The 69,382-nt window shown below is 40.8% G+C and overlaps 4 protein-coding genes across 4 annotated transcripts; 1 reads left to right on the forward strand and 3 right to left on the reverse strand.

The window, feature by feature from the left end:
* Window positions 1-15,310: 15,310 nt before the first annotated feature.
* vrtn (vertebrae development associated) lies at window positions 15,311-19,288 on the reverse strand. Its single transcript, XM_047573961.1, has 3 exons — window positions 19,123-19,288; window positions 18,270-18,601; window positions 15,311-18,155 (listed from the first exon to the last, which is right to left on the reverse strand). Exons 2-3 carry the CDS (start codon window positions 18,579-18,581, stop codon window positions 16,407-16,409), a joined length of 2,061 nt encoding a protein of 686 aa, XP_047429917.1. The 5' UTR covers window positions 18,582-18,601; window positions 19,123-19,288; the 3' UTR covers window positions 15,311-16,406.
* A 3,952-nt stretch (window positions 19,289-23,240) lies between these two features.
* Window positions 23,241-25,551, reverse strand: LOC124999243. The gene is made up of 7 exons (XM_047574060.1): window positions 25,236-25,551; window positions 24,904-25,152; window positions 24,471-24,776; window positions 24,344-24,397; window positions 24,026-24,118; window positions 23,680-23,729; window positions 23,241-23,586 (listed from the first exon to the last, which is right to left on the reverse strand). The coding sequence occupies exons 1-7, from the start codon at window positions 25,273-25,275 to the stop codon at window positions 23,473-23,475; spliced, it is 906 nt and encodes a 301-aa protein (XP_047430016.1). The 5' UTR covers window positions 25,276-25,551; the 3' UTR covers window positions 23,241-23,472.
* A 2,337-nt stretch (window positions 25,552-27,888) lies between these two features.
* On the reverse strand, window positions 27,889-34,719 carry slc25a29 (solute carrier family 25 member 29). The gene is made up of 4 exons (XM_047573654.1): window positions 34,317-34,719; window positions 31,737-31,780; window positions 31,461-31,544; window positions 27,889-30,718 (listed from the first exon to the last, which is right to left on the reverse strand). Exons 1-4 carry the CDS (start codon window positions 34,342-34,344, stop codon window positions 29,948-29,950), a joined length of 927 nt encoding a protein of 308 aa, XP_047429610.1. The 5' UTR covers window positions 34,345-34,719; the 3' UTR covers window positions 27,889-29,947.
* A 248-nt stretch (window positions 34,720-34,967) lies between these two features.
* Window positions 34,968-41,257, forward strand: slc25a47a (solute carrier family 25 member 47a). The gene is made up of 6 exons (XM_047573655.1): window positions 34,968-35,257; window positions 36,203-36,246; window positions 36,328-36,399; window positions 37,272-37,451; window positions 37,597-37,861; window positions 38,892-41,257. The coding sequence occupies exons 1-6, from the start codon at window positions 35,221-35,223 to the stop codon at window positions 39,200-39,202; spliced, it is 909 nt and encodes a 302-aa protein (XP_047429611.1). The 5' UTR covers window positions 34,968-35,220; the 3' UTR covers window positions 39,203-41,257.
* Window positions 41,258-69,382: the final 28,125 nt, after the last annotated feature.

Genomic DNA, 69,382 nt, shown 5'->3' on the forward strand with positions numbered 1-69,382 from the left:
AGTGGTTCCGTTTCCTTTTCACTGAAATACATTCACACAATAATGAAAACAAGGAGAGGAAGGTCTTCAATTTTCAAGATTTCTGTGTGGGTAGATTAGATAAGCAGACGGCCCTCTCTTGGTTCAGGTTTAGGGACAGGTATTGACGCCCCAGGCTCTCTCGCTTTGGCTTTGTCTGGGATTTTTTGATAGAGTGCATTTGTGTTACCATGGGGGCATAGAAATTAACTGTTCTCCTATTTGCACTCCTCTGTTCTCTCTGAAGGAGCTGCTTTTTGAATGCTAAACAGTCCTGCTATATCTTCAAAAGGCGACAGTGGATTGATACCCCTGAGCAACAGAGGACTTTTCCATCAAATCTGGGCTCCATTTACCTCCGTGCCCCACCCACCATCCACCATCTGAGCGTGAAAAAAAGGCAGAATTAAGACTCCGGGGTTTTTACTTTTGTCCGGCTCCTTAAAGGTCAAAGACAGGGCAATAAGGACTTATGATGGAAGAAATAACTTTAACCCAGGAAACTGCAAAATACAGTAAATGCTCTGCTGCCGGAGGTCAAAAAGTTTTGGAAAGAAGAGTTGCTTATTGTCGGCCCATTACTGTTGACTGGAACAGGGAACAAATTCAAGTGCCTCTTGAATTTAGATCACCATAGGAGGTTGAGGAACTGCGTTTTATAAATCTCAATTAACATGTCCGATCCAAGCAGACCGTTCTGAGACAGGTGCATGCGCTATAAATGATTTAAACGAATGCACCACTCTGAACATGATTATTTGTATATTTCATTTGTGAGTTTGTGTGCATGTTAATCCATTGTTTTCATATGCTTCTACAGTTTAGTAATTACGAATAAAAAAAATCTCAATCAGCCCTGCACACTCAATGATTTACAGTGCACTCATTATTTGCACCATGCAGCCCTAATTACATTAACAATATTACACAGCATCACACTTTAACGTAACTCCAGTTTAAAGTGAACTAGAGGTTATCATCAGCAAAGGTGAAATGGAAGGATAAGGACGTTGGGAATAACAACATCTTCTCAGACATCTGACAGAATTACAAAGTATAAATGTATTAACTTACCTTCCACTGTTGTAACGGATTAGGTCTGACCTTTCTGAAATTTTTCACCTACAGAATTACCACACAAAGTGCTGACTTTCCACTAGGTAAACACGACACCCCATTTGGAGCTTGTATCTACACACTATGCAGAATGGTAATGAGACACAGGTGACACGCGTGGAGCACAAAAACGCCAAGAAAAAGGCGCTAAACAAGAACAGGAAGTTAGGGGTCTGTAAAATGGTGGGCATGTCAAAATAAAACAGGAACATGTTTAGGATTTGTGTTACGCTGCATCATGCGAGGAGAAACTAAATGCCCCAATGACACCCCAGCAATGAAACCCACAATGGACTCCAGTGAACTTCAAATGCAAGTGCCATTTTTTTTTTTTATAAACCAAAGCAACTCTTGCTAGCTCCTGCACTATATTGTACTTCAGAATACCCCAAATGTACAGTAAACTATACTATATATGATGATTGTAATGTATAATATTTAAATACTGCATATTCATTGCATTTCGCATCATATTCACTGTAGAGTCACCACTAGTATGTCGTCGTATTGTGTTATACTATAATTTCACTCACAAAGACAACGGCTTAATGGGTGCAAAGAAGTTTATCGGGTTGACATGATATGAGGGAAATAGATGGAGGTCAAGAGTGTAAGGTCAAGGGATGGATGATAGGGATGAGTCAGGTTGAATGTAAATAGTCTTTGTAAAGGAAGCAACAAAGGATGTGCAACACATGGTGGGATGCACAGCTCAGGAAGCTTTGGCTCTTTGTCCCCGTTGTTCCTGTCATGAAGGCATGAAGTGGATGTGAAGAAAAGAGGAGGTAGTCTTACCTCGCTTAAATAAAAAGACACATCTTTGAAGAGGAAAATAGGCCAGCTAGTCGTGTTCCTGAACTGAAGTTATTGTACTTTATATGGCAGTATCTTAATTGTCATGTGCGTTGTATGGCATCAGATCAAAATCACTTCCGTATGACTGACATTGTTTTATAGTGTAACGTGTTTGTAAGCCACATCATACCCTTAAATCCGTTGTATTCAGATTCATTTGTCTCCATAGAATAGTATAAAGCATATCTGTAAATGGAACAAAATGGGAACATTTTGAAACTCAGCCTTCCCTGCGTTCTCGCAGTGAGTGCAGCTCTGTGGGGCGGATGAGGAGGCTCCTGCTTATCTTTCACACATTCTCCCTCTCCTTTTAGTTGTTTGGTTTACTCATAAGGAGCCATTGTGGCGGCCTGCACTGCAGCTGAGGTTGTAACAATAGACTCCTTTTCATTCAAGAGCTCCTCTTCTCTTTTGATGAGCTGTGGCGCTTTGTATGTATCTCATCTTCCTGTCCTAGGTGACATTTGGAGGATGCAGTTCACAAAGACTTTGCGTTCCTTTAGTTCAGACACTGGAAAGAAGTACTTCTTTGAAGCGCAGACTTTAGAAAGTTGTTTTTTCTGTTGTTTTTTTTTTTTAAGAAACATAATTTTTGTTGAATGTGACAATTACAGTTTTCCCTTTATTATTTCTCCTTTTGTTTTTCCTCTGTGTTGTCTCAAAGATGACGGCACCTTCGTCGATGTGCAGCACAAATAAACCTTACTTTCTTATTGTAAACAAAAGCACCAGTTAGGTGCAAGACAGAAAACAATAAAAAGAAACTTTTTCAGGTTTGTGTTTTTGTATTAGAACATCCTGTGCTTCATGGCTCCTTTGCAGGATTTCAACAATTTATTTAGTTTGTTATGTGCGCATTTAGTTATTCAATTTATCACAAACAATGATGACGCAGACATTTTGGGCCGTACCGTATGTTTGTTTTTACATTAAGAGAGAGTATAGCAGCCAGTTAGCTTAGAGTATACAGAGACACACAGAGAACAGGCAGCTAACCTCGCTCTGTACAGGGGTGAACAAAACGCACCTGCCATTTAAAAAATGAATGTAACTCATGAATTAGTGAGCGATAAAGGAGTAGGCATCAAATTTCTGTTACATTATGACATCTCAGCTTTCAGACTTTCAGTCTTTATGTTATGTTCAGAGAAGCATCTACAGTTAGCATGCAGCCATGAGAGTAGAATAGATATTCAACATCTGATGAGGTGGTATGCACAACCACATGAGCAGATTTTTTTATTTTTTTTTTTTTTTTTAAGGTCATGCATTGTGATGTTTGCAGACTTTTTTTAAAAAAAAATGCTAGGAGTGGTAGGTGAGTTAATGTGTTGTAATTTTGTTGTTTAGAGGTTTCTTTGTAGTACAGTATGCATGACTCAAATACTGACAGCCTCATATTTTCATCATGTCTTTGCATTTACAATACTGAATTTTCTAACAACGTACGGCTCATGTTACAACTTGAACGGCAGCCATTTTGTGTCTGCGCCATAATCACAAAGTCACAAGTTTCACTTGAAAGGCAGCATTTATCTCAGCAGGGAAGTGAATTATTCTCAATCCACTGGGAAATAACTTGTCCAACTAGGAAAAAAGAAAAGGCCAGAAGTCAAATGTTCTACTCTGCGACTTAGGAAAAGTTTCTCAACACCAGCATAAATCGCCCACGATGGCAGCTCACACAGAAAACACAAACAGAGCCTCTCTATACTTTTAATGAGTTGAGGTTTAACGTATTTCATTAAATCCGCTGGCCTGGCTAGAAAATTAACAAATATTGTCACTCAAGCTTTCGCAACTTGTTAAAGTTACCACCATTGTTAGCTTTAATTCATGTGTATTTGTCTATGTTCAATATTGTTTGTGCATAACTGTCTATGCACTTGAGGAAACTGACATTTTTTCAAACACACATAACAAGCATAACATCCCAATCTCATTTTCTTCCTAAAGTAAGGATAGAGCTTTCAGTTTAATATGGTGTTTAAAATGCAGGGTTCAATCCCTGGCTATTGAAGTATATAATTATTTATTTAATAATCTCTTTCTATTAATTAATATTACATGTACATACTTTTTTTTTTATCTGCGTTCTTCTTTAGAGTCATTTTAATGGTTATGGAAAGATAACTTGTTGAGGCCCTCATCTTGTTTTCCCTTGCCTTCCGCCTCTAGAAGAGAGACGTGAGAGCTGCTAAGAAGAGTTGATTAGAAAGGCTATAAAGCTACAGAGGAAGAGGAAGACAGAGAAAGACAGAAAGAGATTATGTGAGACAAAGAGAGAAAGAGAGAGAGAGATATGCTTGCATTGGGATCACCTCCTCGTGGCCAGACATCCTCCCGAGTATTGCTTTTGAGCTGACTTTTAGCTGACTTCACTGAGTGTGAGTAGCAGAGACAGTGGTGGCTGATAATGAGTAATGCAGTCAATATTCTCTTGACAGATAAGATGCGTTCAGACCGGGCGCATAGCGATGCAGCGCCACTACAGCCACTCGCTTCAAATTAAGGATCTGGCCCAAGGGATCCGTTGGTCATCCGATGCAGTTTGTTTCCAAAGCTAATATATCTGGACAGATTGGAGTTCCAGCCCACAGGAAGGGATGCCATTTAATTCAGAGTTAATGAAAACAAAGCTACTCTCTTCTCTTCGGTGTTCTCCCCTCTTCACTGTAGTGACAGTATTTATAAAGGAAAAAGTAATTAATTTTCTACCCTCTGACAGACCCCTAAAATTCAACAGTGTCTTAATGCAATTCAATAGAATTTGGTTTAGTGTTTTTTCTTCCAAAGTGCAAAAGAAAGTCACAGGGAAAAAAAAGAAAAACACATAAGTCATGTTGAAACTAACAATAAGGAGCTGATTCGTGTGTACACAAAAGCCAACATCAGCAGAAACTTTAAGGAGTCCTTCGCTCTGACTTCCTTCATTCAGTTTATTTCAGATCCATTTCAAGATCAATTCTACAAGACTGTTTGCTCATCGCAGCCTTTCAACCTTCTGATATCACCCTGCATCCTGCAATAAATCCACTTCACTCTCAGTGTTTGGACACTGGCTCACAATCTGTGCAGAAGTCGGACGTCTAGGAAAGTTAAAGTTTTCATGTTTACTGTCAATAACAGGGCCACCTCTCATCCAAAATACCAAACCATACCCATACCCACCCACTGGACAGCTGAGTACTGAGATTTATCACACTAACCGGCGAAGAACGTGTTTTACGCTAAAGTTGCAACATACTTTTGCTGCAGCCCTGTGCAGGCCGTTACATTTTAGTTTTGCATTCACACGTTTGAGTGTGTCACTTTTTTATATATCTGTTGGGAAGGTGCAGACAACAAAATCTCCTCCTTAAGTTTTGGAAAAGGTCACGGCCTGATGTAAAACACACGTGGTACTGGCTTATAAATTAACCTCCTGAGACCTGAGCTTTTATTTGGTCTGCATTTTTAATTTCTCCATTGTATTTGGAATTAGTAGAACCTACGTATAAAAACTGGGCATCATCTTTGAACAGAAAGTAGTAGTAGTAAAAAAAACCAATGTACTTATATGTTGACTTAGGGATTATTTCATTATTTCTGTTATAATAAAGTCACCCAATGTGTGACAAAATGTCGATCTGTTCATTTTAAATAACTGAACATGGTGCAAAGACAGAATTGTGAAACATGAAGTCCCAACGTCCTCAAACAAGTACTTGCTAATTAGCAATGTTGTAGCTCGTTGCTATTGGTGAAATTCGTTCATTTTGCACATCACATCAAACTAGCAACATTAATAATCATAAATAAATGATGTTTCACCTTTGCTACCACTAGATGGCAGAGTAAAATGTCCACAAATGAGGACAACAGGTTTAAATGAAGCAGAATAAGCTGCAATATAACCTAAAATTTGTCCCCGTATGAGGACGCAGGGTCTCAGGACCTTAAGCTGAAACACAATATTACGTCATGATTTGTGTCTTACAAGAAACGGCCGACAAACAGACGTTGAGCTAAGCCCTGGTCTGCTTAGTTGCTTATGCTACGCCTTTCAAATATTCTCTTCTCTCATCGCACATACTTTACACTGGATCCAAGGCCAAGCTTCTCATTTAATTTTGCTATCTGTCAATTTTGCAGACTGTAATGACAGCCGCTGCAGATTGTACTTCCTGCGGCTAAAATTTGATCCACAGGTTGGCAGAAAATATTCTCAAATGAATACCATAACTGACCACTCACATTTCTGTTTCTACAACCTAACACTAATTTAAACATTGCTTCAACAGCACATAGAAGAAAATGAGCTATGCTTGAATGTGCAGAACAAACTGAGAGGAGTGTAGTTTCAGCGCACAACACGGCATAAAGTCGGCATAAATTGTGAGCAGGTTTTCTGTGGAAGTAAGACTCACTTGCTACTTCAGTTAGCCAGCTTTTTACTAAGACAGTGCAAGCCTTTCACTTGGCATGCTTGTACGTTTGGTTTACAAAGATCACAGAAGACACATCAGCATTTCCACCTCATCGCTGAACCTAAAATGGTTGGGTGAGGCCAACACAGATCATTTTAATTGAGTTTTTCTCCGGTGTGCACTACACCGAGTCAGTGGAACTTTGCACCAATGCTGACAGAGCAGAGTAGACCTGACAAAAACCCCGACAATTCTATCAGCTACGCGCACCATCTTGACTTTTTATTATACTTTGTCTTTGCACATCTTTAAACTGTCTTGATCTCTCTATGTGGACAGTAAATGGCCTACCCAACAGGAATCCCGACTCTCATCTTTTAAGATTTTTTCATTGTCAGCCCACACTGAGCTCAGACAGCTTCTATCCCTTTCTCGAAGCACATTTTTACTACATCTGAAACATCAGAGGTTGTCCTTAGGCTGATATTATATCTGCATCTACCTGCAACACATAGAAAGAACATTCTTCCTCCTGGTTTTAAGAAACAACATGGTCCAATTCTCTGGATACAACCAAAGACTTCTGCTTTTAAAGCAGACAGATGAGCAAATCCACTCAGACAGAGGGATTTGGGACTCCTCTGCCTTTGTGTGAAATATTACAGACTTGATTGGAAGTGACACAGCTATAATTCAGCTTGGTGAGAGGAACCAGACTCTGCTCCTGCTCAGTCTTACATACACACACACACACACACACACACACACACACGATCACTTGTGAGGCACAGATAATTTTCTCCTATTTCACTCTGTATATCTTCATACTTATTAGAGCTGCAAAATCACATCATCTGTAATTTTACAGCCTGTTTGCAGGATGACAGGGCACGGAAATAAGAACTAATATACAGCTTATATTCTATATAAACAACAATACAAGAGGCTGCATAGATCAGGTTCAGTGCTGAATTTTAACGGTTGAGAGCAATAATTATTTGGAGCTCCGAACCAACCAGACGGAAGGAGAGAATGTGTGCAATTTTTACCTCTCCATGTTCGTGATCTGTCTACAGTATGTGTTAGCACACAAATGCCTCAAATTATAAAATGTGATTATCTTAAAATTAGAATTTAAAATTCTCAGAATTGATTTAAATGCACATATGTAATAAGCAAAACTTTGGATTAGATTTGGATGGTAATTTAAAAAAAATGGACAAATTTCCATGCCCATGAATGAGGCAAGAATTGTACAGCAAGCGTTCTGTAGTAAATATACTTTGAATGTCTTCAGGCATCAGTTGATTTTCATAATTAGCAATACAGAAAATGGCTTTCACTTGAGGTTAATGTTCTTCTAACCTCCTTGGATCAATTAGTTTGTGAAATGGACCACTCCTTACTTGGTTATGGATTATGTTGCAAGGAGTATAAAATTATCATTTTTTTGTGAGTATAAATAATAAATAACCTTGGATGCAGTAAAACTCCTCGTATGCAGGCAGTTTCATCTCTTAAGGACTAAAGCTCTCACCAGAGGAGCTTTGTAGAATGCTTAGTTTGTTTGGTGAAATGTATTTCCCCGAGCGCACATCCGAGATCTTAGTTCTGTACATTTCTTTAATTATTACTACCCTAGAGCGGTCTGACTGAAGCTTGAAAGGTTGCACGACTAAAGCGGCAGCCATAATTCAACCTAATATTTCCACCTAAGGAGTTAAACTGACGCAAGGGACAATGTGATTCAGTCTGCTCGAGCTAGATTTGCAAATATTATTCAACTTTAGTGTTCTTGCACAGTTTCAGTACTGTCAAGCTTTTAATTTTATTGCATTTTGATGTATAAGAACGGCACGCTTTCCAATTAAGGTACTTAAACTCATCCGCCATTAATGTTTTTAGGCGTGATCTTTGCTCTAAACCAGCGCAACTCCCAGGTTCTTGGGGCCCCAGGCAAAGATTTACATGTATTATCCCCTCAGCTGAAGCTAGCAAAATCTGTCATATAGAAGATAGAAGGAGTCCACTTGGGAGATTGTGGAATACTGTTGATGTACTATTGACTCTTCATATGTTTAATAAGGTTTATGGTTGTAATTGCAAAATATGCCCAGAGGTAGCCATCGAGCCTTTCTAATTTTTTTATTTTCACAGGGTCCCAAGCAATTGCTTGGATTGCGTGGCCTGATGGTGCACCCTTCCTTTAAACACTCTCCAAGTACAACTGGATCTTCTTTAATGCAAAGATGAAAGCCCACAAAGCAGAAGTGGCAAAGACGGGTGATTTGAAGACATATAAACATGCTAATCACATCATTATCATGTCAAGGTCACCTAGATAAAGACAACAGTTATTACTGTAGTAAAGAGTAGAGGTGGTTTGGAGGTTTCAGAATTCCTTACTTTGAGCAGAGTGTTGACACTGATGGTTCTTCACATCACTTGTTGGTTTCGGTTGTCACAGTAACCCGCCAGTGAGGTCAGATTTACACTGGAGACAATTTATTTAACACAGAGTAGAGAGAATATTACACAATCATCAAGATCCTTCATTGTACATTAATTACTTGTTAGAGAAGCTTTTTTCCCATTTCATCAGATACCTAAGCAAGGCAGACGGAGTTTATCTAGGACATGCAAGGTTTTTTACTTTTTAATTGTATGTAATTTTTTAGCCAAACTGTGATCATGGTCACACGACTTGAAAAATCCATCGTTTTTCCTCTAATAGAAGCTCTTGCCATGCTGAGGTGAACACTCGCACCACCTCTTTTGTTATTCCGCAATTCACTCATAAACAAGCAAGCAACCTACATAAGGAAATTTATTGGTAGACAGGACGAGACATGGGGCGTGGTCTTGTTCCTGGATTTTTCTTAGAATAACTTTATCATGGCGCCGGTGTAAATTCTAGCCTGGGGCCACAGCTGCCTACAATTATTTCAGCCAATTTAATCCAGCAACATTAATCAAATTCTCAGGTGTGTTTGAAGAATCAAAACAAAAACGCATTAGTTTTACTAGGATCAGCAGGTCCTCAATCAGCCAGTCAATGCAAGGTACAGAGGACTTGCCCCAGGACAATTAGACTTTCACTCAACATCCCCACTCCCTTCCAAATACCATCTGATTTGTACTTACGTCATACAAGGAAAAGAATAAAAACAAAGATGTGTCAAGCCATGGAGATAAACTCACGAATACAGAAGCTTCCATTTGAAGTGTTTGCCACGAGACCGCCAGTTATTATGCCAACTCTAATTTTCTGTCCCTTCTTCAGAATTATTCCTGTGCGCGTTGCTCTTTCTTTTCTTCTGCTGAAACAAAATCTGGCAATTAGCTCTTATCTTCTCATTCTGCAGACAATAGCCTGCGTTGAAATGAGTTCATGGTTCATGGTCGCGGTACTTTTAATCACAACCCTGGACATTAGCCATTAGGGGAAGCAACAGCTGTGCATGCACCCGCCCAGCTCACAATGGAGCCCACACAGTCATTATGGGAGGTTCATTTGGCGAGGCTGAGGTTACTAATAAGGCCCTCTTATTAACATGTGGAGTCAAAAGAGGGCATTAGCTGAGGATACGGAGGATAGTTTTCACATCATTTAGACAAGCAGTGTTATCCGGCCTTCAGCCCACACTCAGGATGGCACACCAACACTGAGCCCTGCAGGAAACGGAGGCCTTGTGCAGGGCTTACAATAGAACAGATACAGTGAGAGTACGATTAACCCTTAAATCCACGGATCATTCTTTTTTTCAACCACAACTATACCATCTGGAGCATGGATTGGGTAGATTAAGACGTATATTACAAACCATACCGCTTGAAACATTTTCAAAATATGTTGTAAATCAGAGGGTTAGCAGTTCAATCCCTGGAACATGCCACACCCTGGAGTGTCCTTGAGCAAGACACTGAACCCCCAGTTGATCCCAGTCCACGCCACTAGTGTGTAGGCTGATATATTTTGTGTTTATAGTGCTTTACTGCACACAGTCCTTTGTAGTTTCTCATGGAGAATCACCTACGAAACCAAATTGTAATCTGATCTTGTGCTTCACATGTGCTTCACATGAAACTGTCGTGTGAGCATGAGATAATTCTTTTTATCTTTCTGGCTCAGAAATCGGAGGTATGATTGTCTTGGAGCTCTTCATCTAACAGACCACTGTGGCTGCTCCTTCATATTCCTTTATTGCCTGAGATGTTAAAAATGTAAAAATTATGAAAGTTAGCCATGTTTTGCCAGCTAATGGCCTTTAATGTGACGCTGTAACAGTAGGACCCATCAGCTAGTTTTCTGCATTGATACCCTGATGTTTACAGATATTAAATCAAATCATGTGATTCATCATTAGTGAAAAGGGTAATTCCTAATCCTCAGTACGCTCAGAAACTGCACACTGCACTAAACAGTAAAGATTCAAAATAGTCTTATATCTTGAGATTAGTCCAAAAACAATTTTTTTCTTGATCTTACCAGCATCTCTGAAATTCATTAATAAACAGGTCTCAGTTGGTTATCTTGTATAAATTACAGTTTGGGTTTTAAGGAGGGTTATGTGTCAGACTTGGTTTGTAACCTCAGTCTCAGGTGGTTGACTTCATGGTTACAACTTCCAAAAGACAGCTTCCTAAAAAGTGTTAATAAAACCGGGGTATGATTGTGAACTGTGTTTTCGATGGGACACAGATTTTGGTAGCATCAGGCTAGCTGCTCATCTTCCCTTCTAATCTTTATGCAAAACCAACATGAAGAGCTGTTGAAAAGCTGGAAGCTGGAAAACAAGGGGAGAAACAATTACCTGTTTTCACCAAAAACACGTAATTATCTATCCCCATTATTCCAATCAGACTGGGTTTTCCCGGGAGGTAAGGCTTCAGATAGACGGCTGGATACACAGGTGGATGATAAATGTTTCCTATCTTTGGATCCAGCTTTAGTGAACTTCGCCATTGTGCTGTCTAACTCACAGTCTGGATGTCGCAGTGAGGGATAAGCCTTTTGCTATTGTCAGCTTACACTGAATAAAAATTAAACATGTGGTAGAACTCACAAGAGCAGCAAACAAACATACACTAAGGATTACGTGACTGCAAACACGGACTGATCATCAAGGTCTTTATGTATCTGACCTACGGCCCTAATTAACATCTGTTGCCATTCGCATTAGGAGAAACCGGGATCAGAGATGCAGTAACTGGTGCTAGCTGTACTCTACTCTGACAATCCCTCACATCTCTCATGCATACAGACTTACACTTTCTCTGCTTCTGTCTCTCTCCATTCATCAGGAAAGAAGCATTACAGAATAATTGATTCGAAGCAAACAAAGAACAAAACTATTGATGCGTCAGGAACGAGTCAGGGGTTGTCACTCATTGATTTACTTGTCAGCGCAGGTCTCTGATCAGTAGCTACAGTGTGTGTGAGTCACTGTGTTCGTAGATGAAATAGGTCCTGGACACAGCAGCAGTAGCAACAACAACCCTAAGTCACTAAAACAAATGTGGGAGGAAACTGATGCGAGAAGCAGCAGAAAGTAAATAACATTCTTATTAAATTAACTGAAGCTTCCCTCCTCAGGTTTGCTTCAACAAAATCCCCCTCCTCCTGCCTTTTGAGATTTGAGCATGCTCAGACACAACATCATGCATAATTAAGCATGAAAATTGCACATTAGACATGGAAAATTCACACACAAAAAAAAGCTTCTCGTCTCCTCTGCCGACATGAACAATGCAAAGCATCACTGTGCGAGCACACATACACCTTGACAGCAGTGAATTCTTATCAGCCTCGTTATCAAGTCAAATGCAGTCGTCCAGTCCCTCTGTGAGCGCTCTGGAAAAAACTTATTTGGTTTTCCTACCATTTAATCTTGACAAAATATGCATATTCTCATTAAAAAGACCTCTGTTTCTTTTTTTTTTCCTGCCACCCAATGCGACACAATGCTGAATTACAATTGGTTGTGCCAGGTGGTCGTGACCAAAATATGGTTATTATTTCTGGTGATTGAAACAGAAACTGGGTGTCAGACAAGTAGAGGCAGCGTGATCCAAAAATACAACACGAGGAAGACATGCATATGTTTGTGAGGATTGCGGTCTACATTTTGCTCGTATTGTTATCTCAATTAGTCTTAATATACATATCACAGCAAGGAAACGAAGAGCTTCACTTTAAACAGCTTCTCTCTTCATTTATAGGAGGCAGAACTGTTTATCTTGTTTCTATGAGGCAGGTGAATCGTCGTCTTAGTGAGCTCTGTGGCCCACGGGCTTATTTGAGGCAAAGGTGTTATTCAAATTAATTTAATATATTTCTTTTTTGAAGGTGGTGGATTTGTCTCATAAACAGACACAAAGAACCGACTGAGTGTTCAGGCATGAAAATAATCACTCTTTCCGTCTGTGCTGTATTAATCTGCCGTGAAAGTTTTTGTTTCTCCCCCGAGACGTTATCTGGGTTCTGCATTACCTGGCTGCAGTGTGGGATTAATCTTCATTAATGGAGTTATCACAAAAGAAATCTGCGGCGAGCATCCCGAGCGGTGCAGTAACGCATTGATTTTTGCGTCCAAAGCAAACTGTGTGTGTGTGTGTGTGTGTGTGTGTGTGTGTGTGTGTGTGTGTGTGTGTGTGTGTGTGTGTGTTTGAGGTGAGCCCTTTTCATCAAAGCCCCAAAAACCATGGTTTTGTGAAGCCAACCACTGCCACCCAGTGGAAAAACGGATGACATGCATGCTTTTGTAGATGGAGATCACAGCTGCTATTGTGATAAACAAGACATGTACTTGCCGCGGCTCAGCTGGAAGCAATTGAGATTGCTGGGAGTTCAAGGTGTCACCTGATTTCAGAACTGCCAGTCAGAAACAGTTTAACTTTTCCACCTTTCTTCCTCCTCACCTTATCCACAGCAAGGTCAAATTTCTGGGTTCTTCCGCACTCTTATCAGAGGGTAATTGGCAGCACCCCGAGAGCCTTAGCAGTCTCTCAGGTCTGTTTTGTTTACCGAGAAAAATTGGCTTCCTTGAGACGGCTCTCTGCTTTATCGCTCTGTCTTTCTGAAGCAACTGCAGTATGCTAATCTTTGAAGACTTCAGCTCCCACCTGCCAGCCCTCATTATTTTCATGCTATTTTTGAGATAAACAATGTAGAGTAGCTCAGTGCTGGTGAGATTTCCTTCTATCATGCAGTAATGAAGATGGAGTTGGCAAACAGGCCCACCGGCAGAGTACCAGACTAACACTTCATCAATATTTGCCTATGCCAAGGTCACTTATCTCTGAGATCCTGAGACACTGATCCCAAAAAAATAAATAAAATTTGCATGTTCATTCAAATGGAATAACATATTACCTTCAACAATAAATTCCTGTACCTGTTCCAGTTTTGAGACAAATGATGTGTGCTTCATCAAATCTAACTTCACATGTTGGATTCAAATTGAAACAGGGCCTTTATATAAGACAATGTCGTGAGTTTCAAGCAAAACAAAAGAACGTGTCTACTGAGTGGAGATTGTTTTATTAGCTGTTCTTTTGCTGCATAATAACCGACCTCAGCTAAAACTTGGATTCCAAAACCAAAATGGGAGAGATTTGTCTTCACTCGACCACGCTTAATTCTATTTGGATGCTGGTGTTTATTACAGACAGCAGACAGATGTCCCAGACTGATCTCAAATTCAGGATGCTGAGGTTTAATTTTCAGAAGCGCCCCTTACCTCTTCTGATTAGATGATTTTCTTTCTTATTGATTTGCTTGAAGAACTGATTCATTCTGAAATCAAGCAGAAGATTGGAAGCAGGACAGGAGATGAGCAGCGTAAATGCAAAAAAGTTCAGTTCAATCTAGCTAGCAAATTAAAGTAAAAAGCATGTTATAAAAAGTACCTCGGAGTTTGTAACTTATTTTTAATGGTTTAATTAACGAGGATGACTTTTAAAATCGTGCAAATCTTCTAATTAAGTCAGTTTCTATGTCACCTGATTTGACTCTGGTTTTTATCAAGCCTTAGGCACTGCATGGTCCAAATCATGTTTAAGGTGCTCATTCATGGTACAAAAAGTAGAGCAGCCAGAAACAATGAAGACTACTTCGGAGGCTTTCTATCCAAATGTGTAGCTGTGTAAATCCCCACTTACAGAACAATGTGGTGTCACTTGATCAGCACAATGGTTTCAGCACAGAAGTCTGAGACAGAAAGGTACACAGATCCCCCCTTTTCCTTGTCTAGCCCTCCCCCAAAAAGTCTCTTGGATGTTCTTGGCCTTATCTCAAACACCTCTATCCCCGTGCATACAATTAGCCCCTTCCCCCTCTCTCCCTCCCAGTCTTGACCATTAACACCATTAGCATAAGCACAATAGCTAAACAGAGTAGAGGAGGCGAGCAAAACCCACAGAACAAGTCGCAAAGCTCATCGTTGACCGGCTTGGGTTTAACCTGCTTGTCCGCTATTATAAAAAAAAAACTAAATAAAAAAGTGATTTCTTCTTTTTGTTCAGTTTATCTTTTGTACAGTTCCCCGTTCATTGACATGGACTCACTTGGCTTAGCCTCACGTGCCTTTGGGGTAATAATGTTCTGCAGACTTGTGCCACTAAAATGAATTTCAAGCATTAAATGGTGCAGTCAAATCAAAAATGGGGCTGATGAAGCACGAGATTATAGAGAGGAGACACTGGTATCGCCATCAACAATAGCTCAACGACCTGGAACCAGTTCAGTTGACTCAGGACAATTAGAGGTGTTTAACTGTTCCCTGTTCTTGAAGATTGTGGAGCATAGAATGAGAAGATAAAAATGAATGACACAGACCCGAAAAACCGTCAATTTAACGTGCCATTGACATCAGGACTGATCAGCCGAAAAGAAAAACATGAAACAACGGTTTGATGCTGTTTGATTGTTTATTGATATACAGCCCAACTGACTGAACATGATGCAAACTGCTAGTGTTAACAGTACCCTTTCCAGACATGTGATGAATACAAAAAAATAAATATGCAAGAGTACAAACGTCAAATAAAATCAATTATTCAAGAAGAGGCAGTTCTGCAAAGCACATCAGTCTGAGTGGAGAGCAGTACACAAAGGTAGCTTATAAAGACAAATTTCTCCTCAACATCCTAGTATTCTATCAAAATAGGTAGCTTCGAAACGAGGGAGTGTACAAAAATAAAATTTCTTCTATTTTCAAGAAAAGAGTTCTGAAAAATTCTGAAGTTGCAACTTAACCGGAGTGTGCAGAACGGCTAAGACGGTACATTCAATAGTGTAGTTGGAAACATTTCAGTGCAAATACAGTGTCACGAAAAAACTCATAGTAGTGTTGATTTCCAGGAAGGGGCCAAAAATATTCCTATGTATAACTAACTAAAACCTCAGTGCAAGTGAAACCCTGAGTTGTGTATACAACAGAAAAAACAGGACTGGAACTGTGTTTATAGAGATGTTGGAACAAAATAAAACTGGCCGCTTTTTTCTTTGAAAGAAAAAAAAAATCAAAAAGACCAAACCACTACAAATATTCCAGATCAATATCACAGGCAACAAAAAGCATACAATTTAAGGATTAACAATAATACAACAATGAAAAGTGAAAAAAATAATAATAAAAAAAATGATGGGCCCCAAGTCCAAAAGCAGGGATTAAAAGAGAATAGAGGGCTTCAAACAAAATGCCACTAAACAACAGCTTTGAACTGCCTTTTGCCTGCAGGGCAACATGCCGGGTTTAAATGAACCCACAACTCAGTTTCTTTTCAAACACGTGCAAATGTCCAGGAGGGAGGAATTATCTGTGTTGGCGGGGGCAGAGGAAGGACACAATGCATTAAGATGCTAAGCTGATGTACTTAACAGTCTTTCAGAAAAGCAGAACATGAAGTCGGGTCATGTGTGAATGCGTTGGGGCCTAAACGTTCACCAGCAGAGCTTTGATTTTGCTCCTACATACCCAGTTTTAGTGGAGTAAAAAACTGCATCTACCCATGAACCAGTGACACCCCATGATGTAGAGCTCGTTTCCACATGTAGTATGTGGAGCGCGGAGTGAAAGGGAAGTACGACCTGAATTCTTTGAATGTGGGGAAGGACTTCTCCTCGAAGCGTTGCTGCAGGAAGAGCTTGGCCTTGGCCTTGAAGTTGGCCAGAGTCACAACATCCATCGCAAACATCTGCTCATCCATGGGTGCCTCTCTGTGAAAGGTGTGCATTGCATATGGGGATTCAAATGACAGGATGGGGGGACGATCTAGCAAAGGAAGCACATTCTGGGTCTCCATCCTCCTTTCCATAATGTTGTTTTCTGTTCCCGTGTTCTCCGGGCTTTCAGGGACACTGATCTCGGCCTCTATCTGGTTGACCATCTTCTTCCTGTGGTTCTGGCTGCTACGCCACAACCAATAGAAACAAGGGGATATGGAAGGGAACTTGAGCCTAAACCTCGTCAGGGACCATTTGGACTTCTGCACATGCAACTTTGCAGCTACTCTGAGCTGCTTTTTACTCATATACGCCAGCCTGAAACTTTTGTGGTTCCGTCTGCAGATCCTCATTCTTGGCAGAGCTGGCTGACTGATGTTAAGCAGCACCGGTGACAGACTCTTTGGGCTTTGGCTCTTGTCAGCGTCTGAGCTATCCTCACTGCTGCCAACACTGCCTTTGTAACCTCTTTTAACCAGCATGGCATCTCTCCTCCAGTTGTAGTAAGTTGATCTTGAGATGCCTGGGAAGTTTCTTTTGAACATCCTGAAGGGGAACGAGGTGTTCATGGCAATGCAAGTCTGCAGACAGCGCTTTGCTTCCTGCATGTGTGACAGACTCTGAGCCCGCTCCACATCCAGCTTGCCGAGGCTGAGGCCAAACATACTTGCGACGCTGTCATGGTGGTCTGGCTCATCCTGCTTAGCCTCGGGTGAAGACCAGGCCTCCTGCTCTGTGCTCTCCCCGGGGCTTATCTCTCCAGTTGAAGATGAGGTGGAGAAGTTTCCTCCACTTTTCAAAAGCTCATGCTTCCAGTTGTAGTAAGATGATCTTGAGATCTCAGGGAAGAACTCTTTAAACTGGTGCAAAGGGATGAGCTTTCCCTCCAGGTAGCAGGCCTGCAGGAAATACTTTGCCTCATACCTTGCTGCCGACTTTTTGCAGTGTTCCTGCGTCTGTCTCTTCCAGCGATAGAAGGTCCTCTTGGTGATGTTGTACTTGTCCTTGAGGCTCGGGTAAGAGAGGTGCAAGTCCTGGTTCAGCATCTCCTCGCTCTTGGTGGGTGACGCTCTCTGCTCGCTGTCTGGGCTTCCAAGCGTGAGGTCTCTTGTCTGGACAAGTGCAACGAAATGATTTGGCCTGAACAACAACTCGGACTGCAACTCGCCAGACCACATGACGTGGATGGTTTGAGGCTCAAAGTCTTTAGGCCAGGTCCTTGGGCGTATGACTCTATTGAAATACGGTCTGATCTTAGGGTTGAACATGGGGTAGATGGAGTAGATGTTGAACTGAAGAACCGATGACAACGCGTACACATGCCACATGTTGGCATAGGAGCCAGGGAAGCAGGATGCTTTGATATCTGCATCAAAGATGGCCTCCAAGACTGTTACAGGCAGGTTTAGCATGTCTTCAGACTCCTCAGCGCAAAGACTGAAGCGAACAGCCTGGAGCATCATCTTAGAATCAATCATCCCGGACAAGTAGTACCTCTTCCACAGCACCATCTCCACTACGGTTCGTACCTATGATGGACAATAATATTGAAATTAGTTGTTACACACAGACAAGAAACTCTGTTTATTTGCTTTACATGCAGCAGTACAAATTTACACCACAAAGCTCAAGTTTCTGCTTACCTGTAGCTCCAAGCTAAGACCCGTGTTTCCCACCAACAACATGCTGACTGCATCAAACAGCAAGTTGCCTTCTCCATTACAGTTCACAGGAAGGAGGCCTCGCGGTGCATCGGCTGGATACAGGCCGTGAGCTACGTCGTCCACGCCCGCCCACTCAGGGAAGTCCTGACAGGGGGTCTTGGGGAGCTGGAAGGGAGCGAGCACCTGGTCCACCTCCCGACCCACTGTGATGAGAGCATCCAGGCCAGAACTCTCCGTGGCCTCCTGGAGCTCTGCCAGAACAGACAGCACGACCTCGTTCCTCTGAATCATACCTGGGGATCTGATGAGGGCTATGGGGGCAGGCAGACATTAGAAGAGGAAGAGAAGAGTTACAAAACTCTCAAAACTACTGGAGCTCACTCACAATCAATAATAAGAATAAAAACACTTCTTCTGTTCTTGAACTATCTCTTACAGCCTGGTTGACCCTAATCTAATATTTCAGTTTTGTTTTTGTGAATGCAATATCGTGGCTCTTTTTATATTACTCCCAAGAATAACTCAACTCAAGTAAAAGTCTGCTATATTTGATTTGATGCGATGTTTTTAAATTAAGTCAATCTAGGTGAAATCAAACTCATTTCCATATTCAGGCCTACTTGGCGCTGCGTAATAATGTTTTTAGAGTCACGCTGTTTGATTTGCCTGCTCCTCTAATTTCGATCACTTGATTTAAAAGCTTGCCCCACTTCCAGTTTAGTGCTGGTCCCCCGTTTGTTTGCTTAAAAGCAACATAAAACGCGCGTCTTGCTCAATTTAACTCAAGTGAATCGCTACGCAGTAAAAAAGCAACAGTGCAAACAAGTTTTACCTGGGCGTCCAGAGACTAGAATGTGTCTCGCAGGGAGTCACGTACTCGCAGAGAGGGTTTCACAGCTGATGTATTGATCTCGCTCTGAGGGTTGTTAGTCCATTGCGTGCGTGCAGCTCTTGAGTGTCCCGTCCTCCGGTGCGCAGTGGAGGTTTGGGGGGACTGATAGGCGGCACCTCCCATCAGGAAATTGACAATCGCCGATTCGCTTTTTTGTCTCAGCGCTGTGAAACACCTCCCTCTTCCCTCCTCCCCCTCCTGCTCCCCACTTCGAGCCAGGGTCAATTTCAATGTGAAGTGTTAACAAAAGCCAACGTGTCAGGGGCCACGGAATCACAGAGGCAGCCCTGTAGGTTTGCAAGTATCGGTGGCTTTTTAAGTTGTTGTTTTAGTTGTTTTTTTGCTTTTCTTTGTCAAAGTCAACTCCAGATGTCAACAGTTCACTTTCAAGGTTATTTGTCAAGTGCTCTTGGCATCTGTGTGCAATCAATTGTTCTTTTTCCTTCATAAATGATCTTTCCTTTTGTTCATGTTGCTAAAAATATATATCTATATTGTTTGTTTTACCTTATTTAAGTGCCACAATGTCAGATTTAAAAAAAAAAAAACTTTAAGAGCAATGAACTTGTCCCCCCTGTTGTGACAACAGTACACCGATGCGATTATACTTCACTGTGCACTTGTAGTTTGTGGATTAGAGGGAATATGTGTAGACAGGGTGTGGACATGAGACTAAGGGAAGCCCCTTGAGCGCCATGTCTGCTTGTTTCTCCACTGTATTACTTTTAACACCTCCTCTCCTGCCTTTTGCAGGATTTCAGTAATCAAGGCCTTTTGTTCCACGTACACACACACACACAACCCCCACTGCCTCTTACTGTAGACCCTATGGCTTTTTACCCCTACATACATTCACACACCAGGGGACAAGAGCATTTGGCCCCCACTGATCAGTCCACTCCAGGGCCGTGGCAGACAAGCTGGTGCCTGAGTTCACTGGGGTTCAAGGCTTTGACCTAAACCTTATCAGCTGTTTGGACAATGTGTGAGTGCGCTTGCCCACGTTGGGGGTTCGCAAAGGAATAGGTACATTTTCACCAGTTTGGTTCACATATCCGGCCGCCAGCAAATATACGTAACGCACGCAGGTAACAACCTGTTTTTGTACAGGCTTTAAATCCACCAACAGGATATCCAAAAAAGTACAGTATAGGACGTGGCTTGTAACGAAAGGTTCAAGGAAGCGTGTTAGTGGAGTGGAAACGAGGTCACAGTGAACTGTTTCCAAAGACTTATTCATTTTAAAAGGTACTTTTTTGCCAATCCCACAAGATTTCCTTTTTGTAGAGTTATTCTGTACAAATAACTGTCTGTGACAAATAACAAAAATGAATAAAAGATGACTGAATATACCATCACTACACAGACCGGATAGAAGTACTTCTCAGTCCTGTACAATTTTATACTGTATGCTACATTCTTCAGCTTTGAGTGCAAGAGGCACACTTTCACATCCATCACAGCATTTTAAAGTCACTCCTCAAATCCTGATTAACAAACATAAAACCAAGGAAGCGGACATTTTTATGTTCTGATTGGCACATATCCGTTAAACGCAGTATGCAACAAGGGGGTCTAACTCATCCAGGTGCGTCTTGTCATCTTTATTCATCACCCCTTTTTCTTGTGTCTACACCAATCTCCTCAACCCCCGCAGACTCTTGGCTATGGCCAGTCACACACCTTAGGTGTGTAGATTAGCTGTGCTGCGCTGCACTGTGAACACAGTAGTGGGCTGGCTGTAAGCATTTAAAATGCAAATAGGGAAACGCTGGGACCGGCTCCGGCAGTCTCTTACCTGCTGTGGCTGCGTGTCTGTGTGCGTAAGTGTGCAGGTGTGACTGCGTGGAGACGAGCTGGAGAAAGCAGGGGCAGCCGAAGTGCTTGGCATAAAATGTCATTTTGCATGATTGCACTGGTAAACAGGCTTTGTTTCATCCCAATGGGAAGAGCTACATTTGGCTCTGCAGCTTGGCCAAATATTTTTTTATACTCAATGGCCTGCGAGGAAAACCTAGCAGGTAGAAGAGTACCATTCATAGACTGGACTGGGTGTGATTAAGCTAATCCAGTTTTTTTGAGAGAGAGTTTTCCAGCAGCTTCGCCCGCCACTCACTTTTTCAAGTTCCTTCACCTGGTTTGTGTACTCGATGGAATTATGAAGAGGATGCAGTGGCACAGTGCGTTTTCTTGGTAGTGCAAGCAATGATAACAAAAGAAACCACAGTGTACTTCGCTGACTGCTCCAGTTACAATAACAAACAGAGAGAAAAAGAATAAACCCTTGTGTTGTCTTCCCATTTACTAAGCATGATGTATAATTCTTTTAATTCTTTGTTTTACCTTTTTATTGAACTTGTTTCCAACACATTAACATCAATTTTACATTTATTTCTGTAATTTATGGTATGATACGCCTAATTTACAAAAAAAGTACAAAAAAGAGGAAATTCTGAATTATTTTCACTATGCTTATGATCAGAGACATATACAGTATGTTGACCCTCACAGACTGCTGTGTCAGTGTTCAGTCAGGATATTGTTCTGAAACTTTTTTGAATCTTTTGACTACTTATAAAGCATGATGTATATGTTTTTTCATCTTTTTAGTGAACTTGTTTCCAGCACATTTACATGTTTACATTTTTTTTTTTTGTCATTTATGGTATGATGCATTTAATTTGCTGCTGTTTTAACTGGTTATAATGCATAATGTGTAAAATGACCACACCGTTCTGTGCTACATATTTGTAGCCAACTTCATTACAAGTCATTACTTTTTACACCTGTATTTATGAAAATAAACCTAATTTACACGAAATTAATAGCTGATCAGGATGTATACATTTTTATTTTTAATTTTTCCCCCCATGTCCCCTTAGGGGCTTTTTTAATAAGTAAAAGAATAAATATAATTTGCAAAGTGCAGTATTTTTTTTTTTAAATCCTTATTTGAACTTCTTTTTTTATATATATAAAAACAGTAAACAGTCCAAGCATGTGTGTATGACACACACCATCCATTTACGTAGTAATAAACAACAAATCACCGAAGAATTAATTCTTATTTCATACAAAGTTTATTTCCTGCAACACACTGACTCAAGTGAGCATTCAAGAACGTTAATGTTGTGATTCGTTTATTTCCACCAGCATCGATTGTGATGGGGAGAACAATGAACCCACATGGCAAAAGCAAATGGTGACACAACACACACACACACAGTAAAATTTAAAGAGGATGAGACATAGAGGCTCTCTGTGTGATGATAGCAATGGTGCGGTATGTTAATTAACCATTCTTCACAGAAACATGCCAGAATATTAATTATATATTACTTTGTTAATAATGATAGTAATACACCTCACAAAGACTTCTATTTATTTAAATAGGAAAGACAGAAGCAGCAGCACGCTAGTGCTAAGCGGACCAATCACAACGCCGCAATGTTGCATGTTTACCTTCCTGTTTAAACCAGGAAGGCATTGGGTTCTGTGCAGGGTCTGGGCTGATGCCGTAGCCTAAAGCATCTGATTTTTCTTAACACCAATATGCACATACTGTATATAAGGACATTTATACCATTTGTTCACCGAGTTTGGTTCTGATTTTGCTTGTGCGGGTTTGATTTCAGTGTTTTATTAATTTATTTGCGCGTTTAAAGTTTTATTGAACTACTAAAGAAAAGTGAAAATGATTTTTGTAACAGAATAATTACACAAAGTTAGACAATTATTAGACTTTTCATGAATCATTGAATGCAAACGGGCTAATCCACACACAGACCGCATGTATTTGCTGTGTTGGGCTAAATTATACTAAATAAAGACTGTTCTTTGGGGGCCGTGGCAAAAGAGACAGCTCTCAGAAAACAGACAGACTAGCTGCTCCTCTGCCTCTACCTTCAACCTCCCACGGCATGCGTCAGGGGAGGGGAGGGGGGGTCAAAGGTCAGGCAGGGGGAAGTGGTAGGACTTTGGAAGGAGGCGGAGTTGCGTTTTTTTTTTATTTATTTTTTTTAAGGTTGAACTTTATAGAATGAATGAACACTTAAATGTAAGTTTTTCATTTGATTTATTTTAGACCTGAACACAGTTTACAGTCTTTTAACAGAAGAAGAAGAAGAAAAACAATTAATGCTGATTTAATGGATACATTTGTGAAATTCTATATCTGACAGAGAGATCTGGGAAACAAAATACAAATCACTGGCAAGCAGTAGGTAGAGATAGAGATTATATCACAGTAAATATTAAATGGCATTACAACAGCTGGAGGTGAAGAGCACATTATTTGTATCTGATGCAGGCGTACTCTGTGGACTCGCACTCCTCGAACCTCACTCTGTCAGAGCCGACATAGTGAATGACGTCAGCGTAGATCACGTCATCTGTGTTCACAGCCTGGAAAGACACAAACTTCCATGAACTTTCAATGCCTCCAAAAGAAACTCAGGATAAGGTTTGTCTCTGTCTCTTCCTTCTAGAAAGACTTACACTGATGGTACTGATGCCGTTACTGTACGACTCATCAGGCAGCTGTCTGTCTAAAAGAAAAAATACGAACAAGTTCACATGTCACTATAACAATTACTTTGACTACATACGAAGACGTGGTGTGGATTTCTGCGTGTATCCAGGTTAATGGGTGTGAACAGGTGGAACAGAGGAACAGTGAATGTAGAACTTCTAGGGCACCAGCACATCTCAGGCAAGTGATTGCCTCAAAGACCACAAAGCACAGTTGCTCAAGGTGATGTGTACATGTGGACACACGTCAAGGGGTAGGGGTGATTTCACCAGCCCCTGCCCGTATAGCTCAAGAAACATTAGGAAAACTTACTTGCTCTTCTTCTCTGTACAACAAAAGCTGCAACCAGAGCCACCAGCCCCATGCATCCCACCACCCCCACGGCTACACCAGTCGGGTTGTGACCTGAAGATAAAGATTATAAGAGAAACTACTGAAATGACGTTATGTTATAGCTGAAACAGTGGGTTTGAGTGCCTTTTACTGTTTGGACTTTAGTTTGCCCAAACTATGCTTTCCAGAATAAACCCAGATTCAGATGTATAATGAGCCAATCGATATATGAATGGTCGTATGGTTAATTCACATGTACAGAATCTTTCTTTTAGATGTATAAGAACAATGCTGTACCTTGGTCTTCAGTTCCTGGTTCTAAGATGAAGCCTCCTCCCCGTCCTTTGCGGCCTACAAAGAAAACAGGTTTTGTTGTTGGTAATTGTTTTGCGTTTATGGGCAGTCAGATCAAGCGCGAACGGACCTGGCACTCTGAAAGGAAACTCCACGGAAGTCTGGACTTGTCCATCCGCAGTCATCCGGCACCTGAACCTCTTGTTTCCGAGGCTTTGAAGGGCGACTGTCAGGGTGACATCGCAGTGGGACCGCTGCTCTATGTGATGTTGTGCGTCCTTTTGTATCTCAGCACCAGCTTCATCCACCCACATCAGGTTGATGTGTTGCTGCTGCTCTGTATAACAGTGCCCCTGCTCTACGTAGGCGAGGAGAATGCACTGCAGTGACACCACCTTGCCAGGCATGTAGGTGTTCTCCAGAGTAGCTGAGGGGACTGAAAGGATGAAAAAAAAAGGATGTGATCATGGCAGATTTTTCTTTCACAGCTTCGTTGGTTTAAAAACGCTTTATACATCTTGATAGCAATCACTACAATCTCCAAATGCCAGGAGAGAAGTCACCTGGCCTTTGCTGGCAGCGATGACGCCCGACATCCTGCTCTGTGAGATCTTTGATTTGAAGAGCACATATTGAGTCGTCACCCTGGAATCCAAACATCTGGATCTCTCCGTTAGTGACTATGGCAGCGTAATCACTTGTTTCCCTTATGTCGAAATTCCATACGTGAACACAGACAAAGTCGTCAAGGCATGGAAATGTAATGTCATAACTCCTTCCTGCGAATATCAGACCATCTTCACCACTTACACCTGTTAAAAGAAAAAAAGATCTATGTGCGTGGAAAGAAACAATAGTAATAATAGTAATAATAATGTGCTAATAGGTCTTTTACCTGTTCTGATATAGGACAACAGCAGCAGCAGATTTATCATGATGTGAGCGATTGAAGCCGTCCCGTGTCTGAGTCTTTTTGCAGGGAAAATGCTCAACTGACGCTCACTGCTGTTGCCATTAGAGTTTTACAGAAATGACACTTCCTGCATTTGCCAACATCCTCAACCAGCTTGCAGGAAAATCTTACACGGTTTCGGGCTTAGTGTTTGTCAGAGCACAATCTGTATCCACACACAGTGTCTGGATTCACACATGGATTACAAGAGCCTAGTTTTAACTTAACCGTGTTTTTTTTAATGTTGCTACTCGGGGAGTGACTCATCTGCTGGTCTCTCTGCTTCTGAAGCGTGCGGTGTCATCACTCGGAGACTCTGAGATTAATCTTAAGCCTTAATAAATAGGGTTTAAAAAGATCTCAATTTCAAACTATTTCACTTGGACAGAGCCCCGGCAAGACTGACTTACGGAAAAAGAAGTTTCCTAGAGCTCGGGAGTTCCATCCCAGGATCAGCAGGTTACCCTTGAGACTCTAGCTGTCAGAGTGCGTGAGTCTACAATTGCAAAGAGATTTCACAAATTTGCATGAGAGTCATCCCTGTCCAAACAGAACATAACCAAAGACAGCTTTCCAGGAGAAGTTAACAACCACTGATTCAGCCATGAATTCTGAGTCTCAAACTTAAAGTTGAACCAGAAAAGGAAATTAAACATCAAGAAGAAAGGTGGGGCTGTGGAGTGGCCCAGATATTGTCTGTATTGGTGAACAAAAATAACAAAAAGAATGTAGTTATTAGCGGCTGTATAAACAGTGGCCTGTTTTCACCGGGAACTGCTTAAAGCTCTGTCAATCGGAATATTTCTAATGGTGCAACCAATAAACAAAAACTCTGTCAGCAAGATGCTAAGCAACCTTCAACGGTGCTGTTTTGATTTCTGGCTCATTCTGTTTGAAGTTGACAGTCTTCAAAAAGAAATCCGGGCTGCAGATTGTTTTCTCCTTTGTCGGGAGAGATGACCTTCTGGTGCAAAGCTAAATGAGAAAAGGATTTCAAAGAGAGATGTTCAGTGTTCAGAGTTAACGCTTTGTCTCATCGTGGTAACTCCAGTGGAGTTCAGTTCAAAGACAATTCGCTTTTCCATGCACTGGTTTCTGTGGTGTAGACCTCTACACCATCAGCCAGCTGAGTGGGCAGTACTTCTAAACACTGTAGGTGGTGATGAGGAAGTGGAAGGACAGGGATAAATGACTAATGAATAATAAAAGGGCAGTTTGTGAAATTAGTAGGACTCATCCTTTTATTTCTAAAGTATTAGGTACACTAGTGTAAACAAAAGCATTCTAGATAGATAGATAGATAGACAGACAGACAGACAGACAGACAGACAGATAGACAGATAGATAGATAGATAGATAGATAGATAGATAGATAGATAGATAGATAGATAGATAGATAGATAGATAGATAGATAGATAGATAGATAGATAGATAGATAGATAGATAGATAGATAGATAGATAAAATATTGAAAGATATATGTATAAATACAATATATGGGGAAATATATGTGCATGTACATAGATAGGAAAATATGGGGTAATATAAATTTAACAAAAATTGTATATAATCATATAGAAATGTAGTGAAAATATAAAATACAATATACTAAACAGACAATATATATATGTTAAAAAAAGTCCTGACCCCCCTTCATGACTGGTATATGGTTCAGTTTATGCCAAATTGTGAATACTTGTGCAATATTAGTTTATATGCGTCATACATCTTTTTATATCGTGTATTTTGATTCTGATTCTGACTTTGTTGTTGTACTTACCACCGTCTGTCAGCAGATGGCGGCAAATCTGGGTCCTGCGGTATTAGAGCAACAGCTATTTTTGTTTTGCCTCACATGTTGTCGAGCCTAACAAGAGTGATTCACAGATATATAGAGCAGACCACAAAAGGATAATCAGAGTAAAGCCTATGCGGGTGCCAGCTCATTAGACCATGATATATATAGTTTAGTCGCACAATTAAACAATTTATGACAACGATTAAATCTGATTGCAGTTTCCTCCACAGCATCCTTCAGATGCAGCAGAGCTGGCGGCCTCTGCTGCAGCAAAACTTAATGAGAAATTTGCTGTATTTTAACAGAGAGAAGGAATAATCACGCAGGCTTGTGTCGCCTGCTCGAGTTATTAATAGATCTGTCTGGGGGAAAAAAATCAAGAGTTCATACAGAATTTAAAAGGAACAAGTGTTGAGGCTTATGCCGTTGTTTAAGATGCACGTTGAAAATTAAGGAAAATCATCTGCTGATGCTGTTGACCAGTGTTGTATTTGGATATTCTTAATACACAGAGAGGCCACCGCGCATGTCAGGATTTATTATGAAGCTTAGGAGAAAGTTCAGTAACGATTATCTGATTCCTCGTGATCCCTTACCCTTTGGGGAATTCGAATTTGAACTTGATTTTTTCCCACAGCGTCAAAATCAGCCCATCAGTCTAACCAGCAATTACCTTGTCATCATATTGTCTTCAATACATGTTCACTCTGCACCCACAAGAATTATCACAACCATCACAACGTGCATCTTGAAATTCATCAAAATGTAGATTGATGAGCTGGATGAAAAAGAGACAGATCAGAGCAGATGATGCTTTTTATTAGCATATTGTTGACACAAAAATATCAGTTTTTCAGTTCAAATGTCTTCAGTACAACCGCTAACTGAAAACGATCAGCTGCTGCAACTCAGACGTTCATGGAACCACGCTACAAGACTACTTCAGAATGAAAAATATACGTTATGTGTATTTATACGCTGTACATCACCAGTCACTTCAAAAACAATCTCCCGCTTTCACGGTTACATCCTGCACATGTCGCATCGTTCAACATCAGCAATCATCGCGTCAGACGGAATAGCTGGTGATAACAGTCACAGCTTGAGTTTACAGTTCAGCACAAGCAGCTCGTACAGACGAAGCAATCTGAACACTTTCACTTTTCTATCGCCACAACATAGCATTCGGGATCAACAGTGACAATTACAGTCAAGCAGGATTCCCCACTTTCAGACAGAACACCTGCACGTGGATACAGGAGTGCTACATTCAGCGTACACACTTTGGTGCAGGCGTGACTTCCTGCTCGCCACAGTTCATTTGGTGGAACTTTGCTTTGACGGGAGCCGACACAAACATCTGGGGGGACTTCTTCAAAGCAACAAAAGTCTTTCGGAGTGCGCACGCAGAAAGTCGACAACTCCCACTTGTTAACAGTACTTGTACACGTCATAGAGTTAGCATAAATTAATTAATAAATACATCTGTTTACAAGCCTCAGTCCAGATTAGGTACAGTATGTCATCGATTCTTGGACTCAAATACACATTTAGAGACCAGCATGATATTAGACTCACACACAATCATATCATTTTAGATGCTTTTATGAAGACTCTTATCATCAACCACTCAAGCTTGTACCCTTAACATATTCATGGTTTTTAGCAAATGTTATTGATTGGCATTTTCTATTTCTGCACTTCAGTGTTTAATACATATAATTCCAAACTGAGCACTTTAAAGACTCTCCTCCTGCCATAAATACTGTAAAATATGTATCCTCAATTTTAATGTTTTTACAAAGCTTTAAAGATGCACATTATTTACCGCTTCAAATAAAACAATAATAAAAAAAAAAATCATGAAGGATTCCATTAAACTAAAATAACATAAAATATAAGTGGGATGAGGACAGTGCCACATATAGCACCATGTTCCACTTCTGGACTAGGCCTTTAATACAGTAAAGTTAGAATAATAAAACTTCACATTATTTGGTAGAACACAACACGCAACCAAACAAGACATACAGTAAAACAAAATGCCTTCCACGGTCCTGATTCACAGACACTTTTCATTCGGTCCCTGAAGAGCCCTTCAGACCAGATTGTTTTTTTTTTCTACAGTTGATACGGACATGTGCCTTGAGGACTAATAGTGCTTTAGTTAGGAACAGGTTATAGCTGCAATGGTTTTTGGTTTGAAAGCAGAGAGAAGTAAAAAGTTCTGCACACCTTTCACATGCTACAGCAGTTCCCTTTTGCTCCCCCGACTCTTCACAGGATACAGTTCAGGGACAGACATGTGCTTCAGCTACCTTATACAAAATAAAATGACTGTCTTATAAGGCAGAAAAAAGGTTTCCAATAAACATACTCAAAATCAATCTTATATACAGATGGAGTTAAACACATTTCAAGATAAACTGTACGCCATGGATATTAAACTCCTACATTTTGCACACTACCCAGCCACACCAGCAGTTTTGTGGCTCAGTAACAAGTCTAGATCAGCGAATGATTGCTAAAAATAAAGATAAAAGCTACTGTTAAAAGTTCACAAATCAATCAGATCCAATTTCCATCTATTTAGAGGTAATATCGTTTCCTTTACACGTCTGCACAAAACTTCAAACATTGCTAAAAATAAATATGTTTTTCCTCTTATTTTGTTTCCTTTTTACATGGAGTAAAAACAAACGCTTGTATAAAGCAGTTTTTATATCCGACTCAAAACTGGGAATGGCTGGTCTGATGTTACGCTGAGTGAGACGGTAATAAATAGTTCACATGTATATTTTTATGTCTCCATGCTCTTGTAAAGTGCCCATGTCGAGGGGGAAGGTCTGTTGTGCGGTCACAGGCTGGAAGGCTGTGCCTGCTGCTGTATCTGCGCGTGGTGGCTCGCCGGAGCCAGCTCGCAGTCTTTGGGTCCCTCCTCCACCCCCCGCGCGTACAGGAGGACGAGGGTGACGGTGGCGAAGGTGGCGGCGTTCACAGGGAAGGCTCGTAGCAGCGTGGAAGTGAGGCCTCTCGTGAACACCATGTAGCCCTCCCTCCGGACACTCTGCCGCACGCAGTCAGCGATGCTGCTGTACTGGTTGACTCCGCCCACCCCGTCCGCTTGGAGTCGCGATTTGATCACGTCCACGGGGTAGGTGGAGAGCCAGGAGGCGATGCCGGCCATGCCCCCGGCGAACAGCAGTTTGGGGATCATGTAGCGGTCGTCGGGCTCACAGCCAAGGCTGCGAGTCAGCACATCATAAGCCAGGAAGTACACTCCGAAGCCAGGCGTTTCGCGGATGAGCGTGGTAACCATACCTCTGTTCACACCCCGCAGACCCTCGCGGTTGTAGATGCGTACTAAGCAGTCAAGGGAATTTTTATACAGCTTCCTAGTAGACTTCTTCTCTCCGGTACCCTGCATTTGCATGCGGGTTTTGGCCAGCTCCATGGGGCAGCAGATGACACACTGGATGGCACCTGCCGCTGCACCGGCCAAGAACTGGTTTGTTGGGGTGTCGTGTCCCAGCAGGCGCATGGTGTTTCCCTGGACGCCAAACACTATCGCATTGATGAATGTCAGGCCCATCATGGGGGATCCAATGCCTTTATACAAACCAAATAACTGTGGTAAGAGTGAGAGACATCACATTAGGCAACGCGTCATAAAAAGGAAATCACCAGCAACTCACCCTGTTCACACAAGTTCCCTCACATTTGTTTTTGTGCTTATTAACAGTTACTTCTAGGACAACATGATACCTGCAGCTACAAATAAATATGTAGATCAGCATTGCTGGCCAAGTATACATACACACAATTTGCATCTTTTTCCTGGATATAACCCACCCTTATGAAGTAAACACAGAGGGAGCAGCAGGCAGTCATAAAAGTCACACAGGGAGCAATTCTAGCCATGGATGTAGAGGAAAAACCCTACAGCCCTAAATCCACTAGTCATAAATGCTGGCACGAGCAAAACTCTCACAACATTGTTCACCTGTGTTCTCTTATATTATTTGGCATTGTACCACCAGACGAGTCCACCCCTTAAAGTGATCCAATCAGTAATAAGACCAAGAACGTCTGACGTAGCTCTACCTATCAGGTTACTTCGAACTCATTGACTTCAAAACAGACTGTCACAGCAACGATGGGTGGAGCTGGTAAAGGTCTGACAGACATAAATATTGCACACATGACACCGTGAGCAGCCTTTAGCTTTTCATCATCACAAAAGGGCAGACGGAACAACAAACCAAGTGAAGAAATAGACTTGTACAGTAGATAAGCACGAGCACTCGTGAGTATTATTACTACATACAGTACATTAGCATTAGATCTGTACACGAGAGAAGTTCACGTACCGACTCCTGGCGTATGATGGACTGGAAACAGTGTAAGGTCCCACGGTACAGAGGCTTATCAACACTCTGAACCTGCAGTCTCACCTGGATGAGGAGACATTCGCAATTAAAACGCTGACACTTGACTAATCCTGCTCTGTAACAGGTTCACGGGAAATCGGTTCACAAATTCTAAGCACCGTTAAAATCCGTCAGCTACATAATTGTTTAAAAATAATAATAATAACAATAATTATGCAAGTTTGAATAAAGGCCTACAAAGCTTTTGCTGCCTACCTTCACTGTGTCAAATGGGTGTCCAACCAAGACTCCAGCAGCACCTGGAGAAAGATGAAATTCCCCATCATGTCATGTAAACAAGGGAAGATCCGTGGGAGCAAAAAACACATTTTTGTTGCCTGTTTTGTCTTAACTATCTAATTTGGCCTTCCTGTATCAAACATATGACACATAATACTGCGTATTTGTTGTGACCCACTCACAGACCCGCTGAACTTTATACTTATTAGATATGACCCAGAGTTACAGCATCAGTTATATCACGTGTGAACTCTGAACATTAATAAAGTCCTGACAGTTTATGTGCCACTCATTGTTCTAAAAACTGCTTTGCATTCGTGTGATTTTTGAAGAAATCTGCACCCACTCATCTATGTAACCTCACTGGCCTACTTTACAACTTTCTGGAGGAAACTGGTTTCTTGTTGCTTCTGCTGTGTAACTTTAGTCTATGCTGCCCTCCCCTCCTGGGTAAAACTGCCTTATACAGAGTCAAGTCGCTGGGCATCAGCACCCTCTAAAACTTTCTTTAGCGCGCCTTTGAAATTTACGTAACCCGGGCCTGTGTAGCACATGACATGTGTTGTCATGTCAGTTTGTGCTTCTGATCTGAATCTACATTGAAACGTATGCACTGACAGCTCTGTTAAACATCTTATATTAATTCATTAGTGAGGATTTACACATTTCGGTTGCTGAGAAGCATAACAACTACTACTAAAGTAATAATATAAATGAATATAGTTTGAATAAAATAAAGGCACCAACCAATCAACGTCACAACGGTAAACAAACACGGCAAGCTAATCCTACATAAGCACCTGCTTTGTCACATGATCCATTTGTAAAAAAGAGCCTATCAGAAGAGAGCCCCAGCAGTAAGCCAGGGAAAGAACACAAGCCGTGGGCTTGACCCAATGACGGGCGGCCATTGACCTCAATGAGCTGGCGATCTGAGAATGAGCACAGCGGGGTGTTGCATCACAGTTTTAGGAAGGAATCTCTTTAAAGTGTACACATCTTTTTATATCTAAGCACGCCAGTGAAAAGTCACTGCGTGCGTGAGTGCTGACCCTCCTAGTATGACTGTTGATGACCAAGTGAATGTGGAAAGCCATGTGGCCGGTCACGTCAGTCGCTGTAAATAAAGAAAGCGGGGGATTGGTCCGTGAAGAGGTGCGTGTTGATTCACACCATCTGCGTATAGTGTGTGGAAACTTAACACAGCCAAGCCACCCTCACTTGAGGGCTTAGGGTTATGCTCATGTAGTGGTTTCGTGCTTTCTATTCTCAGCAGGGTGAACCTGTGACACCAGGACACGCGGAAGGTTGGAGCACCCTTTGTGCTAGCACTCCCCCTGAAGCGAAGACATAAACATTTCATTGCCACATTAACCTTGACATATACAGCTGTACAGCAGTTACACTGCACCTTCTGGAGAATGATTTGATTCTGTCAGTTTATGTTATAAATATTAATACAAAGATTCTGTGTATTAATATAAAAACTGTACTGTACGCATATTGCAAGTTTGCTCCGTTTACTATTTATTGCTCAGTAAGAATCTTCTGGGGCAAGAATTTTCTATGGCACTGATTAAGTTCTATCTTATCCTATCTTATCTCATCTCACTGTTAGGCCCGAAACAATAATTTACAAAAGAGTCAGGCGCTTATAAAGGGGTACATCTTACTTGACCCGACATCATGCTAAAGCTAGCTACAGCAGTTAAGGTTAACGCACAGGGACATTACACTTAACTTACTGACAACAAATGACTACCACGCTGTTGTGAAAGGTAGTTATGCATTGTAGTAAATGCCTCAACCCATTAACCCACTTCCACATTTCTCACATATGACCTTGCCCAGACACAAAAACACCAGACTTAGACTCATCAAATCTGAACTATTTCATTAAAGTCAAGTTGAAATCTCTTCCCACCACAGTTTCAACAGTTTGTCTATTCTTTCTTCTGTTTATGATTATTTTAACATGCTGGTGTGACAACTTCTGATGGCTCATAATCCTTCACTAACAACCCCTGTCAGTTTGTCTGGTTCTAAACAAAGTGGGGCAAATGTGAAATTGTCATTTTTTTTAGAGCATTTTCACAAATACAACAGAGGAGTCAAAATAGCAATGCACTATTTGTTTATCTGTATATGTCAAATAAGAACGAATAAGAAAAATGCTAAAACTGCCTGAAAAATGCTAAAACTGCCTGAACCACATTGTCTAACTAATACACTTTGAGCATTAAACAATTGTAAATTAAGTGATGCTACCCGGAAGCTGCGACCTAGAAGCTGACTTCCGCCTCGTGTACCTACAATAAGCGCCATTTGGGATTTACAAGAGTGGCTATGGAAATTTCCGAAGTTCGCGTATAATCTTGTGACAGGATTGCATCATATGTGCGTGGGTTCGTGAATTTTCCAGCTTTCAGTGAGCCCCGCTAAACTGGGCATGACATGTCAAATCGCAGTGGGTGCCTGCCAACTGTACTCGTTTAACAACTGATAAGAGGCAACTCTATTGGCCGATGGGAGTGCAGCTGTCACTGGCTTACTTACCTCCGATGCATCCTGCAACGAAGTCCATCACCGATCCTCAACGTCACTTATCTGACCGACGTCTTCTCCAACAGAGGAGGCTCTACGAAACGCACTTTTTCCCCACACACCGTTTACCCAGAGGGTCACCTGACAGTAACTGTACCTACTGGCTGTTTTAATGGAGCTGATGAGCCAACGCTAAATGACACTGTGTTAGCTAGAATTGGCTAGCTAGCTACGACTCCTGCTCAACGACCTCCAAAAACCGACAAATATATTTACTCTGATCGGTTATTTAGCTCGCTCTATGTTGTCATAAACCTTCCCTGTTGACACACACGCCCTCTATGAACTGTTTACAGTCAATGCGGGCTCCCTCTGTGCCGTCTTTATCATAGACGTTTATTATTTCTGTGGCGGGCGCGCTGACGTCACAGGAAGTCATTGTAGGGGGGCGGGTCTTACACCGGTCTTTCCGTCCAATCAGAGCGAAGGGATAACGCCGACACCCCGGTACAGACGTATTCCTCTTCGTTTATTGGGCTGTCATTGTAGAAATGTGTGGAAAGTACGGCGCAGTGTTTTCGTTTTGAATGGACTGCCCACTAACGCTACTGGTCAGAGACGGTTATATCATGAACAAGTGCATAGAAGTTTTTTTTTATTATTATTATGAATGCACTTAAATGTCACGAAATAATGTGTGTCCGTTTATTAAAGTCTACGGTGCATGTAGCAGTTCACCTTTCGGCTATGTTCGGCTAAAGTCGGAAGCAATGTCTTCAGTCGACGGTATTCGGCCGTAGGCTGTGACGTCCCACTACCGCACGTCATGTAACAGCAACACACTCAAGGTTACAGATATGTAGCTTGTGCTAGAGGAAAAATGAGCTCCCGGCTGTCATGACCGCTGTATGACAGGATGCATATCGCTGATTTTGTGTCGGGATCGTTTGCAGGTAATGGCTAACGCTAATCTAACTGGCTGTTTGATGTTTAACGTTAGCATTAATTGGTTGCTGCACAGCTAAATGCTGCACTGTATGTACAGTGCAGGGATATATAAACAGCACATAAGGCGATGAAGTGAACCACAACCTATATATTCGTTGGTTTCTATTTTTGGTTGAATGAGCGTTTCGAACGATACATACCTGATTTTAATCTGGTCACAATGAAACAAACCCAGAAAAATGTCAAATGTATTTAACACCATTTGTAACTGAGCGATATTGCTGTATGCCATTTGGCAGTGTATTTAGTGTCTGTCTACAGAGTATATTATAAGCCCAATAATTAATAAGCCAAAAAAAAAAAAAACGAAACGAAACGAAAGCAGAATGAAAAGAGAAAAAAGGAACACATGGTGCCACATGGGAGTCGAACCCGAGCCGCTTTGCTCTAACTGATGAGGCTTCATCAGTAATTTCTCTAGCAAGACACCGCGTTGCACATTAACAAGGGCAAGGTGGAACAATTTAGTTAACAGCAATCCATTCCAAGCTGAGACACTCAAAAATATGACTCAAAATGGCCAGACTTTCTGGTTCAGAGCAAATGCTTCCAGTTAAATGTGAGTAATTACACACCCAAGTCATGCGAGTTTCAAGTGGTTTTGGGTCCAGATGTTCCAAATATAACCCTTAACTCACCAGTAGTCTTTTATGACTGAAGAAACTACTTGGATGTGTGGTGAAACGTCTTCAGGAAATCTCAACAGGAACGCCTTTGCTTTAGCTTTGTTATTGAATATACCATTTTCCCAATAATTTTAGGTCCTCTTAAATTCACAGAAAACATTTGACACGTTTGACCATCCTGTCTGCCTCATGATTAAAACAGCCTTGAACACCGCTGTGTCTCTGTTGTGTCCTTGATGCTCTCTTATCTTTGGAAACACACAGGGGCATGTGGAGTTGCCGTGGGCTACCCTATGGACACTGTGAAGGTACAGTAAGTGCAAGTGTCTGAAAAAAACAAGTCATGCGATAGACGTCATTTTCATACAGGGCATCCTCAATCTTTCTAGGTCCGGATCCAAACCCAGAAACAGTTTACTGGAGTATATCAGTGTGTTGTGGCAACATTTTCTAAAGAAGGGGTAAGTCTACTATGTATTAATTAAGTTTATTTGTATGACAAAACATTCACGTATATATCTAACAAGTTAGGAACACACAATTGGGTGTTTGGAAATGATCCTGTAAGTTCAGAAACTGATACAAGTGACCGTAACCCTAACCTGGGACAACAGGTATGTGAGTACGTAGAGAGGTCAAGCTACTGTGATCCCTGGTTAGCTTACACTCAAACCATACACGAGGGCTTGTAAGGCGCAGAAAGATTAGACATAGTTCCTATAAATGCTGAAGACATTTTTAGGTTCTACTCTTTTTGTGTCCACACTGCAGGATCTTTTTTTTTTTTTTTTTGGACACAGGATGGTGAATGGTTGAACATACATGCAGCACCAGCAAGCACAGTTACAACAAAAGACATGCAAGCATTTGTAAAACATTAGCTGTGCATACGTTGCCTTAAGAAATAGAAGCAAACTCAGAAACATGGAGAGAGTGATCAGCATTCCTATTGGCAGGGTGAATGCAAACGCAAGAAAAAAACCTTTGAAACTACCGTGTGTAGTTCTTGGAGGAGCTTCCCTATGGGTAGTTACACACAGAAACTCCCCAGAACTATTTTGATTCAACAGGACCACTGATGGTTAAAAAAAAAAAAACTACACTTGAGGTAAATGTGTCACAGATTTGTCAAAGATTAAATAAATGGTCAACTACATATTTTGAAAATGACTTTGGGTGCCTGCTCGTCCTGGTTTTGAATTGGGACCTTGATCACCACTTCTCAGTTCACAGAAAGGTTTAATTATTGAAAACACAGTGGAATGAAGCGAAAGATGAGGAGCAGGATACGGAGCTTATGCAATTTGTGTGTCTGACCCTCTCTTGCCATCAGGTGCATGGCTTCTTCAAAGGCATGTTCTTACCCCTTGCCACAGTCTCCATGACGTCCTCAGTGGTGTTTGGCACGTACAGGAACTGCCTTCAATGTCTGAGCCAGGCTCGAGGAGGTGGTTGTGGTCCCAACACCAAACTGGAAGTCTTCCTCTCCGGACTGGCAGGCGGTATTGCTCAGGTAACACGTATCTTAAATTCATTTTGTAGAAGACAAAAATGATAAAATGTCCCTTTTTGTTCCAAGATGTTTAAAGCACCATCATTTTAATTGTCTACGTTTTCAGACACAGTATCTGCTTCTAAGTCTTCTTATCTGCCTCCAGGTATCAGTGATGTCTCCAGGTGACATAGTGAAAGTACGCCTGCAGTGTCAGACAGAGCCCAAACGGGGAAAGGCCAGCACACACAAACCGAAATACCACGGCCCAGTTCACTGTCTGCTGAGGATCATCAAGGAGGAGGGGGTCCTGGGACTGTATAAGGGAGCTCTCCCGCTCATGCTAAGAGATGGGCCGTCCTACGCCACATACTTTTTGACATACTCGACCATCTGCGACAAGCTGAGAGAGAGACGCATGAATAAATTAGGTGAGTGCAGAGGCAGGAAAGGGCTGCTGTCTGTATTGGTGAGGGCACGTTTGATCCGTTTCTTTACGTGTGTCACATTTTCAATCACAGCCAAGAGTCGGGTGATAAATTGTAAAGGACTTAGTATTAGTTGTGTTTGGAGCAAAACTTCCCGAGTGTAACTACCCACCGTGGAACTCCCCTGAGAATTAAATATTTTCAGGGATTTTTTTTTCTGTTTGCATTTGCAGCGGTAGTAGGAACACTCAAGGGAAGTGATAGCTGGTGGTCGGGAAAGCAATGCCATTTAGTTTTGTTCAACATCCGAAAACATTTAAAATAGGCTGAATAAAGCTTGGACTTTACTGTTGGTCTGTATCTATTTGTGTTATATTCCATTTTTAAAGCAAATGTTAGGTTAGCTGTTTGAATGACCAAAGTTAAGTCCACATTAACATCCTTTATTTTAAATAGCGGTTGCTTGACCAGTCAACGTACTTCCTTCTTTTCACGGGAAAGTCCTACCCTGAAGTAGGGATTTAAAAAAAACAACTATGGTTTTTCCTAGTACCAGCGGTTCAGACAGACAAAACCGAGTACTTCCTTTAACAGATATGTAAAAAAAAAAATGTGTAATCAAACTTTCTCTTTAGTTACAGCATAGTTTCTGTCTTTACTCTTTTCTGTGTTGAAGTGATTTCCGCCAACTATGGTTTTAGAGTATTTACAGAACAATCCCACCACCCCAGAGCGAGTGGGCCACAATGTAGACTGTGTGTAGATTTGTTGCAAATAAAGCAGGGTTAAGGACTTAGCATTGAAGTAAATATTAATTTAAAGTATCGGATAAGCTGTTAACTTGCTGTAATTCTTTGGTGCCAATGTAATATAAATTGAGCATTACCATCAGTCTTCTTGTAAAGGTGTAATGCACTATTCTGTGCCAGTAGTTGAGCCAAAGCCCTTGTCCCTTTATGAAACACATTCATTGATGATCAAAGAGTAAATGTCTTTGTGTTCTTTAACCTCTGTGTCTTTTGACCTCCTCTAGATTGGAGCGATGTGATGCTGGCTGGTGGAATAGCGGGTATGGCAGCCTGGTCAATAGGAACTCCTATGGACGTGATCAAAGCCCGTCTGCAGATGGACGGCACGCAGGGGACCAGGCGATATAGGGGCTTTTTCCACTGCATCGCCGAGACTGTGAGAGTAGAGGGAGCCAGGGTTTTCTTCAGGAGCTTAGGTATCAACTGTCTGCGTGCGTTTCCTGTAAACATGGTGGTGTTTTTTACATACGAGGTCCTCACGGGGTTTCTCCGAGCTGGACCTGAAAGTGTTGAACCGCCCCGCTTCGGGGCTTAAATAGTACTGACTACCTCCGGTTAACATGCCTCATATTGTGTTTTATTTTTCTGCCTGAGCTGGAATTTTGTTTTAACGTTACATTGGGATATTTACAAGGGGCTGTTCCGATCATCATCATCTGTGCTTTCTGTTACAAACAACATATACAATATATTTAGGTAAATAGGGTGAGATACAGTATATGCAGGAGAACAAGTGAATGTCAGCAACTAAAAGGGAACTTTTAGTACCAGAGATTATGCTGGGATCCGTCTGACCACTAGATGGCCTCCCTGACCAGCTTGTTACATGTCAGTGTGACGGTAGAAGTGCAGTGTGCCAAGAAACCTCATACAATTTTCAGACAACTGCAACTTAAAGTGTATCTGATTTTGCTAAATGTCATTTAAGATTTTGAGGTTCTAGTATGAGCTGCAGTACACATAGTTCAGCAAGCGTGTTACCCATCCACATAGGCTGAATATGGGAAATGGTAGAGAAGTGGTCCACTGGGGACTGAAACAACGACTAAAAAAGATGTGGGAGTTGGAGTCCAAAGGGTTTCCCTGTGGCGCTGTGACCTCCAGCAGATTCCGCCCGTGTAGGAGATATTGTTTACATATCATTACGTCCTTCGCTTATATCAAGCTCAGTAGCAAAATGTTACAACACATTAAAGCAAACATATTAACATTATTGAACTCGTGATATTTTTGTTTTGTCTTTCTCTTAAACATTTGCGGAATTGTTCTGATTCCTTTGACGTAATAAACAACACATATTGATCACTGCTGGTTTAGGTTCAGCAAATAAGTGAATAGCTTGCAGTCAGGGAAACCACGTGAATGATATTTCTTGTAATTTATTTGTATGGATGCAATCAAGATGTTCATTGTGCCTTCCACAATAAAGGTTGTTCAATGAAACACTCTGTTAATCGATTAACTTTACAAAGTATGCAAGGCAAATAATGTCATGTTTGCAATTGTAACTTCCTTCATGGCATTTGCCTTTGGCATTGCTTAACATATGTATTATACGTATAAACTGCCACCTGTGAACCATAATCAATTCCTGCAAGTGGCAATTTTGATATCTGTGCTGTCACATGAATCTAAGCCCAAATGAATGCACTTTAGGTGTGAATATGAAATATCCAAATATATATCCATACAACATGATATCAGGCAGTACAAGAACGTGCCAGATGTTGGGGAAAATAAATGTAAGTTTTCAAATGAATAGCATAGATGAACTGAATGAAAGAGGTTGAATACACTACCAGTCAAAAGTTTGGACACACCTTCTCATTCAGTTCAACGAGAAGGTGTGTCCAAACCAGAACAGTCAAAAAAGCTATATGACCATGTCAAATATATGTTTGAGGAACTTGGTACTATCGCAATACAATGAGCACTGTTGTACGCAAAAGAAACTATTAACTATTGACTCAATGCACAAGGCCCACAAACACTGCTGCCAGAGAAAAAGTTCACGTTGAAATGTACCTGTGTCTGTTCTGTTGAGCTGTATTGCCATGTAGCGTGTGAGTAGGATACCATCATCATGATATCGTTAGCCTAATAGCATAATTGCCTACTTACGGTTAGAATATCAATAAAAATACCAATGTGCATGCTAAAAATATTTTCTTTCCAAAAATGTTCAAATATGACTTTGGCAATTATGCTATTAGGCTAATGATATATATATATATATATATATATATATATATATATGTACACCATGGTCCTATATGGTCCCATTTCAAAAGTCTATAAATGTTGCTTTTGTTGTTATATTTTTATATTAGTAGTAGTCATGATGTTATAATTCCACAAGTTAGTCATTTTTAAAAAAGTGCAAATGATAATGATAATTTAAATATCTTTTTGTTTTGTTTATGTTTTGCATGTGCATGCCGCCCATTGGTTTTGTTCGGGTACGAATAATGCACATCATCCGTGACCCATGTGAAAACCTGTGTGAACTCTACTGACATGTATTTAATGTAATGTACTGTATTGTACTTTGATTAATTCATAAGAGCATTAAATGTGAATATATATGGAATATTATGGCTGTTTCAAATTCTACAAAGTATTTAAGTCGTGACAAAAACAAATGGCTTGCAGTTATGCTAAGGATATTGCAGTGCAAATATCAGAAGGTCCTGCCGCTGCATGATATCTGGAAAACTTCATCTCCTCTGTGGTCCAGTGTGCAAAATTACTGCTTTAGATTTGAGACAGGCTTGACTTTAATTTACAAAGTGTGATAAACTACACTGACTGAGACTCGCCAGCCTCAAACAGATTTGTAAGTAGAAATGACTGGAGGAGCTTTGATCATTATTTCTGATTTAATGCTTTAGATATGGCCTGGGACTCCTGTGATGTAAATTAAAGATTGGTACAGCAGCTGTTTCAGTTTTAGTTGTGGAGAAAAGAAAATAAACAGGACGCAAGAGTCGCCATCTGTGTTGCGTTCCTTCCAAAAGCTTCTTGAATGAAGCAGACACCTTTTCTATTCCCATTGGAGACAAACAAGCCTATTGTTTAATGAAAAACTAGCTCATTCTGATTATCCTGTAAGCAGTATTGTGAAAGCGTTTTAAGTGTAGATTAGATGAAACGCCACCGACCACCCTGCAGATATTATTATTGCCCTAACTTCATCTATCTTTCCCTCTCCCTTGGGTACTCGATTTGTAAACTGAAGATTATTAACTCCACATGAAATATGTGTTAAAGTAATGATTTCATCTATTTTACATGTGTAATTGGCTCATGCTTATCCCACAATGGGTGCAATAAAGACCTATTATAAACAGCTGAGCTGTAATGATTTGATTGCCTTACGAATGACAGATTACAAATGACAGATTTACTCAGTGGATAAAGTGGGATCATTTTGGGCAAGACCCCAGGAGTTCTGTTTTCAGGCACGTCTGTGGTTGACCTCAGGATTAAATGTAAACAAGGGCAAACAAAACACAAAATGTGCGTCATTTAACATATTTATGGTTTGTTGTTGTGCATCTGCAAATCCACTTTTCCACACTGCTTACTTCCACACAACTCATTACGCCAAAAGTCTTAAACATGATTAATAACGTGAAAACACAGCAGTTGCAGTTAATTAGTTAAGAGTGACCTAACACAACAATAATGAGAGGTTCTGCGCAGTGCACAGCCTTCGATCTGGTTAACATTTTGGCCATACATAAAACAGAGTGGGCTTTACAGAGTCTGTAAGCCTTTATTTCGCCTCCAAGCCAGTGCCAGGATTCATAAACCAGACTTTTCCACAATGGGATACTAGCTGAAATTCTAGGAATTGCACTCCGCACTAGAAAACTCTTCAATGTTGCCTTTGTTAGCTGCTTTTAATTAAACCCTGCGTGTCTCGTCCCCTTATGCAACAACAGCACACAATTATGCAAGCATCTAAAGATCTCATTCAGTAAAGTTACGAGCTGGTTGGATGTGAAATGACAATGACAGTGTCGATGACACCTTTCCACTGTTATTTTTAATAAACGATGCTGTCATTCCTCATTTAACATACATGATAAGGCAACGTAAACCTGTTTTTTTCTGTCAGCAATCCAATAAGATGTTTCTGCATTGGGGCATTATATTTTTGAGTCACATGACAGCATCACTTCTGTTGCACAAGGCAAATCATTCAAACAGGTCCCCGTTGTGTGTTTGTGGATTTTTTTTTTTTTTTCTTAGCTATGAGTTCTAGCACAGCACTAATGCCACAGGAGCCTTTCGTGTATTCAGTTGCATCACATTATGTATCTGCCTGGTCTGCTCAAGAATGATGCAGTGTGGTTTACTTTCAAACAAGGTCCCTAAATATTAAAAGCCGCTGCACGGAGGCGGTTGTGTAAAAGAACAAAATTCATTCAGAATCATTGCATCCAAACAAAATCTTAGGAACTTAGCCATCCAAAGCTGTATTAAAGCGCATGATAAATCAAGCAGCGGGGTTTGTGTGGGTGACTCATTAAATGATGGGTGTTCACATAATGCCTGGAAAGCTTCATTTTGTTGTCAGAATCGGTCCTTGGTAACTACCACTTGGGCCCCCTTTCACCAATTGCTGTTTGGGCTATTTTGGGAGCTCTGCTCTCCCCTGTTAGTGACGTGTGCTGCTGGGTAAATTTGCAGCTCCGGCGGCTTGGGCCTGCAACCTCAGATGGCATCAATCGGGAGCAAATGTAGGGGTGGGAGGGATGAGAAGGAAGGGTAACAGCGAAGATGCGAGAAGGAGAGAAACAGAAGGAACAGAGAGGGAGGAACTGGATGGAAAGCATTAAAAATACAAGTATTGCAAGAACACACTAGAGCATGAGAGCGGTTTGAATAAGACGAGATGCTCTTGAGATGGCAGAAATAGAAACTACACTAAATGAAAAAAAAATATTTTAGAAAGAGGGAAGGAAAACAAAAGTTCAGATCAGATTCTTGTTGAAAGGATCAAGAGGAGGATTATGTGTTTGCATGAAAAGGCAGAGATGCAGGATGCATTCATGGGGAAGAAATGAACTCTTGATGACTAACAAGTGTAGGGAGGAGTGATAGGTGATGATGGAGGTGGAGGAGTGGGGGCGCTATTGTACTTCATACTCAACTGTGAAGGGACGGAGGAAAGGTCACACTGAACAAATCTTTTAGATGCTTTGTATAGATTCTGTCTTAAATTCTGTGTTTGTGTTCTGTGTAAATCTTTCTAATGTAAGAAAACAAAACTAAAAACTGTGTGTAAAGTCGCTTTTAAAAGTGCACGAAGAAAATATTACTGTCAAAAACAGAAACACAAATTTCACACTTCTTCTTCAATCATCCAATTCAGCTTTGCAGCTTCAATTATTTGGTCTGAATGAGTCAACAAACAGACACACTAAATTAGTAACGCATTATTAAACATAACAGTAGGTTAAGTTCTCCAGCATCCATTGCAATTACTTCCCGTAATGAGCAGCGTAGTGATGCACGCAGCCTTCCCCATTTTTCTGTTAGAATGTCAGGATCTGCTGCCACCCTTACAAACCTATTTGAGTAAACAGCTTTTGGGAATCAAATCCTAAACAACCATAAAATCAATCCCAAGGAAGAAAAGGCATAAGCGGTAATACCAATTTTAGACATCTCAAGTGTGCGTAACATTCAGCTTCAGGTGCCTTCATGTTTAATAGGGGGAAGTTTCAAACCTGAATAAATGTAACTAATTGTGCTTTCACAGTCAGATTTGATTTCACATTCCAACAGCACCAGAGAGAGCAACCAGAGAGTAGATAGAGTAAACACCACAGGACCCAATAGCGTTCCCTGTGGTACACATTCGTGCTGTCTGATGGGGTTGATTTGAAAAACCGATAAACAGCCAATGTGTGTGTCTGATAGAACCTATTGTATAGCATGATGATTAAATAAGTCTAAATGCCAACTGCTGCACAGATGTTAACAGTTATTTTCGGTCACCAGTGTCACAGTAAATTTACAACACTCTATTTTATTAATGTAGTACAGATAACAACTCAAACAAGTTGAAGAACTCAGAACCTGAAACTCAGAGAGGTGATGGTGGTGAAGAAAAAGATAGATAGATAGATAGATAGATAGATAGATAGATAGATAGATAGATAGATAGATAGATAGATAGATAGATAGATAGATAGATAGATAGATAGATAGATAGATAGATAGATAGATAGATAGATAGATAGATAGATAGATAGATAGATAGATAGATAGAATTTTCTCCTTGAGAAACCATCCACATATCTATCTCCTATATCCCTCACTGAGGCAGGAAACTATGTCAGGGATGATAATTCATCCAAATTATAGTCACAGTGAATCACCGGAGAGGTGGAAGTCTGACGTTTTTATTTTTCTGTGGTCTCTGACACAAACTGCTGGGCAGTAATATCCAGCACAAAACACAACAAGTGGTCTGGTTCTTAGAAATGGATCGTTTGAAGCCAGAATTATTCACTTCATTGGTCTTCTGGGTTTGGAAATCAGATGAGATAGATTTAATTCAAAACAGAAATCTTTCAGTTTGTCAGTGGGCTGGAGGCTGGAGGTCACCCATAATAAGCAGCTCAGAGAATCCATAAGTTGACCATAAATACTTAATCCTCTCTAGAGATTCACTAATTGCAGAGGTGGGGCAGTAAACGTTCATAACAACATTCCTATTCAAATTTCTCAGGCGCTAGGAATGAACGTCCTATGTTGCTATTGTTCTATGAAATACTGCATCCGTCATGTCTTCATTTGGAACAGGCAGTGTGCCAGGCCTCTGTGTAGACTGAAATCTCTCCTGCAGTTCAACAATTATATTAATTGTATTAAACCAGGAATTAAGTGTTAAGTGTACAACTCTAAATATGTCTCCTTGTTTCTACTCTACTTATTTGCATAGTTCATTTGAAATAGACAAATGTCCATACCATGTATATGCAAAGCACTGGTTGACATTTGGTTTCCTATATTTTACATGCATATTGCAACCAGCGTGTTTCAAGCACACCTCAACAAAATGCTTGCAAACTGCCTGAACATACCAATATGTTTTCTGCAAAACAAATTACGGCTGTGCAAAGTCTAAAAACGAATTAGATGTTAATTTGACTGCATTTCAAAGTCCTCACTGCCATATAGGTCAACACATCCCAGATGCAAATGTAAAATGCAAAGCCAAGATCCATTTAGTTAGTTGTATGTCTCCAAGGGCCTTCTGAGGTCCTCACTGTGAAGCAACACTTAAGAACAAAAGGTTGAGTGTGCTCTCCACTTTTTTGATTGTTGCAGCCTAACGAGATTTGTTCTGGTATGAAGGATAACAGATGGTTCACAGGCCGGGCAGCCTCCTGCAACCTAAACGTCTGACTGGGCTGCTGGGAAGACCCTGTTGTTGTTGCTGCCGATGGAGAGAGGCAAGGGAGCAAGCAAGCCAGTGAATAAGCAGTTACTTGGAAATTTCCAAAACAGGGCATAGATAATTGGGTTTTAGTTAGCTAGGGATAAACAAAATAAGGTACCACTGTTTACTGCAACCACAATGCGCAGATAAAGTTCATTTTAAAGAGCTTTGCCAGAAGCTCTCAGCTTGAAATACACATTGAGCTAGGTTTGTGATTGTACTAGAAAGTACACCTGCTTATTTGCATATCATTCAACCTTATGAAATGCAGTCAGTAGTTTTACATGCCAGCATAAACCTGTACATTGCCTAACCTCAATGCAGCAGTGTCGCAACATTCACCATGCATGTTGCGACACTGCATCCTCATCCCTGATAGCATAGAGTAGATGGAACAACAGTCGGAACTGCTGCCACGCAAGGTAGTTGGATTCTTGCATGGCAAGATCATTATCCCTAGAACATTAACATAGAACATTACGTCATGAATAGCACCACCATCACTAATGTCAAGTATATTTCATCCAATATGATATACCCAATAAAAAATATTTCTCATCAAAATAAAGTTCAACGATGCATGATAATTATAAATACTTTTATTTTAAACTATAAAGCATCTTATAAAACACAAACAAGGTATCTTATAAAAAGTCTCTAAAAAAGTCGTAAATTTGCGAAATAATTTCTTAGGATCTTGCTATGAACTTGAAATTTAGTCAATCTGTTCCTGGGATACGTGAGACTCATCCAGTGAGGCACAGTCTTCCTGCATCACTAACAACCGAATGAGAGATAGTCAAAACATGGCACTTTTTGAGAGGGTAAAAATGACTAGCTGACTATAAAAATATTTTTGACGAAATGAATTCCATTGGAAATGACCACTAAATGTTATTTATTCATAAGTATTATACTAAAGATACCCATTCCATGCAACTTCTAGGGCCGCTTAACTAGCTCTAGCATCAAAGAGTAAATATATGTAACTAGCGATTGCCAAAGTAAAGCTAGCTAGAATTTACTTATGTTTCATGTTTTATTCACTTGTTGTCATGCCAGATTATTTAAGCCTGTGACAGGATGATTTTATGGCAACCCAAACACTCATCTGTAGAAAAAAAAAAAAAAACGAGATTGGAGAGGGGACACACTGTCGATTACGTCTGTCAGCAGCCGGAAGGTACCCAAGGACCCATCCAAATCAGACAGCAGAAACATAATAAAAATCACATGACAGCAATCGTTTGGGTAAAAACCACCTGACGTTAATGTTCTAGGGTTAAGATCACCGGATCACACAACAATGCATCTTGTTGGGCTTCCAGCTATAACAATGGTCTTATTAGCACAAACCTTCTCTACAAAGATGTTACAGTTGTCATCTACCAACATATCTAGCTACACTGATTTCTCTCTTCTAATAGCAACTGCACTTGTTTGGGGTTCTCTCAAGGACATTTGACCACACATCCGAGTGGTTTCTTCCATTCCAATTGACTATAGTGGATTTTTCATCAAACAAGCCAAGTTGCCTTTGTTTTAGCTCTTTTTCAGAGGGTTGATCTAATCAACGTGGAAGTATTTTTTTCAGATTGCCTGCCCTCATCTAAAGGGTTTTCCTGGGCCACTTCCAAGATGGTTATATGTAAAGGCCCAGACATACCAAACACATAGACATACCAAACACAGATCACAGAAATAGCAACAATGATCTGTTTTTAACATGTCTTGCTGGATGTCAACGGACTCCAAATGCAAGGAGTTTGCAGCTCACTTCAGCAGTAAAAATTAGGCTATAAATTATTAGGTCCGCTGCAAATTTATTATTTTATTTTATTGTTGTTTTCAATCTTTTAAACCTTTTTGTGTCACAGACTCCTCTGTCTGCCTGGGCCGGGGTCGTCCCTGCGTCTGGAGGCTGTGATCAGTTCCTAGTGCGGATGACCCTCTGTGATGACGTTTCTATTTCTGTTACATGGTTTTTGTTGTTGTTGTTGTTTTATATGAAGTACTTTGTACTGTAGTTAATTTGTATGAAACGTGCTATACAAATAAAGTTTGATTTGATTTGATTGAAGGCTGATTGTGGTGTCACCTCATGTCATGTGAGTCAGAAAGAGCCAGCTAGCACATACAGTCTGCACCTGTGTGAGAGGAAATCACCCATAACACCAGGTGGCATATTTAGTATCTGTACTGCAAAAAAGGAAACCCAAAGAACTTGGACTGCAGACCATTTGGTCTTCAGTTTCTTTATTCCAGATGGCTATGCCAAAAACATGTATTTTATAATGAGATGAAGATGAAAAATGACAAAGGCCTTTATTTTGTGTGCCCTCTTGACTTGTAATCAGAGATATCTTTCTGACTGGAAACACTGCTGATGTGATCAGAAGCCTGCTACATGCCCTCTGTATGGCTTAATAATTTACTTTATCATAAAACATGTAAAATTATTGAGAATTACAAAAAACACATGAATATACAGAATCTCGAATCAGCACTTGTTTGTGTATAGTATCAGAGCGCACAACGAATTACAGCTGCAGTTCATAATCCACTATAATCTTAATAAAGTTTAAATAAAGTCTTATTAGCAGATTAAAGCCAAATGCAGCCAACATGAATTCATTACAATTAAAATATACCAAACACAGTTAAGGCTAATATGAAAGAAATAAATAAAAACCAGTTAACACATTCACAGTGTTATTATCACAGTGGGGAAAGGACGAGTTCTAGAGGGAGCCCTAGATGTGTTTCGGGGATAGCGGCGGTTTGTTGCACTCACATGAACCCTGTAATTCCAACACAGCTCAGGAGGAAATTGGGCTTCTTGACAAAGAAGCCTTGTGTCCTTTTGGAAGACCGTATGAGGCCTCAACCTTTTGTTTCCCTCAGTACTGCGTCAAACTGTTTGAAACAGACCACCAGTCAACACCAAAATAAAAGGCTGGACCCAATTAATTGCAGGACATATCAAATTTTCTACAAAAGCGTCCATTTTGTTGCAGTGCTAAATTAATCATCGTTGTCCCTGGCAGTGACAGTTTAGCCTATTGTGACACATGTATAAGGTTAAAATGATCCACAAATAAATTCATAGAGATCAGTTAATTCACGTTGGTCACTAAAACCTTCAAATCATTTTTCACACGTCTCAGCCATTCTCACAGTGCACGGGGGAGTTCACACGGTTCACGAGCAGCTGAACTGCATATATGGATGGTGTACATTGGGGAGGTTAAGGGGCGACATTCCTTTGGAGATGGCTTTCATTTTCAGATAATGGTGCCCTGATTACAAATACAGAACTTTGGTCTCTTTTGTGTCTTTATTATGATCCAGTTGAACTACCCACAAAGTTCAACAGGAGAATGATTGAGTGCGTTGTCAAATCGAATAATGAAAAAGAAAAAGAAGAAGAAATACGGGAGAGGAGCATGAATAGGTTTTTGTTCAGACTTTTGTGGTTTTAAATGGGCTTAAAAAGTCATTTAAACCGCAAAAACCTCTTAGTTAAACTATGATCATTGTCATTACATCTCATGCAACAATGGGACAATTGTCAATTGCAGCATTTTTAATGTTTACAACTGTATAACTTTTAGGATAATATTAACCAGCAGGCGTTTCTATCAATGCCTTGTGTTTACAGTGAATCTCTGGTACATGAAATATTGTAATGGCTATGTGCTGCCACACTTAAGTCAGCAACACGGTCTGAATACTGACCTGTGTGTGTGTCTGTGTAACACACCTGTGTGGGTGTGTTTAGACGGCTGATTTCCATGCAGCACGGAAGCTGCCGGGGGGGTGTTTATTCTCCACTGGTTCATCACCTCAGGATGTCTTTGAGCCATCAGCTTGGGCAGACAGCCAGAGCTGTGTTTGTTAATCTCTAATGTTTGTTTGTGTTCTGCAGCTAAATTACTGGAGGTTTAAAGCTGTATCCTCTGATATCTAAGCAGTAGGGGTTCACGTTATTTATTTTAAAGAGGCTGGGTTTTTGTGATTTACATTTAGCTAACTCTGGTCATTTCCAAAGATCACTGCAATGTTATGATAAGAATATTTGTTGCCACTTAAGCACACATTTATAATTTCATGCAATTTGCATACAGTACATTCTGGATTTATTTTCATCATTGTACCTATTACAGTGGGAATAGAGTGTACGTACATTGACTAAAACAGAATTACTAACTCAAGTAGATTATATCTTATCTTATAAGCTTATAGTCAAAGTAAGTACTTGTACCAAATTTTAAGGGAAAGAAATATGTCGCGTTTGTGAGAAGGGATCGTACGTTGGGTCACAATGACCAAAATGTAAAAGTTGACCACGCAAGTAGACATTTGCGACTAAATTAATCATTCTGTCTTGGGCCCCAACTTGTTTTATGGGGTCGCAGACACTTTTTACCTTTGACCACCAAATTCCAGTCAGTGCTACCCTTGATTCCAAGTGAACATTCATTGCAAAATTTAACAAATACCATTAAGACATTTATTCACATTTGGGGTGTGGACGCATGCATGGAACTTGACAAATGGACGGATAAACGGAAAACCAGATCGCTTCCAGTCACTGCAAGGCAAGGCAAGGCAAGCTTTGAGCACTTATTTAAAACTTATTTAAAACTTAACATCCTCATAAAAGTTTAAAGACAATGTGACCCATATTATAGCTTTTTTCCAGACTGGAAAGTCTAATCAACTGTGTGCATCCAACTGATCATCCTTTTATAGGACGCTGCCAAGAATGTTGGACTATGCAAGAGATTAAAATGAATTTGATATGATGGTGGCCACGCAGCTTAATAACTTTTTAAATCTTTTTAATCCCTGTCATTGTAATAGAATTTTCCAAAGAATAGAGCACTTGTGGCCCACTAAGGCTGGATAATTGCGATGCCATCAAATGGAAACTACCATCAGATTTTTACTTTTCTACTTTTCTTATTGTGGGAGCTTTACGTTTAACCCGCTGTGATAGTTTTAAATAATGTCAGCCACCACTGACACAGATGGATCTTGTTCTTCCCGTGTCTGAGAAAGCTGAAGTTTGTCTAGCTGAAACTGGGCTCCAATGAGTTAACATGTCAAAGAATAAACAGGTCACACAACCAGACATTCCATTCATACAAAGGCTTGACACAGCAGGCTTGCATCATAAAACCGATGCCGGTGTTCTTCGCAAGTCAAGCTGCAGGGGCTTAAAAACGAATCTTAACTCTCTGCAAAACCAGGTTCAACTGTCATTGTGTTCGGACAAATTCAGCCAGTAGTAGCTTTCTGTTTTACCCTTTATAAGGACGTGAGAACAAATGGAGGGGCCTTATTATAACTAATTGTCATCATCATTCTCTTTTGGCACGGCCAAACACAAATAGCAACGCTGATTGACTTTGACTGAATTAATTTGTTTTGGGGGTTAGTCCCACTTGCATTAGACTCGCTCAATGAACATTCGTCTCTCTGACCTTATTCAACTTCTGTTGCATTGCTCAATTTGCCTGTTTGTCTAGCTGTTGTATTTGAACATACAGGGCTTTATCTTGTAACTAGCAGTCTGCCAACAACGGGACTTCAGATTTTTTTTTTTTTTTTTTTTTTTTTTCCATTTGGAGACCACCAACCCAAGCCTCATTAGGGAACCAACACACAGAACCCATAAAGTGCAGAGACTTGGAGTTCCTCTAAATTACCAGGGAAACACAAAGGAGGATACACAGGAGGATGCTGATGGGTATGGAGCATCATTTGGATGCTTTGTCAGTGACCTTTTTTCATTTTTATTTTAGTTTAATTGAAAAAACATATATTCTGTCCCACCAAGTTACCATTTATTGAGATTCACTGTGCGTTATTGAATGCATGGCTAGTGTCACACTTGATCTGTAGCTTGTGTTAAGCCAAGCAGAAAATATATATGCTAAAACTATGCATGCATGCATTTAATAAATTCGGTGGGAGCTGTCCTTGTAAAAGGGCAGTTGCCATGCAACTCCTTGCTCCCTAAATCTTCAGAGGCGAAATATCTTTTCAAAGGAATTAACTTGTGTCTATTTCGCACAGCATTCACATTTTAATGCTGCATTTTAAAACAGTGAGTCAGTGAGTCGGAGAATGGCACTGTGCTCAACAAAAGACTGACTAACGGGAAAAAAATAATTAGACAATAATAATGCACCGTATACGAAGATAAAAATAAACAATGCACCAACGTATACGGAGATACAGTACATACAGACTCTCACTGAACGTACGTAACGTTCATAACAGAGATATATATATATATATTTATGTTGAAAAATGCATACTTCGTTGAACTATAATATTTGTGGCATTATAGCTGTATATGCATTAATATAGCTTAGGTCATGCTGTAAAATAATGCTTGCTTGCTTGTTGTTGTATTATAAAAAAAAAATTAAATTAAATTATAAGATATCTGTCCTCACTCACAGACCACCCCCCACCATTCCACTTTATTTTGATGATTTGGGGTTGCAAGGAGTAAAGTTCATGCAGGCACACTAGGCAGGCACACTTAGGGGTCCTTTGGGGTGGGACACGGGAGCATGCCTGCACCATGTGTAGCATACCTGAAGAGAGCAGCAGTTAGGACTGATGTACTTGTGTTTGTGTAGAAAGAGAAGTAGTAGTCTCCTAGTGTGCAACATGAGGCACCAGTAAAATAAAAGCAGTGGCCAAGACACCAAAGGGGTAACATCAAACTGACTTGAAGATGATCAAACATAACACTAAAATACCATTGTGCTTCAATTCAGTTTAAAATCTCACTTTATTTAGAAGTTGACTTTGTTATGCGTATGGTGAACTTTCTAAAACCATATTCAGGTGAAACTAGGACAGGGCTGGACGTCGGTGTCCTCTCTCATGAGTCTGACTTGTCAAACACAACAATTAACATCAAAGAAACCGCAAATGCAAAGACAGAAAATCAGAAAAGGGCAGCATCTGTACAAACAACAGAGGGAGAGAGCAGACTAAGAAGCTTTTGAAGTTTTCTACAAAGACATGACAAAAGAAGGACATGTTGCAATATCTCGGGAGCCCATTGACATTTTTGTACATGACTCTTTGGAAAGAATAAAAATAAAAGAAGAAAAGAAAAGAAAACCATAAGGGTAAACTCTGATCTTTAAATGTAAGTGGAAATACTGACTTTCGCATTTCGCCCACACAAATTATTTTATTTCGAGCCTTTAAGTCTCTTTTAGGATTACACCAGTTTCGCAACATAAACTCATGGTTAACTAAGCTGATTTAAATGGTTAGTTGGATGAAATTAGCAAAGCCAAATAAATATAAACAAATAAAGCATCTACTGGTAGATTGGTACTTTGTCCGACTCAAGGCTTGTAGGTCAGACAAGCTTTTAATTCAGCTGCAATCAATTCAATTGCAAACATTTGCAAGTGGGAGGATTTAATCATTTCTCAAGAGGAAAAAGGCCAAACCAGGTAATTCAACCAGGAGGGATTTAAGCGTTACTGCTTTACACATCTGCTGTTTGGAGCGGTAATCATCTGTACATCCACTGGATTTAAAGATGTGATCAGTCAGAAAGGCTGGTGAAACGCGAAAGGTATGCATCTCATGTGGATAATGCCATCAATCTAGGTCTTTTAGGGAAAACGTATGTCTGTGAAGGTTCTCAGTCATCCCGGTCATGGTAATCCAAAAAGCGTTGAATAAGGCCAACTGGACTTGTAGGATTTCTTGAAGACGTTTCGCCACTCATCCGAGTAGTTTCTTCAGTTCTGATAAACTAGTGGGAAATTGAGGTTTAAATAGGAAACTTGCTTGACCAGAAACTGGGGTCACTAAGTTTATCAGAACTGAAGAAGCTACTCGGATGAGTGGCAAAACGTCTTCAAGAAATCCTACAAGTCCAGTTGACCTTATACAACACTTTTTGGATTTTAGGGAAAACACATGCTGTTGTTGTCACATTGTTGTTTCGAGTATTTGATGTTGTGATACTGCCATTTGGTAGTGCTATTGATATGATGATATATGTCGTCAGACTGGCATTGTTTGTGTGATGTCATTATTCATCTGCAATTTTATCATCAAAGGCCCCTCCTCTCACTTGCTACTAGGTTTTTGTTGGGAGGGTATGATAGTAATATGTGGTAACATGTAGTAATATGTGATCTGGTGGTTTTCCTGCACGGCCCCACCAGAAATTGCAGACCAAAATCACCACTGAGGCCATACTGAGGCTCTAAAAAAAGATCAGTTAAGTCAGCACATTTTTGTAATGTAAAAAATTCTGACAAAAAGATACTGTATCAGAAACCTATGACTCAGTATACAAAAAAGTCCAGAGCCGTCTTTAGTTCCTTAGGAGACTAAGTTCGTATAAACAAGTGGTTAAAAAATACGGTGCAAATATTACACCAAGAACAGGACATCTGTCCAGAGTTGATGAGAAGAGGGAACGAAGAGAAAGCAAATGTAGGGAGGCTGTCAGGATGCTGGCAACACCATTAAAGAGCTGCTGTTCTTTCTCGTAAGCACTGTTTTCTGTTTCTCTATATCAGCAAAAGAACACCATGCCCACGGTGAAACATGGTGGTCACTGCATCCTAATTTGAAGCTGCTTTTCTTCAGCGGGAGCTGGGGCTTTAGCAAAGTTGGAGGGAATCACAAATAGCTCCAAGTACCAGTCAATTTTGGCACCGAATTTTCTGGCGACCTTTCAGCATGACAATGATCCAAAGCACACATCCCAATCAACAAAGGAATGGATACAGCAATAAAAGATTCATGTTTTGGAAGGGCCTAGACAGAACACAGCCCTGGATCCTGTAGAAAATCTGTGGGTAACCTTAGGAGGACTTTGCACAGGAGGCACTGTCATAATTTGAAAGATTTGGATCTGTTTCTCTGATCTTTCTTTTTCTTTTTTTTTCTTTTTTTTGATTTGAAATGTCTGAATTGTTAATGCTGTAAAGAGAGAAAACTTTACATCACAACCAATGATTGTGGAAATGAGAAAATAGCCAGTAAAAAAAACTGTGGATGCCAGGAGAGTTGAAGGTTCAATGATGCTTCTGATGATCATATAACTATGATAAAAACATCATAACAATCACATTTTTCCCAAGCTAACCATAAGCTTTAAAAACATTCTGTCCCTGCAGGGAGCATGTTGCCAACACACTCAGATCAGTCCAACTCACAGAGCAACATTTTTTTTAATTGACCATCTGTAATCCATAATATGTACAATTCATTCTTGCATCACTATTATTTGTTGAAGCACAGCCTACATTTTTCTTGTTGTATTATGTGTGTGTTCTTGTTCTAGCTTTCTGAGGACCAGTTTGAGCTTTACACCATCAGAGTGAGGATATTTGTGCAAAGTGAGGACGGTCTTTACTTCTTTACTGTTTGAAGGTTAAGACTTGATTTTAGGGTAAATGCTAAAGTCAGATTGTGGTTAGAGCTTGGGTATGAGTACGGGATCAGCACTTAGGCTGTACCGTTTTCCACCTACGTAGGCCTGCAATGCCCTCCAGACTTATTCAAAATGCCTCTTAGTACGATCGCTGTGACACCACTGCTTTATAAACCATAAGCATCATGCGGACACGTGATGAGACAGGATGTTGCATCACATCATAGACAGGTTTATAACCAGGTGAATGTAATTTCTAAAGTGAGAAACTCACGCAGAACAAGTCAAGTCTCCTCTCCTCTCACTCACTGCAACTCCAGCTGCATTGCAGCTGCACACCAGCGCCACATACGTCAAATTCAGCAGAAAAATCAATATCGACCCAATAGAATGGCCAAAATATACATAAAAGATCAAACGTATAAAAAGTTGGGAGTGCCCCACACAGTTGAGATCTTATTATTGTTGGTTCAGGCGACGTCAGGAAAAGGTAAGGAAAAAAGACTAAATGCATTGTCATGCCATAATAAAGTGAATATTTTTGTGCGACATCTTTATACATAAAAGATGTAAATATAATTATTTTACTCACCAGAACATTAGAAACCATTCAAAGTTCTCCTCATAGTTGCTGACCTGAAAGTTTCGGACACACACTTTCCCCAGCTGGGTGAGGCTAGCTAGCTCCAGGACTGACGCTCTTTTCTCACAATAGCCCGCTCTTACTTCAAAATGGCTTTCGAAGAAGATGTGCAACCAAACTCGTAGCCTCTCCTTGTTCTGCCATTGAAGCAAAATGTTAATGGGGACGATTTGGTCGTGCAGATCTCAAGAGATGAACATGAACCGCTGGTTTGACTTAAATGGAGTGACTTTCTGACCTTACATTCAGATGACGCAAAACGCGGACTCTACCGTAGGCCCCAGAGAAGGCCTAATAATATGAAGTTGAAATGTGACTACTTAAAGGAACAGAGTCATTGCAGTGTATTTCAGTGTATTTTGCCACCTGCAGTTTTAATTTTGAAGGCCAAGGCAGATTTCTTTGACTGTGTCAACACATGACAGCTGAAATATGAGTGGATAAAAGCTCTAATGCAAAGTTACACTGCCAGAAGTACCGCAACTGAGAGGCAGAAAAGCCATAAAATGAAAAGCATTGGGAATAATTTAATAAGATTTAATAAGATTAATTGGAATATATTAAAATTGTTTAAGTAATGTGATTTTGATAAAGTTTAGGAGCAGAGAAGGCTTTTCTGGCCCTGATGGTCCACCACTTGGTTAGGGTAAGAGGCTAGGGACTGCATTATGTTAATGAATGTCCTTACAAAGATAGTCGTGTGTGCATGTGAGAGAGGTCATTAAGGACACTACCAAGAAGGCTCGGCTTTTGCCAGCTATGCAGACACCATTAACTGCTTCAACAATGTGAGTGTAGCATAGTAGATTTCCTCTGAAGCATTACTTTGACATAAAACGCTCACTCAAGAAGCCCTTCAGCTATCTGGATTTTGTTCGAAAGTGCCTGTGTGCATGTTGACGACTTGTCAGTAAATGTCGCAGACTCGCAGATCAAATGCTGCTAAACGACTGACAGATTTGCACAAGAGAATTAAAGGTAAGGCTATTAGCCATCAATAGCCTGTAAAATAAGTTCCTGTGTACAGTAGACCTACTGTACTTTTCTAATCCTGACTCAAATCTAGGCTAACACCCCAAAATTTCTTGAACATAGGAAAACTATTCAAATTGCTTACTGTGGAATTAATGTTAATAGGGTTTGCTGCAAGGTTCATTTGTTTGGGTACATAAATTAGGTCACTGCTTCAGACTAAGACTTAAGTTGAGCGACCAGTGGTGACAGTTTGAAAACTTGTTAAACTGTCATGTTGCTGTTGCAATGTGTAAATCTGCACTAAGCCCAGGGATCAATTACTTCCGTGTGTTGATTCCGCCTCGTTCCTGTGCTTGATTCCTTCCTGTGCGCAGACTTCTTCTGATTTCCACAATCTTAAAAATAAACCCAAACCATCTGCTCCAGAAAGAAACTATGCAAAAGCATAAACAAAGTTTGCAAGTTCCAGTCTGAAGTTAGAGTTCCCAGTCCGTACCAATACACGTGGAACAACTTGCCATGCCTCTGATTAGTGCTAGTGACTACAGCTTAAATGTCCGTGATCAGTTTCATCAATCTTGTTCTATTTCTTGTTCTCGGTAGTTCTGAGAAAAAAGGAACAGAAAGAAACAGGGGTGGAATCGTTGGCTTCAAAACAGTGAAGGCTGCAGCTGTCAAAATAACTGACATGCACGGAAAATACACACTCTACTACGTTGTACTTTATTCACTTACGTTACTTGGAGTTCACATACTCAGACATATACTGTAGGCTATATATATGTGTCACTGAGTCACCGTACTATATAAACTACATGTAAGCAGTTGTTAAATTTATGGTGGCTTTTAAAAAATCCAAGATTGCTTAAATGCATCGTCTATGCCCTATTTTATTGTATTGTGCTCTAGATACATTTTTTAATTAAACACCAAACAAAATCCTGGAATTACTCAAAGCACTTTTCAAAGTGCCATGTAAAAACTTTAGCCCTGTGAATGTTGACGTATCAGAAATCTGAAGTTAGTGCCCAACAAGTGTATTAAAAGAGTACCGAAAACACCACCAAGAAGGGAGACTTAACCTGCTGCTGGCCTTTCTGCAAAAAATTACTTAGCAGGGCCCTTTGAAGTCTGGGCATGTCTGAAAACCCCAGTTCAGTAGATTGGGAAATGAGCATGTGATTTGAGATCATCATGCTCGCCGTCCAAGATTGTCCATGTGGCCAACCAAATTTAAATCACGTAACAATTGGAACCCGAAAGGCCATAACGTCGTGTTGAAAACTTTTGCGATTTTGGTGATCGACAAAATTCGTCAGCCTCTTCTTCCTGAGTTGCAGCAGGGGGCAGTCACCACTTACCAGTCAGTCCGGCCAGCACACTCAGTGTCTCATCATCATGTCCCAGACATCAATATAATTTTATAATAACATAATAACATTGCTGGTTAACGATTCAGTCAACACTTGGCTCAGCCCCTGAGTTTAATTCACAGTATCTTTCAAACGAGTGTCACTGCAAATCATTTCCAAATGACTTGCCTCCGTGCAAAAATTTTCAATGACGTCTTTGCCTTAGAACAGTGTTACGTCAGCGATCCGAGTGTTTTCCCGTTTCACTTGTTTGTGTGGCTTTCAGGGTCATTTCAGGTGAATTGTTTGCCCGCTGTGGTGACACTGCTTGAAAACTGCATCAATAACCATCCACAAAGGAATTAGCACCAGGGTCATGTCCCCTCCGTTGGCTCAAATAGTCCCCTTTGGGTCCAAAAACTATTGCCTGTTTGTGAGAAGAGAGAGTGGGGAAACATCAGCAGAGAGGGGGCATGGGAGGCAGCAGAAGATGAGAAAATATGCACAAGTCCTCATCTCATTTGCAAAAGAACATCGCATATTATAATGAGTCTTGTTCGAACGGGCAGTAAAATGCAAAGTATCCAGAAATGTACTATATGCAGCATAGTGCACATATTCCGTTTGAATGAATCCATTATCCATGTGCCAGAATTGATGGGCTTTTATTTGAAGGATTGCCCAAGAAACAGGGAAAAGGTTTAACCATCTGGAGCCTGAAGGAGAGAACAGAAGGTTAGGACAAAGCAAGAAAGGAAAGCGCAACAGAGGACAGAAGACAGAAAAGAAAAGAGAAAGTAAGAGAGGATGCGGAGGTGCTAATTACTGAAGGAGGAAGAGGAGAGGTGAAGAGAGGACAGAGAATGAGAAACAATTACAGGAAAAGCAAAGGCATGTCCGCTCTGTGGATGGCTGGTGCAGCTGAGTAATTTTCTGGTGCAATGCAAACCACCTGGCACCCCCCGGCTCCCCCACCCCCACTCCCACCCAAAAAAAAAAGGAGTATTATGTAATACGGGAGGATTTCGCATGCGCCCAAACTTGGCAGTTAATTAGTTGTTAAAGTAGTCAAGACACAATGAATTGACACTTCGCGTCACAGTTAGTTAGCAGCCTTTTTGTGCACAAGGCTGCAGATCACCCCCAGAGAGGAGGCTCGAGCTCGGGATTCAAGTTCAACCGGGGTGAGAGATTTACTTCCAGCAGGTGGAGTGAGCTGAGGTCAAACAGTGGCAATGAATAAGCACACATCTCACGTCCTCAAATCCAGGACAGTCTGCTCTCATAAAGATCACAACAAAACAGGGGCAGAGGGTGTTGTAATGTGTGTCTGAAGCATGGCATGACTCACTGGCTGCCTTATCTTCAAAACACCTTTTTGCACACCACTGGAAAAATTGAATGTCTGGCTGTTCTGCAGTTTTGCAGCGTGGATCATTTTCACTCTCATTATTAATTATACATTTCTGTGTGCGCTCCTCACTGACCACGCTGATGTCTGTTTTTGCCCACAGCCTGAATTCCTCTTAAACAGACGAGCGAAGCAAATTGCGACAAATTATAATTTTACCTCACTAACAGGTCAGGTTATCGACAAGCAGGCACCACGGACAGAGCAGACCTCATCGGACGCATAAGAAACACATTTCCATTCTCCTTTTAACATTCCATCAAAGACTGCTGCTCACAAAAAAAAAAAAAAATGTTTGATACGTTAGTCTGAATCGGACTCTGAGGTACACAAAAGTCCTAGAGGCTGGCTCATCCTAAGGGAGTGTCTGTAGCCAGATGTCATGCAGTATTCAGCATCACTTGAATCATGCGCAAAGGGTGTGAGAAGCTTCAAGGCCATCCACGCTCGCTGATGGGGCAAGGCACGACTGCAGTTCTTCTCACTGAGGCAGGTGACAGCTAGTTACATCCGCTAACGACCTGAGATGGCAGCATGCCTTCATGTAGTTTAAACAAGATTAGCTATAGAGACAAAAAAACACATTTTATACACATGAGGACTGACTGTTTTGGGGGGGCAGCCTCAAGTGGCCATTCAAGGAACTTTCAATCCAGGAGGTTGCTGCTTGGTTTAACCCTCATATTATCCTCAAATATTACTGACACATTTTACCCTCAAGAAAATGATTTATGTAAACTTGTTGACCAAGTTTTTGTGTCAGGCACTTTGTTTATTTGTTGACTACATTAATAACCCCTTGCTACCAGTGAGTTGACCTTCCCTCTACTGTTATTTTTTTAAATGATGAACATTGATTGGGGTGAAGTTGACGTCAAGGATAATAGGAGGGTTAAATCTATGAATGTATGAATGGCTCTGAAAGGGATCCTTTTGGGGAATACATTGAAAGTTGGTCAAAGAAAGACCGGTTCCATATTTGTGAAGACAGTAGCCAGACAGCACCTGAATTTAAAGTAATATCCACAAATGAAAACCGCAAATGACTGATTAAACAAAACATAACATGCAAGTCTTCAAAACTGAGTGCTAACTCTGGATATCAGACAGATAGTGTTTCTCAAACTGTCAAGCTGTTCCTTGAATTGATGGATTACTTTAAAGTCATTGATAAAAATCCAAGAACTATTTATTGACCTGACCATACAGGTCTACAGGTAAAGAGGTTGCTGATGTGGCAGACTTTGCTGGACCGTTTGTTGTTGTGTGTTTATGAAGACAAGGGCTTGCACAAGAGCAATTTGAAGTGTATGACTCAATAGAGATAAGAACAAATGTCAAAGGTGACTCCTTATTGGCTCCAACTTGTCCCTTAATCTAGCAAAGCAGACTTAATTTATCTTTCCTTTCATCTCAGCTTCTTCTTGACCTCTGACTCTGTGAGTGAACTCTAATAGCTTTTTTTTTTTTTATTGATGATTTGGAATTTTCCATAATCCAGGTATGTGTTTTGCCCGATCTGCTTGTTAAGATAGTGTTTTGTGCGGCACGCTGATAAGATACAGAATTTTAAAACATGTTGGGTGAGAGAGGAGGTTAACAAAAGGTCAGACTGAGATACACCCAGGTAATGAGCATCCAATAGATAATGAATGAACAGGGCCTGGCGTACACAAGGACATGTTTGTAAGAGCAACTAAAAATGAAAATTGGATTGATCTTGACTCCATGCTGTCTGTGGTTTTCACGTTTTCTGCAGAGAAAGCAGTTGCTCATTAGCAAATTAGCAAAATGTGCAGTCTCATCTGGACCTATCGGCCCTCTCAGTAAATACCTGCAAAAAGTTATGCATTTGTATTTGAAGTGGTATTCATCAGTGGGTTGGCTTTGTTTGCAAGTTAACAGTTTGTGCGGAGAACAAAACATGTGGAACGCCTTGTCATCCACTGTTAGCGAGGGGTGGGGTACACCCTGGACAGGTCACCAGTCTATCGCACATTTCTTGGTCCTGATATCTCTTATCACACAAGATATGCACAGGCTACCCCACCACATTGCAACAGAGACAATGAAGCAACAATATACTGTATATTGCATTGTAAGAATAAATTAATTAATTAATTAATAAAAGGCTGTTGTTTGTCTGGATAAATGGATAATGAAACTCTTAACTAACCAGAACAGAAGAAGGAGCAGTCTGAAAAAGGTCAGCTTCAGAAAGTCTCCAAAACTGTCATCATGCACCACTGGTTTCACTCTGATGGCAACCAAAAAGTGCTTACGATCTACTAAACTTTATCATGAGACTGCAATAGTGCCTTTTGGAAACCATCATCAAAGGGCATAGTCAGAAAGATAACCGTGCAGAAAAACACATCCGACCTCTGTGAGGTGTGGTGGTGCAATAGCCTAGAAGACAGCGACGGGAAGTTGGTCTGGAACTGATCTGTTGAGAACTGCTTATGTTACGGGAAAGATTATAATAGCAAGTAGTTACACATGTCATATGAGGACTGTAGAGTTGAGTCTAACTGGTTGCAGGACTATCCTTGCATGTCAAGGCTTTCTCTTTTCTGTAACACCATGAAACCTAAATGCGATGTTACCAGACTCATATTCTGATAAACCTTGAGTCTGGCTCTGCCACCGTATGGCAGCGTATCTTTGGAAGCATGGGGCTGTTTTGCTTCCAGCTTCCGGTTTACAACCAAAAGAAAAATCTAAGAACCTCTGCTGGGAAACTTAAAAACAACCATTGTTGGACAATTCCAACAAGACAATGATTCAAACAACCCTCAAGCTACACAAAGATTGGTGCACATATTGAACAAAGGTTTTTCCGTGGTCATTATAAACCATATCATCATCATTATCAAAGCCCCTTAGCTAGATTCCCAAAATCTGTGTCATGAGCTGTAGATGGGTCAGACACACCTGGAGGACTGTCCTCACATCCAGTGTTTTGTGTTCCAGCCTTATCACACAACATTGGCTGTCATTTTGACAAACAGATCCTCCAAAATGATGATAAGTCCAGTTTGTTTGAGTTGGTGGGCTCTAGCAGTGAGGTCACAGAGTCCGCCACGTGTAGAAGAATGTATGGTCGCTGCTAAAATCTCAAGAAAAAGATAATCAGTGGAAACAGTGTTTGGTTTGTGTGTTAATAGCCACTTAGAAACATGGCGTAACATGATGTAACACGGCGGACTCTGCAGAAAAGGACCCATTTCCTGTCTTTGTAGATACAAAGGGCTCATTCTAATCAAGTGAAAACCGAACTGTGAATCCTATATTCTATTCCTGACAACAGACTGAATCCTACACTCGGATTCCTGGAAATAAAGGGCTACCAGGGCTGCCATGATAAGAACTGAAGGTTTCTTTGAATTTAGTTCTTTAAGTAAAGGGTGACGTTGTGATCATGCTTAGACTGAAATAACATAAGGTCAAGCAAAGACGTTATCTTCTAAGGAGCTCTAGGGTTAGGGTTAATTCGGGTAGGCACTATAAATACAGGAAACTTTGAGGAAAACTTTTCACGAGTTTCCTCAAGTCTAGTGCCCTCAGGAGAACACTCTGAGCTACTGTGGACTTTTATCAAACATTTATCCAAAAAAGCGTTGAATAAGGTCAGCTGGACTTGTAGAATTATCAAACATTTAGTTTAATAAGTCATTCTACTTTATACATGTTCATATGATCACTGAGCTGGTGGAACACAGCGCTCAAGGCTTCAATTGTCTAAAGTATCATTTAAGGCTTCAGTCTTCAAAGGGAATTAAAAATATTAAGAAGGAAACAGGAAGAAAAAAAAACAGGCACAAAAGGACTGAGATGTAACCACAATCAGATGCCTGGATTTTCCTGTCTTACTGTAAAGTCACACTCATGCTGTCTGACAGCATTTCCAGGCAAGCCTAGGACAATAAGCTAAGGCCAGCAAGCACTATGGTATGCAGATAGGGAAGGGTGCTACTCCAGAAGAGGATGAGTTACCGGCTGATAGAGGTTGCATAACAGACGTCAACAAATACAAAATGTACCGAGTGAGTTTGTCGAAACACAGGAGCGGGTGTTCCAAATTGGCAAACAAGGCACAGGCACAAACACGCACAGAAACACACACACTGATCTCGAAAGTGAAATTATGGAGGGAATCATATGACCCCTCGCAGACTGGAATGAGTCAAAGAACTTGTGTAAACTTATAGGAACTGTGCACACTCACCCACGGGTACTATTATTACGATCCAATTTTGCTCAACACATCATGACACACTTTAATGTTAGGTTAGGTCTGGCACTATTTCAGCAGGGTAATCTGGGGCACTGCGTGGCTCACTGCTTTTACCCTTTCAACGCTTACCTTAGATGAACTTGGTATTACCTCATTCTCTGAAATGCTTCCTGTTTTCACTTTGTGTTTAATTCATTCTACTGTACCAAAAATTCACTTAACACTTCATAACATGTGCTCACTAAGAAAAAAAAAAGAGGGAAAGAACAGGCTTACATTCGCTGTATCATGTTTCCAGATTGTGTAAGAATTCTATTTATACTCTTTAAACAGGATGTTGAGCTTTTATTGCGTTAAGAATTTCATTGCTCATGTGTTTTACAGTGGGAATATTGTTGAAAAAGTCCATGTGTCTAATGCAGGTTTAACCCGGGATTCACTCCTCAGCTGAACCAGGTCAAGTCTATAAATGAACTATCACAGTCAGTAGCTTATTACCTGAGGAAATCTCAATAAATCTGTTTGTAGGCACCACTAATCAGCGTGACTCTGCCTTCTGCCAATGTAAGACGTGAAGGTGATAGTGTGAGTCCTCCAACCTTAATGACCTTAGACAAGTCTTTTGTACCCGCTTTCTGGTACAACCCGCAGGTAGGTACCAGCAGCAGGGCATGGCTCACGTGAACTTTTTAAAATGACCCTCACATCTGATTGTGATGTGAAAATGCTATGATAAAGGCTATGTGAGGTTCAAACACACACAGAACCACTTAAACATCATGAGGTCTGTTTGGGTTCAATTTATAAGCAAGAGGTAATGATTATGGAACTGTAACTGTGGTACGGGCAGTCACATGTCAGAAGACTATTTCTCTTTTGCTGAACCACCATTGTTGCCAGATAAACTGTCAACGACAACTTAGTTTGACATGTCATTGGCTGTACATAAGATTCTGTTTTTCTCTACTGCTCATTGACCGTACAGTTTATAAAGACGAGGTTTGGTCATCTCAATCTCGCAGTGCCCGACAGACGCCAAGTGACCTGTGATGGCATCCACCTGTCATTCAAAAAGATCACTTCCTTATACATAAGCTTTGGTGCAGTTTAAAATGACTGAGTTATGTAAAAATGTTACCCTTGTGCTCTAAAGCTGGAGCTGGAGGTGCACGGCTATGGATTCCCTTTTGGACCCGGCCTCAAGTGGTCATTTGAGGAACTGCAGTTTCTGGTACCACCATACCTTTGGCTTTTTTCAGCCCTAAATGTAACTGCTCGATACTGAAGCATGTTATGTGTTGTTTGTTACTTTGTGGGGCCATTTTAATTTCTAAAGTGCCGGTCATCACTTAGCATATTTGATTTCACATTTATTTTAGCCATATCATTGAAAGGGTTATTTCTATGTTCACACACACTGAACTCGTAGCACAAAAACAACGCAGATTAATCACTGATGACATCCTTAATAAAACCACAGTAGAATGTAATACTAGGCGGTATTTCTCTGAAGCCTTCTCTGTGTACTGCAGCTAAGGGTGTAATAAAATAAAATAAATCAATAAAATAATAATGAAATTGTTTGTTTGCAGCTGTTGTCAACAGGATTTGGACCGCTCCTCTGCTCGAGTTAGCCGATGCCCTTTCAAGATGAGTGTGTATTGCAGTAGTATATTTGTTGTATTTCAGAACTAGCTTACATATTAGGTATGTCATGGTAGCATTAGCTTCATCTGTAGCGAAGTATTTCCACACACTTGATGCTAGTTTGCTGCAACGATCCACTGGCTCCTAGCCTGTGTTTCTCAGTAATGGAGTGAATAACTGTGTTTCCCCAAATGTCCAAATAAGCCTTATTGAACAGTCAAATAGTCTCTATGTGAAATATGTAACATATATTGGGTGAGACACAAAATGGTGACCACGGCGGCTACGTAGACGGCATGTGCACCTTGCCTTGAAAACATATCCCAGTTAACTTAAAAATGTTTACCGTTCCTCCTCTTGTGCGCGCTGTCCAAATCCCCCCATTGTGGGACTGAGCACAAAAGTGACTTTTTGATCTGTTCTGTTGTACTTAACATAGTTAATGGCTAATCCTCAGCCTCAGATATTATAGCAGGAGCAAGCAAGGTGACAGGATTGTCTGAGCTATTTCTGCTGACTTGATCAGGCTTACCATTGTATACAACACTTGTACAGCATGTTTACCCTGCTTGCCTTAATCCAATCTGTTACCCAAGGAATGATTTAACATGATAAAAATTTAGCTGGATGATCCTGAGGAGCAGTTGGTCCACATTCCCAGGAGTAAATTTTATTCAACAGCATAGAGCAATTTGCACCGTGCTGTCGGGAGTGACGACCCCGCTCCCAATCTCTACATTTATACTGGCCTAGTTCCACACTGTACAGTATGTATTTAGTGACACAATCGTATCAAGTAAACAATAGAGGAGATAAGCCATAGGTGGCATTGGTCATACTCTTTTTTTTTTTCTACTGTAAACTATGTCATATGATTAGATAATCCACTCATGTCTTTGCTGTGTGGTCTCTCCTGGGTTATGGTAACAACAGTTCAATAGATGAATTGGAGGGAAAGTTCTCTAAAGTCCCTATGTTTTGATGTCATCACTCCAAGTCACAAGTCATAAGTACATATAAAAATAATACTATGAATTGTTTTTGACCAATTTTCAGTAGACAGTCTGATAGATTTTATAGTTCGGAAATTGGGCAATAAAAGATGGGCCCGTCGTTGTAATTATGCTGGGAGCAAGGCTACTCACATAAACATTTCCTCGAAAGAACATGCGGGACTGGCAGCACCAGTGTCAGTATCAGTACCTGTATCAATATTGGTTTCCCGTCTGATACTGTGCTCATGTCCTTGTACTCATAATACAACTTGATACTAGATAATCTTGCATTTAATACCATTTCGTGGCAATCTCATAAGTTGCATGGGGGGGGCGGAGGTAGTAGGTGTCAGTAATGCACTTCCATGATGGCTTGCCAGCTGCAATGAACCTAAAAAAAGAAGGAGAAAAAGAAGAAGAAGGTAGGCAGCAGTAGACAAGTTGGGAGGGGTCGCTTTTGGCTCAGAGAAGTGCTGAACAAAATGCTAAAGAGGGTGCACTTGCGTTGGCAGTCAGATTTTAGACATACTGCTTCAGAAGACATTCAGGTGCATCTGAGTCAGCCCAGAAAAAGAATCCAGCAAGACGTGCTGACCCACTGGAACAGAGCGATCTACATGCTGGTAGTAGGCAGTCTCTCAGCAAACAAAAGTGGGCTGTGGCTATTTGTGACGCTCACCGCTGGGAACTTCTGGAAAAGACGCTACGTGGAAAGGTTAACAAGAAAAACCAGATGGTCAAAAAAAGTCTGATCCCGTGATCCAGAGGAACAGACAAGGGACGATACCATCGTCTTTTTTTATCTGCAAATGTAAATACTGTTACCTGATCGGACAGAAAGGGGGCTACCATTGTGTCCCTATTGTCCAGACATCTCCTCTCATTGGTAACATAACGCCATTGTTATGTAATGAATAGGCCATATAAATTAAGCAATGCTCTGACAAGTTTCCCTTGGGTCTTGTTTTATCAGTGGTCACACATAGCCACACATCAAGCATCATTCCTGCGAGTGTGTGTGCGTGTGTGTGTGTGCGTGTGTGTGCGTGTGCAGCCGTCACACTCCCAAACACAACCCACTCATGAGGCGAATGAAACACAGTACGTCACTGTAGCTGGCAGCATGGCTGGAAATTTCCCAGTGATAAGATCCCTCACAGCTCTCTTCCTTCCAACGACAAAGTGGGTTGTGTCGTCTGGCCTGCTCCCCTGCTTTAACCTTTTCCATGTTCTTTTTTTTTTTTTTTTTTTTTTTTCATCTGCCTGTCAGTCATCTCATCCACACTCCCGCGCTGTGGCCTGTACTCTGCCGCTGTTCCTCGGAGATACCGCAGCCTCGTGTGACCCCGGTGCTTCTGCGGGGTTTCTGCCTCCGAGCCTCTTCCCCCCCTGCTGCGCTGCTCAAGTATGAGACTGAGTGCCTGCTGTTAGATGGATAAGCGTTGACTCCACCTCTGTTTAACAGATTTTGCGCTTTTATTTTTTTTGCATTTATCTTCTTTTCACCGTGACTTATCCCCATTTCATCTTTTCTTCGGGGGTTCGTGGTGGTGGGGAGATCACAAATAGATCATTTATTCTGTAAAACACTCACAAGCGCCGCTCTCTTTAAACCCTTCCCCCGGTGGAATAGCTTCTTATTAGCTTTTAAAGGGCGCTTTTCCCTCAGCAGCTACTCTTAATGTGTGTTACATTATGTGTGAAAATACATGCTTACATTACAGTAATCCAAACCACCGGTCTGTCTAGGTACCCAACATGTTTTAAAGGAAACAGCACTGTGAGAAGTGGTCACAGCAAAGGGAAGGAGAGAAAACAAAATGTTCTATTTGCAGATGTGAGATAAAGATAGAGTCATTCCTGAAAACGTTGATTTGAAGTCAGAAGTTCATGGATGCTCATTTGCAAGGCGATGACAAAGCGATTAATAGTAATTAACGTTAGGTGGTGTAGGCAGCGGATGAGCAAACTGTTGCTACAGATGTGATGCAAACCTAATAGACGGAGATGGCTCTGGTTTCACAGAGCCAGCACACTGGTTCCAGACTTCAACACTTATCTGTCCTGCAAGTACACCTACAGAACCGGTCTGAGCAGAAAGTACATCACAGTCTACTCTACATTGGTGGCTTACACCATTCTAAGCCTTTTAAGCTTTTAAGCATCTAATTGCACTACTAAAACTCACACCGGACTTTTACTGAAATCCCCGCAACTCCGAAAAGACGCCTGCCTAGCTTATATGCAGGCAGGAAGGACGTTGAACGGATGTGCACGGATAAGGAAATGAATTTGCGACAGCTCATGACTAGAGTGGGAGTCAAAGATCACAGGTGGGACTGGTACACGTTGAGCTACGGCATATATGTGACACAGAACCATAAATCTGGTCCTACCCAGGTTAAAGTGAAACATAGCAACACTAATGTTACCTAGGTGACCTCTGAAACTCTCCACCTCCACATCATCCTTTAGAACTGTCAATTCTCCGAGCTCTCTCCACCATTACAAAGCCATGCCGTCGTGACTACTTAATGTTGCCTGATCACAT

The sequence above is a fragment of the Mugil cephalus genome, chromosome 21, assembly GCF_022458985.1.
Source record: "Mugil cephalus isolate CIBA_MC_2020 chromosome 21, CIBA_Mcephalus_1.1, whole genome shotgun sequence".
Lineage (NCBI taxonomy): Eukaryota > Metazoa > Chordata > Actinopteri > Mugiliformes > Mugilidae > Mugil > Mugil cephalus.

Excerpts from the sequence above, each read along its gene's own strand:
- vrtn (XM_047573961.1), bottom strand. The coding sequence starts at position 18,581 with ATGATTCAGAGGAACGAGGTCGTGCTGTCTGTTCTGGCAGAGCTCCAG. Across the intron at positions 18,156-18,269 it reads GTCTTAGCTTGGAGCTACAG|GTACGAACCGTAGTGGAGAT; the intron begins GTAAGCAGAAAC and ends TGTCCATCATAG.
- LOC124999243 (XM_047574060.1), bottom strand. The coding sequence starts at position 25,275 with ATGATAAATCTGCTGCTGCTGTTGTCCTATATCAGAACAG. Across the intron at positions 24,398-24,470 it reads GTTTCCTTTCAGAGTGCCAG|GCCGCAAAGGACGGGGAGGA; the intron begins GTCCGTTCGCGC and ends TTTTCTTTGTAG. Across the intron at positions 23,587-23,679 it reads ACGGCATCAGTACCATCAGT|GCTGTGAACACAGATGACGT; the intron begins GTAAGTCTTTCT and ends GTGTCTTTCCAG.
- slc25a29 (XM_047573654.1), bottom strand. The coding sequence starts at position 34,344 with ATGGACTTCGTTGCAGGATGCATCGGAG. Across the intron at positions 31,781-34,316 it reads CGTTGCAGGATGCATCGGAG|GTGCTGCTGGAGTCTTGGTT; the intron begins GTAAGTAAGCCA and ends ATCTTTCTCCAG. Across the intron at positions 31,545-31,736 it reads ACCCATTTGACACAGTGAAG|GTGAGACTGCAGGTTCAGAG; the intron begins GTAGGCAGCAAA and ends CTCCTCATCCAG.
- slc25a47a (XM_047573655.1), top strand. The coding sequence starts at position 35,221 with ATGCATATCGCTGATTTTGTGTCGGGATCGTTTGCAG. Across the intron at positions 36,400-37,271 it reads CAACATTTTCTAAAGAAGGG|GTGCATGGCTTCTTCAAAGG; the intron begins GTAAGTCTACTA and ends TCTTGCCATCAG. Across the intron at positions 37,452-37,596 it reads TGGCAGGCGGTATTGCTCAG|GTATCAGTGATGTCTCCAGG; the intron begins GTAACACGTATC and ends ATCTGCCTCCAG.